Source organism: Schistocerca serialis, chromosome 4, assembly GCF_023864345.2.
Source record: "Schistocerca serialis cubense isolate TAMUIC-IGC-003099 chromosome 4, iqSchSeri2.2, whole genome shotgun sequence".
Classification (NCBI taxonomy): Eukaryota; Metazoa; Arthropoda; class Insecta; order Orthoptera; family Acrididae; genus Schistocerca; species Schistocerca serialis.
Window position 1 is genome coordinate 479132753 of NC_064641.1, and position 72089 is coordinate 479204841.

At 42.0% G+C, this 72089-nt stretch overlaps 2 protein-coding genes across 2 annotated transcripts; both read left to right on the top strand.

Moving 5' to 3' along the window:
* Window positions 1-29569: 29569 nt before the first annotated feature.
* On the top strand, window positions 29570-32531 carry LOC126474551 (cuticle protein 16.5-like). Its single transcript, XM_050102025.1, has 2 exons — window positions 29570-29587; window positions 32256-32531. The coding sequence occupies exons 1-2, from the start codon at window positions 29579-29581 to the stop codon at window positions 32529-32531; spliced, it is 285 nt and encodes a 94-aa protein (XP_049957982.1). The 5' UTR covers window positions 29570-29578.
* Window positions 32532-48882: 16351 nt separating this feature from the next.
* Window positions 48883-52630, top strand: LOC126475278 (cuticle protein 16.5-like). Its single transcript, XM_050103034.1, has 2 exons — window positions 48883-48900; window positions 52336-52630. The coding sequence occupies exons 1-2, from the start codon at window positions 48892-48894 to the stop codon at window positions 52609-52611; spliced, it is 285 nt and encodes a 94-aa protein (XP_049958991.1). The 5' UTR covers window positions 48883-48891; the 3' UTR covers window positions 52612-52630.
* Window positions 52631-72089: the final 19459 nt, after the last annotated feature.

Here is a 72089-nt window from a genome sequence, read left to right on the forward strand (position 1 = left end):
TGCAAAAACATGAAAACAATCACTACAGGTCACATACGTCACAATTCCGTGACGACAGAAACAATAACTGGACACGACAAGGCTATTCTTACAACTTAAATCGTGACCAAAACAGACACCACCCATGTGACAACCACCCGCAGAGTAATAATAGTTACAGAGAAAGAGCGCATTTCTGTAGTAATGAATATGACAGAGATTACCTTAGAAACAGACAATATGGGAACCAAAATAATTATTATCAAGGGAGACAGAATAACTTTAGACGCAATGGTCCAGCGCGCAGTTACGATTCAGGGAGAAATTCTCCACCACTTAACCGACAAGAAAGAAACTATGGAATCTACCGACATGACGACAGACGATATGATCGTAACGACAGACCTGAATTGCATCAGAACTGGCGGGATTTAAACAGGGCAGGGCCCTCTCGTCATGGTGAATTTGTAGAAGCTAGGTCTCCAAATCCCAATAACGGCGCGCGCCAACAAAGAGACAGACAATGACTCGCACCGCAGGCAGCCGAGTGCGCCAGCTGGCTCAGCGAAAAATAACATAGACGCTAACCTTGAGAAAAAATTCCAGTATTCTTTACCGACGTATACCACATGATAATTGCGTTGAAGTTGAAACTCTGCGTACTAGAAAGAGTAAAGGTTTACACCACATTTCACATGTAAAACCGTTTATTGAAAGATAATCTGCTTTTCAACTTTGTCTTTGCCATATAACTTTTCACTTTACATTACTAGTATGCTTTGTCAGACTTAGAATCTGTTAATATGCAACAATGTTTGAACTTAAATATCCAATCAAGAACCAAGAGAACTTATTTAAACAGAAATTACGAATGCATTGTTCTTGTGAACAGACGACACAGTGTTATTTTGTGTGTGCATTCTTGCTTGTTAGTTGCACGATTATGGAACGACTATAAGGCTTACATACTTAGAACATTTACCAGTACTGCTAATGAGATTTTAATGCAACATTTTGGTTTACTTGAAAATACATTCTGGGTTTAAAGTACTTTCTGTGAGAGATACCAGGTGACACAGTGGTTAGTTTATTTGACAGCTACACGATTTTCTCACGACGCTACTAATGAGTGACAATTTACAATGTTGCTTTTGCGGTGTATCTGTTTTATATCTGCACAGTTTTTCTGTTTTATTCTGGAAAGTAAAACATGTATTAGTAGTAACTTTTGTGGTATAGCTACAATGAGACTGCCTTTTCCGTAGCACAACAATACGTTACAGTACAGTACTTTCTTCATCACAACAATAAGCGTAATAACTACGATATCTATACACAAAGCATTTCACTTTTGTTTATCATGAGGTAAGTACATTGACTTCTGCAGAACTTAGCTTTCGGAGGACGATAACTACGACACTTCCACAGAGATTATGTTCCAACAAGACGCACATTTAGCGCTACAGGACACGTATTTGAGTGATTGATTTTGTACTTAAAATATTTATTTTTAAAGATATTTGGAGTACAATGATACAAAGGTTTTCCGTGATACATTTCATTCCATTGCTGTAATCTGTAACACCTGAGGGTATAATTACATTAATCCTCAGGGGGGTACACACTTACTTTGTGTACTATGTGTTTGGCAAGCACAAGGAGCCCTAGCTAATATGTATTTGCTTATACGACTTTACACTTCGGTACCATATTTCTCTAACACAGAATTACACAGCTATCCGACCATTTAACTGAGAGACAATGGAATCATGAATTTTAAAGTACGTGTGAGGTAGATGACATTATCGAAATGAGCAGAGAATTTTTTTTAGGTTTTGAAATTATTGAAGGAAGCTACGACGATTTTGAGATTTGGCTGAGGTTTTATGATGTTATGATAACGATGTGTATTACGCTGTTGCGGTATGTTTATGATCAATAAGCTGATGCTGTATGAGTTATTTTATTATGATACATATCTGTGATGATGAAATATTGAAGAAGTGTCCACGAATAAGGTAAGAAATAATGAGTAGTGGTTAGGGACGCCGATTTGTGAAAAAGGTTGTTGGAAACCAAGAATCGTACTTTAAGAGTTATGAAATGTGTATAAATGCATGAATGTATCACAATGCCGATGAAAACGTTTTGAACACTGTTATATTCGTAGGATTTTGTATCTACACATTTGCAACGAAAATTCTCGACCTCTGAAATTTTTTATATGAGACTGTCACTGTAGCGGAAACTGGTGTCGTAAATATTTCGGTAAGAAAGCTAAGTGACCACCTGCACGTAATGCGTCGTGAGCAGCCAGGTGTGCCAGCCGCCTTGAGAAAAAGCCATTAGGTGGTAGAAAAAAAAAAAGGGAGGCCATTAGCCTCGGTATTGACATTCCTTTAGAGAAAGCATCGCATATATGACACGCTCATTACTTGGAAAGATACATCTGCACACCTGATTATGACAAGCGTCTTTCTACAAGAGTTGAGAGAATTTCTACTAGCTTATGAAATGTCACATGACTATTGAATGATATTTTTATGCTTTGCTTTTCATAGTTGCTTATTTCATGTGATATCTAGTTTCCAGCTGTGTTGCAGCATTGGTTTTTTTAAAAATAAAATGCATTTGCTAATGTGAACACTTTCTGTCAACAGATCTATTAAATAATAATTTTGTAATCCACATCCTTAAAAAAAAGGAGCACTTGGAAAGGAAAGAACAATAAGAAGGGACTAGTAACAGTAACTGGACACATAATTTTCTTTTCAAGTACAAGGTAATATTTCTTTTACAATAAGTTGTTGTGGTGCACCACTTTAATTACTTAGACATTAAGATGTGATTATACATTTCCCTTATCTACATTGTTATCTTTAGTGTACTATTTTTTTTGCTTGAGCTTTGTCATGCTTAGGTATACATTATAGCATTTACTGCTGCTGTTTGCCAGGCATAGTGCTACTGAATTTTAATTTGTGTTACTCTGCTAAGCCAGATTTAATTTTTTGTTTGCTGTGCATTGCCTCATATTAGTTGTAATGTTGCATTGCTTGGTAATTTAGATTTACTGTAGCTTGCTTTGCAATTTTCCATTTTTTTGGTCATTGCTGTTTGTGTTACTTATTTTGTGCTGCTGCATTGCCTCGTCCCTTAGTTTAGCATCTGAGCTCAGTAGATTTATGTTAGCTTAAGAGGGGGTAGCCTCTAAGAGAATGAATTGCGATGAATTGGAAGAAATGCATTGAGAAGTTATACGAAAAAAAGTACAGAAAACAGGTTTAGGTAGGATTTTCTTGGAAATAAATGTTGAGGTAAGAAATGTGTGAACATATAAATACAGAAAGCATGCTTAGATAGAATTTTTTTGGTTGAAACAAAGGATGAAATAAGAGGAAAGATATATGAAGTTTTGGGTTGGACTGCAGTACCAAATGTTACACTGAAAACGAACCCTGTCCTTTCCTATTGGTGTTATCCCACTATGTGTTTGTGTACCCTTGTGTATTTGTTTTCTTCCTGTCTCTGTGTAGTTTCATAGAATTTTTTCTTCTTTTAATATTAAGCTACATTCACTATGATGAGGAATACTGTTATCCTCGAATATAATTGGCATTAATAATATGTTATTTACTTTGTAAAGATGTTAGACGTTATTAGTTCTGTTCTGTTTAATGCTCATGTATGAAGTTGATGTTTCAAAAGTTATTGTGATCTTTTATGTATGTACTCATGTCATAATTCCACTGATGTATAGGTTAGTTCGATTCTTTTGTAAAGCCTGTACTACAAATGTTATCTGTATTGTTATGTTTTTAATGATGTATTTTGTACCTTTGTTATTGTATTCTTATGTTATAAAATTGTAATTGTCACCAGTTCATGATATTATTAACTTGTTAGTTACATTTCACTGCACACGTTTCTGTTGGTCATAGTATATGGACAATATGTGAGAAGTAGGGACTGATAGTGTTTGCACGTGTGTTAATGATTCAGCAAGGGACTGGACAACAGCATTGCTGGTTCTAAGGACAATTCCAAAAACTTTGTGAGTGCACAAGTGGTGGTTTATGGACTTGCTACATTATCCGCAAGACTCTTCAGTGGTGATTGTGCACCTGCACAGTCACAACAGATGGCTGCTGGCCATCTCTACCAGGACTACAGTGGGTCTGCTCTGTGATGACCTACCTACCAATATTCTTCAAAACTTCGAATGACTCTGCTGTGGGTTTGCTCCATTGTGGCCCATTACCTGTCAGCACGTCAAGAGTCAGCACTGTCTTTCCGTTGGAAGGACAACACTACTTCTTCAAGACTGCATGGAAATCCACTACTTCTGTGTGCAATTTCTTTTACTAATGAGACTTTGTGAAAAAAAACCTGTAATTACTATTATGATGAATGATCAGGACTATCTTTATGGACTGTGAGAAAATTTTAGCTTTTGACCAACATTGTATCAGTAAGTGTGTGCATTTGATTTCTTTGTTATTGTAATTATGAAAAATTTTTCAAATCTGTATTGGGCACTGCCCAAACCAATTTGTAAGATTTTTTGTGGGGAGCATGGGGGCTATGTAAGTAGGCTGTTTAGGTCTTTTTATTGGTAACGCCACCTCTGTATGAAAATCACTGGCTGTGCTGTGTGCAGTCTGTGTATAGTTTGCATTGTTGTCTGCCATTGTAGTGTTGGGCAGCGGCAGCTGGATGTGAACAGCGCGTAGCGTAGCGCAGTTGGAGGTGAGCCGCCAGCAGTGGTGGATGTGGGGAGAGAGATGGCGGAGTTTTGTAATTTTTCATGAACTGCTATATTTATATATGATGATATCAAGGTAAATACATTGTTTGTTCTCTATTAATATCTTTCATTTGCTAACTATCCCTATCAGTAGTTAGTGCCTTCAGTAGTTTGAATCTTTTATTTAGCTGGCAGTAGTGGCGCTCGCTGGATTGCAGTAGCTTGAGTAGCGAAGATTTTTGTGAGGTAAGTGATTTGTGAAAGGTATAGTTTACTGTTAGTCAGGGCCCATTCTTTTGTAGGGATTATTGAAAGTCAGATTGCGTTGCGCTAACAAAATATTGTGTGTCAGTTTAAGGACAGTCGTGTATAATTGTTCTAAGTGGACGTTTCATAACCCTGTATTCACCTGACCAAAAGGTTTGTTCCTCCTGCCACCGAACTTCACTAATTCCCACTATATCTAACTTCAACCTATCCATTTCCCTTTTTAAATTTTCTAACCTACCTGCCCTATTAAAGGCTCTGACATTCCACGCTCCGATCCGTAGAACGCCAGCTTTCTTTCTCATGATAACGACGTCCTCTTGAGTAGTCCCTGCCCGGAGATCCGAATGGGGGACTATTTTACCACCGGAATATTTTACCCAAGAGGACGCCATCATCATTTAATCATACGCACTGCAAAGGCCACCTTGGTGACTAATGTTTTGTTAAAAACCCAGGATGCAGTCATTTGGCATTGGGGCTTGTGCCTATATGTTGTTATTTGGAGCTTGGTTCTTAAGTAATCTGGGTTTTAATTTGTTGTGTTGTAGGCTAGAAATTGTTTTTCTTGGAACTTCCGCATGCCCTCGGTAAAAATTACGACTGTAGTATCCCCTTTCTTTCAGCCATTCGCATTACCAGAACAGCAAGGCCATTTTGGTTAGTGTTACAAGGCCAGATCAGTCAATCATCCAGACTGTTGCCCCTGCAACTACTGATAAGGCTGCTGCCCCTTTTCAGGAACCACACGTTTGTCTGGCGTCTCAACAGATACCCCTCCGTTGTGGTTGCACCTACCTTACAGCTATCTGTATCGTTGAGGCACGCAAGCCTCCCTACCAACGGCAAGGTCCATGATTCATGGGGGGGTTCTTCTTTGTTAACGCACTGCAAAGGCCACCTTGGTGACTGGTGTTTTGTTAAAAACCCAGGATGCAGTCATTTGGCATTGGGGCTTGTGCCTATGTGTTATTATTTGGAGCTGGGTTCTTAAGTAATCTGGGTTTTAATTTGTTGTGTTGTAGGCTATTAATTGAGTAATTGTTTTTCTTGGAACTACCACTGTTTCTAATGAGGTGCATCAGCTCCTGTAAGTCAATACTGTTTGAAAAGGATGTGTGCCTGAGATTTACGTTGTTTGGTATTTGTTTATTTAACCTTTAAACTTTAAAGTGTTCACTAGCTGAAGTCATGTAATTATTGTTGTTCATTTTAAAGTCTGTTAAATGAAATGAACTATAATCCCTTTTACAAGTTTTAAAAATTTAAATGGTAATTGCATGTTCATTTTTCTGGAATTAATTTAAGCCAAAATTCACAAAAACCCAGCAAAGTTTTCTAACTCAGCTTTAACTTGGATAGTTGTTATCTAAGCTCTTTTAAAATTTATGTCAGTTTTGAAACCTTCTTTTCTCGAGCTATAGTGGCTTCAGCTTAGTTTTATGTGCATCACCATCATATTGTCAGACTGTTATTTCTTATGGTACGATGTGATCACAAATTGTAAATGGAGTACGTAGCATGTGTTATTCACCTCGCGAAACTTAAAAGGTTATTGGGTTTTAATGTTGAAGTTCTAATTTCTGTGTAACAAATTATTTTAAGCAAAATTTGTAATATAATCTCGGCCCATCATCTTACCACTTCCTTCTCGCTCCAACCACTACGGTTATTTCCACAGAGACGATGATAATTGGAACAATAAACAGAAAAGGCAAAGGCATTGGGGACCACGCCCACATCGTGCCTGTCTGGAAATGAACTCCAGCCCAGACTACAAGCAAGCAGCTGCTGTCGCCACCCGCAAGCCTCCCCTTCCATCCATCCTTCACGCAATGTGCTCTCATCCTGAGCACACAGCTTCACAACTGTTCATAACCATCCAGTCATACGTACAGCCTGGTTATGACTTGCACTGATGTACTTCCGTAGTAGCCTTCCTGCTAACGTTCCGTTCGTGACAAAGCAGCTAGTTCTAAAAGCCCTCATAACGACCCAGAGATATTTCATTAGTATAAGGGGCATATTACTATTTCATTATTTCAGCGGTAGTAATGAAAAGATGTTATTTGCTTTGTAATTGTGATTTCAAAAGGTGACTCAGATTCAACAGTTGCATTTCAAATCCAATTGCCGCACCTGAAAATTACTGACGAATACAATCGACTGGACTCGATACTTGAGTGCCTCCCATTCGAAGATTTTGCTTATCTGTTGACTGCACAGCAGCAAGGAGAGCTCCACCTACCAACCCAAGGGAGCCAATGGGTCTGATGATGGTTTTATAGAAAAAGCCGAAACCGGTTACTCATTAAAACAGACATAACGTGATCAAGACTGAACTTTAATCTAAATATAACAATTGATCACTGTATTCCAAAAATGTTTACCAAAATTGTCACAATTATGTGTATGATAGAGGATTCATCGAACCACATTTTTTGCATAATTTATTGGCTTTCTGAATGTGCCCATACAGCCATTTCAGGACAGGAAATGTTATATTCAGATTGGTTTTGGCAATTCATGGTGGGCATTATTTTAATCCAACTATTGTACGATGTGACACAGTATTAACAGAGGACTGATTCGACGTAGAAAAAGATTTACATCAAAGTACACAGAAAAGAGTAAACAAGGCGAAAACGGAACACAGGATACGCTTTAGAATCCACTGGTAACTGCATATGAAGTGATAAATCGTTGTTGGTACACATTTGGGATTGTCACATGAAATTTAGCGCGTGCAACCGCAAAAATTTCACGTCTTCTTCTAATATTTCGGCTGTGTACTGTCCAGTCATCTTTAGAGTGAGCCGAGGTGACTGACGCTGCAGCACTTGCTCCGTCTTTTTAAAACCTTGGACGGCACCACTGTGCATGCGGCCACAGTACACTAGGCGCCAGGGAAGTTGATCGGTGGTAGAGAGATATAACACACGCACGCAATTGGATCTATGGTTGCGCAGTCGAGCGTTCTGGTGATATCGATGTATCACTGAGAGCTGCACCGTCGCGACGTCTTTGTGAGTTTATTACTGAAAGTGCCAGAGGCCATGATTTGTCCAAGCTGAAGTCACTATCTCTTTCAATTAAATTCGTCGCCAATCGAATTTCAGTTGCTTCTGAAAGCAATCATGGGCAAATCATGGAATCCGCCACTTCCTGTAATAAACTCACAAAGACGTAGCGACGGTGCAACTCGCAGTGATACATCGATATCACCGTGTGGATCGACCGGGCAGCTATAGATCTAATTCCATGCACATGTTACGCCTTTTTGCCACTGATCAACGTCTCTGGCGGCTGGTTATCTGTGGCCGAATGCGCAGTGGTGTGGTCTGCGGGTTTAAAAGTACGGAGCAAATGCTGGAGCGTCTGTCACCTCGGCTCACTCTGAAGATGGCCAGACGGCATACAGCCGAAATATTAGAAGAAGAAGTGAAATTTACGCATGCCTGAAATTTTATGGAAGAATCATTACACTGCGAACATATGTAGGTGCACACATTTGGGATATTCCCAGTCAGTCCAAACTAACGACTGTATATCTAAATTAAGCATAAAATGTTCGTTGTATTTCCTATGAGAATTGTTTCAAAAGCTGTGGATAGAGAGTTGAATATTCGTGCGGCCCTATACTACCATGTAGACAGAAGAACAGTTAACAAAATCTATAGTTGTACGTTACAGCCACAGAAGTAAATACACCGGTATTCAGGCGCGTATACATAGAAAGTACATAGTGACATATATTGAGAGGCTGCGCATTCCATATTCTGGAGAGTAGTACTTGGGAATATAGTCAGGCAATAGAGCTTTCGTCTTCCTCTGCCATTGTAACTAATACAGTGATGGCACTGTTGATGAAGTCGTAGAGTAGTTTATACGGTGCAAAAACGGCGGATGCTAACAAGGTTTAGTGACTGCTTGGGAACTGACGACCAAGAGCCCGACGATTACTTACCGGGACGATTAGGTGTTCCGAGGATATTGAAGAAATATACAGTTTGGATCTTCTTCCTCGCCGTAAACAGGCAGAGCCGTTGCGCATAGATTGAACTGATAGAGATGTTTGTTGAACGTACAATGATTAAATTTCAGCTATGCTATAATTGTCGTGAAGTTCGTTGATTTTTGTGGCTTACTATACCAAGATACTCAAGGAATCGTCGAATCAACTAGAGCTTAGTGATTGCCTTTGATTTTAGATGTCCGCAACCATTACTGTTTCCTGCCCGAAGACAACCGCTTCCTGAGCATGGGTGTCAGATCTGTAGAGGGATTTTACCGTATTTAATACTTCCACTCAGAGTTGCCTGCTTTTCTAGAGCATCTACTTGTTCATTTCCAGGTATCTCAGAGTGGTCTTTCAAACATACCATTACGTTCCTCTGCACCCGAAACACGACGTCTGTACGAGCTCTCATTTCCATTATTTTACTATGACGATCATTCTGCCTAAGTAGGTCAACACCAGCAAAATATTTTCACCTTTGGAGCAAAAAGTTGGTGTTTGAAATTTAATGAAAAGATCTTGGCGCAACGTAAGACACCTAAGTTTTAATGACCGTCTCTTCAACTCCGGCGTCATATCCATGGCGCTCTCTCCGCTATTCCGTAATAATTCAGAATGATCTTCCCTTCTCTCAACTTTTCCGATATCCTCCGTCAACCCAGTGTGATGTGGATCCCATTCCGTGCAGTAATATTCCGGAAGACGACGGACAAGCGTAGTATAGCATCTCTTTAGTACACACATCAAAAAAAGTTTTGTATCACCTCGATTCCTAGAGTTCCGAAACCTGTACAGATAATTCGAATATAGATCAACATAACCATCATTTCTACCCGTTATATTGCTCATGAAAACCACACATTGCATGTTGTACCACCATACAGCGAGGCCTTCAGGGGAGGTGGTCCAGATTGCTGTACACACCGATACCTCTACTACCCAGTAGCACGTCCTCTTGCATTGATGCATGCCTGTATTAATCGTGGCATACAATCCACAAGTTCATCACGGCATTGTTGGACCAGATTGTCCCACTCCTCAACGGCGATTCGGCATAGATCCTTCAGAGTGGTTGGTGGGTCACGTCGTCCATAAACAGCCCTTTTCAATCTATCCCAGGCATGTTCAATAGGGTACATGTTTGGAGAACATGCTGGCCACTCTGGTCGAGTGATGTCGTTATCCTGAAGGAAGTCATTCACAAGATGTGCACGATGGGGGCGCCATACTGTCGTCCATGAAGACGAATGCCTCGCCAAGCCGGCCGGTGTGGCCGTGCGGTTCTAGGCGCTTCAGTCTGGAACCGCGTGACCGCTACGGTCGCCGGTTCGAATCCTGCCTCGGGCATGGATGTGTGTGATGTCCTTAGGTTAGTTAGGTTTAAGTAGTTCTAAGTTCTACGGGACTCATGACCTTCGATGTTAAGTCCCATAGTGCTCAGAGCCATTTGAACCAAACAATGTATTTATCTTAATAGTGTTTAAAAGTCATTATATATATATATCAGTTCATGACATCCAGTCTTACAAATTTACTGTCTCTGTCCAGATCATCCGCTCTCAAAACTCCACCATCTCACTCCCCACATCCACCACTGCTGGCGGCTCACCTCCAACTGCGCAACGCTACGCGCTGTTAACAGCCAACTGCCCAACACTACAATAGCGAATATTACAACAATGTCACCCAGCCACAGATTCCACAGAGCACAGCCAGTGATTTTCATATAGAGCGCTACGTGGCGGTGGCGTTACCAATATAAGAACCTAAACAGCGTACTTACAGCTTTTGTCACCATTCCTGACAAGTATCTTCCAATCAGATTATATGGCTAGAGGTATCGTCTCGTTTATACGATTGGATTCGTGATTTCCTGTCAGAAAGGTCACAGTTCGTAGTAATTCACGGAAAGTCATACTGTACAACGTAAGTAGCATCTTACCACCCCCAAGAAGGTGTTATAGGCCCTGCTGTTCTTGGTGTAACTAAATGATTTAGGAGACAATTTGAGAAGCCCTCTGATGTTGTTTGCACGTGATGCTGTCGTTTATCGGCTTGTAAAGTCATTAAATTACCAAAATTAATTGCAAAATGATTTAGACAATATATCTGTGTGGTGCTAAAGTGTCAACTGAGACGAAATAACGAAAGTCGTGAAGTTACCCACATGAGTAACTGAGACGAATCTGCTAAATTTCACAAATCTAAAGCCTGGTACTTAGGGATTGCAATTAAGAATAATGTAAACTGGAAATATCACATAGAAAATGTTGTGGAGAACACGAGCTAAAGCCTGTGATTTGTTGGCATAACACTTATAAAATGCAACAGGTCTACTAAGGAAACTGCCTGCTCTACGCTTGTCCGTCATCTGCTGCTGTACTGGTGTGCAGAGTGGGACACGCATCAGATAAGATTGACTACGGACATCGGAAAAGTCCAAAGAAGGGCAAGCCGTTTTGCATTATCGCGAAATAGTGGAGAGAATGTCACGGACGTTATACAGATATAGGAGTGGCAGACATTAAAACTAGTGGCTTTTATTACGGCATGATCTCTTTACGAAATTTCAATCCTCCGGATGCGAAAATATTTTATTGGCGTCAGCCTAAATAGAGGAAAACGATCATCACAATAAAATAAGAGAAATCAGAGCTCGCGCGGGAAGATTTATGTGCTCGTTTTCCCTGCACGCTGTTCAAGTGTCGAACGGTAGAGAATTGACTTGAAGCTCTGCGAGGCTCTTAACTGTGAATAGCAGCGTAATCATGTAGATGTAACCAAAATTTAGCACGTTCCTTTTAGTCCTCGTGTAAATAATGTCAGCTTTCCAATATTTAGAGTTCCAGTATATTTTATTAGTTTTCTGTGAAATAATACGTAAAGTAAAACTGCTTTTTAACTGTGAGGTACACCTCATGGCCCAAACAAATCATTTTCTGAAAAAAAAACTGTCCAACATAATCCACTTACATTCCTGCACCTTGGACAGCTAATTACTTAATTTATTATCAAATTGCAAATATCACACTCATTTGCAACGATATTATAATTAGTAAATCACTATATACCAATACCAAACATCGGACACAATTCCTTACGAAATGCTAATACCAGATCGACTTATTGTTATGTGCCTATATTTAATGTAAGTTAACGTAATAGCTATTTGATATGGCAAGTAGTTAGCCATAGAGTCACGGGCAGGATGGTTGAATAGATGTTGTATGGGTGTGTATCTGATTTCAAGTACTGTGTCAAGCGAGATTTTCTATCTGCGGTTGTTTTGTGTAATTTTTCTTGTCTTGGCATTACCTAACGGCATTGCGTTGATTCGGCTGTTGTCTAATTTTGGTGTAAACTAGGGTAAGTATGTTGAGTAATTTGTTAGAAAGTGTAAGGCATTTAACAATTTAACGTAGTTGACGATAGTGAAATCAGAGGTAAATTTATGTTTATACAAGGAAAAGGTTGAAGTGAGGTCAGTGCTGGGTCAAGACGACTAATGGTGTGAAAGTAATAAAAGGGAACATATAAAAAATAGAATATCAATGAATCTTTAATAGGTATAGTTATGACAATAAGCTTTAGTCGATGTTCACTGAAATATTAGATCAGATGGTAGATCCCCTATATCCGTAGTTAGATGGTATCATTTATCATGTTAGTCGCACGAATGTGTAAGTAAAACAGACTATTTTCAAGTACTGGATAGCCAAAAAGTACCTGACAACAAATTTTTCGATGGAATACAGGAGCACAAAAAGGGATAGACGAAACGGATTGTAATTTCACACATGAAATGAATGATGTAAAGGAATGAAAGTAACAAGAAAATGAGCGGGTAGTAGTAATACTGGACTCGGACGAGTATGATGTGGTCGTATGTGGGAAGAAATTGTGAACAGTGCAGATCAACTTGATGTGGTTCCTGTAGAAATTAGTGAAGCGTGAAATCATAAGATAGTAATGAAACTAGAGGTAGTAGGCATGCTAAAATTTTGAACGAAATTAGCTGCAGTCCTACTAATGAACGAATGAACGGAGAACTGAACGCCTGCGCGAAGCTTGCAGTTGTCAGATATTTCGTCTGGGATGTTTTGGCGACATATTGTAGCCTGTTTCGACGTAACAGCACGAATTAGTTGTTGCTAAGTCGTAGAAATGCATTTCTCACAAGATTTTCATCCGTAGAGATGCAAGAGATGAGAAGTTAGATTTCGCGCAATTGCGAAGTGTGGAAAACACGTGAAAAGCGAGGACGCATCTACCTCAGAAGTCCCAAGGGGCAGTTTAACATTGCGCGTGTTAGGGGTCGTGAAGTATTTGGACAAGAAAAGACGAATTGATGTCAAGTGTAAATTCACACTAAGACAACCACATCCGGAAATGAACTATGTTCGCAAATTACTATAAGACCTAGGCAAAAATTGATAAATTCTGTCGCCTCGTGACCTGCGCCAAACGTAGGACTCGACTTAATTCACTGCAATGGGATGGCGAGAAACTCGGACTGACTTGATTCTATCAGGAGGCATATCTGATACAGAGACGGATTCTGATTTACGAGGTAAGCATACTGATGCTAAATATTATCTATACTGTGACAAGCAACACATAAACTGTTCGTATCGGCTGCAGTCAGGGAAAAACATAACAGTTATAACAGGAGTTCACATCTGCTGAGATACATAACCTTCATTTTTCATTTTATATTCATAAGATTTCATCTTGTTACAAGGGAAATATAAAACCATCACATCGCTCTGATAATTGAAATCGTAATGCTTATCGTGTAGATGTTTTTCATGAGCTGTACTCAGAAAAAAGCTGCAGTTACAAAATTGCCATTCGTCTCTTCTACCTCTCAATGCTAAATAGTAATTAACTCTTGTAAAATGCGTTCTCTCTCATTAAAAACGCGTCTATGGCATGTTAAACCCTCACATAGTGAATGGCTTGAATAGAAACAAATAGCATTTTGTCTTCCCATTCAATTACCAGGAATTAAAGAGTTAATTTTATGTTACATATTCATATACACTCCTGGAAATGGAAAAAAGAACACATTGACACCGGTGTGTCAGACCCACCATACTTGCTCCGGACACTGCGAGAGGGCTGTACAAGCAATGATCACACGCACGGCACAGCGGACACACCAGGAACCGCGGTGTTGGCCGTCGAATGGCGCTAGCTGCGCAGCATTTGTGCACCGCCGCCGTCAGTGTCAGCCAGTTTGCTGTGGCATACGGAGCTCCATCGCAGTCTTTAACACTGGTAGCATGCCGCGACAGCGTGGACGTGAACCGTATGTGCAGTTGACGGACTTGAGCGAGGGCGTATAGTGGGCATGCGGGAGGCCGGGTGGACGTACCACCGAATTGCTCAACACGTGGGGCGTGAGGTCTCCACAGTACATCGATGTTGTCACCAGTGGTCGGCGGAAGGTGCACGTGCCCGTCGACCTGGGACCGGACCGTAGCGACTCACGGATGCACGCCAAGACCGTAGGATCCTACGCAGTGCCGTAGGGGACCGCACCGCCACTTCCCAGCAAATTAGGGACACTGTTGCTCCTGGGGTATCGCCGAGGACCATTCGCAACCGTCTCCATGAAGCTGGGCTACGGTCCCGCACACCGTTAGGCCGTCTTCCGCTCACGCCCCAACATCGTGCAGCCCGCCTCCAGTGGTGTCGCGACAGGCGTGAATGGAGGGACGAATGGAGACGTGTCGTCTTCAGCGATGAGAGTTGCTTCTGCCTTGGTGCCAATGATGGACGTATGCGTGTTTGGCGCCGTGCAGGTGAGCGCCACAATCAGGACTGCATACGACCGAGGCACACAGGGCCAACACCCGGCATCATGGCGTGGGGAGCGATCTCCTACACTGGCCGTACACCACTGGTGATCGTCGAGGGGACACTGAATAGTGCACGGTACTTCTAAACCGTCATTGAACCCATCGTTCTACCATTCCTAGACCGGCAAGGGAACTTGCTGTTCCAACAGGACAATGCACGTCCGCATGTATCCCGTGCCACCCATCGTGCTCTAGAAGGTGTAAGTCAACTACCCTGGCCATCAAGATCTACGGATCTGTCCCCCATTGAGCATGTTTGGGACTGGATGAAGCGTCGTCTCACGCGGTCTGCACGTCCAGCACGAACGCTGGTCCAACTGAGGCGCCAGGTGGAAATGGCATGGCAAGCCGTTCCACAGGACTACATCCAGCATCTCTACGATCGTCTCCATGGGAGAATAGCAGCCTGCATTGCTGCGAAAGGTGGATATACACTGTACTAGTGCCGACATTGTGCATGCTCTGTTGCCTGTGTCTATGTGCCTGTGGTTCTGTCAGTGTGATCATGTGATGTATCTGACCCCAGGAATGTGTCAATAAAGTTTCCCCTTCCTGGGACAATGAATTCACGGTGTTCTTATTTCAATTTCCAGGAGTGTAGGTTCACGAAATTAAACTTAATTTTTACACTTATTTGTTCAAGTTGTGAAAGTGTCTAGAAAGATCATACGATCTGGGCCTACAGATTTCTGGGGATCAACTATACTGACGTGACAAATTCTGCGAATTATTTGCGACGTGATATCGAATAGAGAGATACAATGGATGCAGACTTCTCGTCGGACAGAAGGAGCGGAGGAGAGTAGTTTGCCAATAGCTCTACTTCAAGACAATGTCAGAAAAACTCGTTACTTTCCACTTACTACTGTGGAATAAGTCTACAACGTTTACGTAATATTTGCAGCTGTACTACCATACAGCTTCTACAACGGGGAAACTAGTTACACGAGAAATTTTATCTAAGGGTTAGCCTGTTGCCGGTATTCAAATCAATCATTTTGCCTTCTACATGTTCTCTACTGTTCTGTCGACGCCAATCAAGTTCGCTGATAATCAACGTTATAAGGTGCGACAGGTAGATAATACATCGCAAGCCAGAGTATGCGAATTCTATAACTGAATTGTAAACAATGTGCAAATGATATAGACTACATAGGCGTTGAAGAAACTATATATACTATTGACAAATAATGAAATTATGTCTTCTTGGCTCAGAAAGAATATACCTGACCTGTGAATTCTTGGAGACTGGGATATTTTATCCAAGTGTGTGTATGTGAATATTCCAGCGAGTTACATGGCACTCTCACCATGTAACTCACTGAAATTCACTAATTTCAAATGATTATTACGCATCATGGATTCGTGAGTGATGTCACTAAATCGAGATAGAGGTTAGCGTTGGACTTCGGCTCGGAGTGTTCCATTCCTCGTAGAAAGCACACTCACGAGCAAATGAATTAGTTTCTGTGTTGGAGGGATCGCTTCAGTCACTATACCAAATGGAATAATTTGGCGATTTACGTGACCAGGATGACGTCAGACCCCTCGTACTCGACGTCAGGATATTGATCGAACAGGGCAGACAGGCAAGATACTGGCCCATTGCACACTTGTCTGTGCAAAACGTTGCGACACTGATTTTAATCCTGGTGTATCAGCAACGGCAGCGCAGCTAAAATGGTTGTATCTTGAACTGACAGCTGGAAACAACAGATGTGCTTTCGACCAGTCAGTTGTCAACCGCCAGTTGTGATTGATGGACGTGCGACAGTGGTGTGCCTACATTGTTTTGTCACTAGTCACACTAGAGTAATATCTCTAAATCAAGTGTTCAAGAAATTGTCCAGAATGTTTTCAAGAATAGAAAAATTTTCCTCGCACACCTTGACTCCAAAATAAAAACAACGACGCGCGGACGCCTACCGTGACTTGATTGGAATGCAACTCTTTTACGGAAAAATCTTCATGTATGATGAGACTCAGTGTTACCAACACGAATACACCACACACCAACAAAATGCAGAAATTCACATGAATTATCAACGCTCTATCGACAAAAAAAAATATTCAAGCTAAAATGACGTGCGATCTGAACAACATCTTAAAGGAGGACTTTTCTGACAGTTTCACGTGGTTGTTACGAGTGTTCTGTGCGTTGTACTGCAATTGGGGGGGGGGGGGGGGGGGGAGATTATCTAGAGCATGTGATGCGTTGAAACCACCACCTTACCTTTTCCCAATTTTTTATTTGTCTAGTGTCGAAATATTTTTGACTTGACGGGGTAGGTGCCTGACGCTTGACACACTCAGGTTGTGGAGACCATGGGATTTCATGTATCATCACAATGAGCGTGTACATTCAGTGCCTGTATTCAAGAGAAATAGGTACCGACATCACTCAGGTACATCAATGAGTTCATGGCAGTGATTGCCGTCGAATGAAGTGGATTGTAACAGCGGATAACCAGGTCACTTGCAATCATTTCGGTGTTGGACAACCACAGGTATCTAGTCATACCACCAACAACCATCTGTTGGCTGTAGGGTACAGAAGTCACTAGCCACATGTTTATTTTATAGCCACACGTCACAAGGTACGATGAGTGGATGCTCGAAGTATTCAGAATTTCGCCTCCGCTAATGAATTCAGTTACACAATGATATACCACAATGGCGAAGTACGAGTGCCAGCGTACGTTACAGGGAACAACAGCATGGCAATGTCTCTTTATTTACGAGGGCGTGCTGGACAGTAACGCCTCCGAATTCTTTGTGTGAAAAACTTAAACTTTTCAAATAAACAGGTTATTAATATTGTACATCTTTGTTCTTCACGTCCACATATTTGCAACACTTTACCAGTAGACAACTCCAAATTGTGGCGTCTAACTTGCTGATGTGCAACTAAACTATTCCGGTGAGTGATAGACGGCGTACTGTCATCGAGCTCCAAATTCGAAGAGTTCGTTCACACATTAATTACTATCTCCTTCAGCATGACAATGTCAGCCCATACACGAGAGCTGCGACGCCTGCAACAGTCTGACGCATTGTGTTCACTGGCATCGATTATACTCCATTTAGTCCCAACCTGGCCCCTCTGATTCCCATCTGTTTCCAAAACTTAATGAACACCCTCGAAGGCTTCACTTCGATAGCGATGAAGTAGTGTAAGCAGAGGTGCGCCAATGGCTCCTTAAACAAACACAAACATTCTACATTGAGGGTATCAACAAACTGGTCTCTCATTGGAAGGAATTTGCTCGTCTCCAGGAGGACTATAATGAGAAACAAATATTAAGAGTAAATATGTAGAATGTTAACAAGGATTGTTTTAATTAAGAAGTTTTGAGTGTTTTCAAATAAAAAGTTCAAAAGCGTCACTTTCCAGCACCCACTCGTATTCGTTTGCGAAATACAGCTGGCGGCCTGCACCCTCATGAAAACAGTGAAGCACGCCTTAGCTCTCAGATTGTGTCACAATGGTTTCAGAAATAGTTCACACATGTGAGCGTGCTTGTGTGACTTTAAAACCATCTGACCTCAATCCTGCTGAGCAGATGCGATATGTAAATGTATCTCACCAAGCTACGAGCAGTCTCTGCGGGCAGCTGTCAGTGGCCGTAGCGGAGGACGTGTCCTCAACAGTTTCAGTGTCTCTACATTATTTTGCTTCCAGGGTAGCGGAGTCCCTTGGTCACCAAGGCTGATGTGCAACTCAACGGTAATCTCTTTTCTGTTGCTCCTCACTACTGTCCTCTTCCTTCTCAATGCACATTCTGTACTCATAAGACTGTTCATTTCATCCAACAGGTCCTGTAATTATTGTTCCTTTCACCCTAGATAGCAATGTAATTAGCAAATCTTATCATTCATATCCCTTATCTTGAACTTGAATCCCCGTCTATAACATTTATTTTATTTCTGTAATTGCTTCTTCGATGTTTAGGTACAACTTTAGGAGCGAAAGACTGCGTATCTCTAACATTCTTTTCAACCCGAACACTTGGATGTTGGTCTTTCACTGTTATTATTTCCTCTCGCTTCTTACCCGTCGCTCCTTACACCTTACACCAATTCTTCTGAAATTTTGAACATCTGCGCCATTTTGCTTTGTCGAAGGATTGTTCTAGGTCGGCGAATTCCCTGAACATATAATTTTCTTAAATCTTGTTTCCATTACCAAGCGCATGGTCAGAAATGCGTTCCTGATGCATTCACCTTTCTGAAAGCCAAACTCAACGTCATCTAATAGACCTTCAGTTCTCTTTCCCACTCTTCTGTACATTATTCTTGTCGGCAACTTGGATGCGTGTGCTGTTAAGCTGACCGTGCGGTAGTTCTCGCACTTATCTGTCCTTTATGTCTTCGCGAGTTCATGTATGGTATTTTTCCGAAAGTCTTACGGTATATTTCCACTCCATTACACTCCAAAATGGAGTAGTCATGTGGTTGGCAGTTCTCTAACGATTTTAGAAATTCTGAAGGAATGTTATTTATTCCTTGTGCCTTATTGGAGTGCTAGTCTTCTATAGTTCTGTTAAACTCTGTCTCTAATATGGATATTCTAAGTTTTTTCATAGCGACCCCTATTTATTCTATCACGCCATCCTCTCCTTCGCGTAGTTCTTGAATGAACTCTTTCCATCCATCCGTTGTCTCCTCTACGTTTAACACTACTTTCTTGGAAGCAAAATAACAAATGACGAATGAAGCAAGGAGGAGATAAAAAATAAAAATGAAATTAGGCTTTACTAGTATCAGACATAATCCTAATTTCTTACAACGTTTGAAGCACAGTATTGTATGGTAATGAATCAAAAAGTCTTGCGGAAACGAAGAGAATCGAGGAATCTGAGACGTGGTGCTGTAGAAAGATGTTGAAAAATAGGTAGACTGATAAGAAATGAGACGCTTCTCCACAGAATCAACGAGGAGTGTAAGTTGCGGAAACCATTGGCGAGGAATAACTTCCATGGCAATGAAGGGAGCTATAGAGAGGAAAACGTTAAAGGAAGGCAGAGATTGGAATATGATCAACAAATAAATGAGGACATCCGTTGAAAGTGCTACTCTGAGATGAACAGGTTGACACCAGGACGTAATTCGTGGTGGAGCGCATCAAACCAGTCAGAAGACTCCCGACTTAGGGAAAAAATGAGTCTGCTGCTTCGGTAGCTCACCATTGTGCACAAAACAATTTTTTTTATCAGGAATTATATAACATGTGAAAATAAGGTGAAGTCGGACATGACCAAATCTACGCTTTGGGTTGTCTACGCATTGTATTGTCTACTAGCAAACAGTATTTTTAATATCTCACTTTTCCCATTATGGAAGCCTTTTATAAGTAGACGCACTGGCATAATGAAAGATGACTTCTTTATTTTGCAAATTAGTTAAGTTCTCATACAATTATTCATTCAGTGCTCCAGGAACATGGTAGAGTATTCTTCAGTCATAACTTATTTATCAGAACGAAGAATCTCCTGCACACAAGAAAACCTTTTCTACAAACTTTCCGGAAAATGCAATGGACTTTATATTCCTTGCATTACCCCATTACAATGACCCCTTTTTTTTTTTTTTTTTTTTTTTTTTTTTTTTTTTTTTTTTTTTTTTTTTTTTTTTTTTGGTGGAGGGCTCACAGGAGATATACGAAATACATTTTAAACCGCTTGTTTTCTCATTTGTATTTCGTCAGTATGCAAAAACTGAAAGAGTCATTTTGTTCAAAGCATTCGCATAATTAATTCTTTATCTTATTTCCTAACTGTTGTGACTGTAGTACATCAGTTAGTATTATTCATTGAGCCCAAACATCCACAGCATCAGAAGATTGTTCCTGAAAAAATGTCGACTGCAAGCTTGACAATTAAACACTTTTTTGACAGTGCACACTTTAAAATAAATGTACCAATAACAAATAATATTTATTATGAGTACGTTACAAAATGGTACTGTTTAATGTACTAGCCTCCTGTAATGATAGTTAAATAAGTTTACTGTCTCTTAGCTTTTTTGATATTTTCCTGCAATTGACAGTAATTAGACAGGCTCTCTGTTACTGGCCCTAGTTCTCCATAAACAGCAAATGCCAAGTCTGACGGTAATCTTCAGAGTACTATACTGAGCGGGCAGCAGGCGATGAAATGAGCGCTCTAGTTTCTGGTTCGTAATTGACCGAGTGTCTGCTGTCCGTCGTGTTTTGGTGCCTGTGAAGGATTTACGTGTCCGACGGTACAACATAGTTCGCAGTTGGCAGCTCTCCCTACGGCGGCTGTCTATGCTATCGATACGACGCACTGAAGGCAGTGGCGCGGATGCAGGGAGAGGTCTGGGCTTGTGAGCGCCATCTGGAGGCTGCTGCACCGATCTGAGAGACGCTAGGCGAGTAGTCGTGCCTGTGTGGTGGTAGGCTCTTGTTGAATTTGTTATGTATCTCTTGCTTCTTTGTTGTTGCTGTGATCTTCAATTCGAAGACTGACTGATACAGTTCTCCATGCTATTCTATCTTGTGCAAGTCTCTCCATCCCTGAATAACTGCTGCAACGTACACTATATGATCAAAAGTATCCGGACACCTGGCTGAAAATGACTTACAGATGCATGGTGCCGTCCATCGGTACTGCTGGAATTTAATATGGTGTTGGCCCACCGATAGCGTTGATGACAGCTTCCACTCTCGCAGATACACGTCCAGTCAGGTGCTGGATGGTTTCCTGGGGAATGGCACCCGTTCTTCACGGAGTGCTGCATTGAGGAGAGATATCGATGTCGGTCTGTGAGACCTGGCAAAAAGTCGGCATTCCAAAACGTCCCGAAGGTTTTCTATGGGGTTCAGGTCAGGACTCTGTGCAGATCAGTCCATTACAGGAATGTTTTTGTCTTGTAAGCACTCCGCCACAGGCCGTACATTAAGAACAGGTGCTCGATCGTGTTGAAAGATGCAATCGCCATCCCCGAATTACTCTTTAACAGTGAGAAGCAAGAAGGTGCTTAAATCATCATTGTAGGCCTGTGCTGTGATAGTTACATGCAAAACAACAAGGGGTGCAAGCTCCCTCTAGGAAAAACACGAACACACCGTATCATCACCATCTCCGAAATTTACTGTTGGCACTACACACGCTGTCAGATGACGTTCGCCGGGCATTCGCCATACCCACACCCTGCCATCAAATCGCCACATTGTGGATCGTGTTTCGTCACTCCACACAACGTTTTTCCACTATTCAGTCACCCAATGTTTCTGTTCCTTACACCAAGCGAGGCGTTGTTTGGCATTTACCGGCGGGATGTGTGGCTTATGAGCAGTCGCTCGACCACGAAATCCAAGTTTCTCACCTCCCACCTAGCTGTCATAGTACTTGTAGTGGATCCTGATGCAGTTTGGAATTCCTGTGTGATGGTCTGGATAGATGTCTGCCTATTATACACTACGACCCACTTCAACTGTCGGCGGTCTCTGTCAGTCAACAGACGAGGTCGACCTGCACGCTTTTGTGCTGTATATGTCCCTTCACGTTTCCACTTCACTATCACATCGGAAACAGTGGACCAAGGGATGTTTAGGATTGTGGAAATCTCGCTTGCAGACGTATGACACAAGTAACACCCAATCACCTGACCACGTTCGAAGTCCGTGAGTTCCGCGGAGCGCCCCATTCTGCTCTCTCGCGATGTCTAATGACTAGTGACGTCGCTGATATGGAGTACCTGGCAGTAGATGGCAGCACAATGAACCTATAATGAAAAAGTATGTTTTGGGAGTGTCAGAATACTTTTTATCGTATAGTGTATATCTTTCTGAGTATGCTTACTGTATCATCTCTTAGTTTCCCTCTACAATTGTTACCCCCCCACACTTCCCTCCAACACTAAGTCTGGCTACCGATGACCTCGCTGTTTGGACCCTCCCCCCAGATCAACAATCCTACTAAATGTGTGATCGCTTGACAGCTCAGAATGGGTCCTGTTAACCGATCCCTTGTTTAGTCAAGTTGTGCAACAAATTTTTCTACCCAGTTCTATTCAGTAATTCCACATTAATTACAAGATCTACCATCTAATCTTCACCACTCTTCTGCAGCGCCATATTTCAAAAGCAGTATTCACTTCTTGTCTAAACTATTTGTCGTCCATGTTTCACTTCCATACATGGCTACATTCCACAAAAATACGTTCAGGAAAGACTTTCTAAAACCTAAATCTATATTCAATGTTACCAAACTTCTATTCGTCAGAAACTATTCTCTTGCCGTTGACAGTCTACATTTCATATCCTCTCTATATTCACCAACACCAGTTATCTTGCTGTCCAAATCACAAAACCCATCTACTATTGTAAGTGCTTCGTTTCTTGATTAATTTCTCGAGCATCACGTGATTTAATTCTACAATTTTACTTCACCCTTGACTTGCTTTTGTTGGTATTCATTTTATATCGTCCTTTCAGGAAGCTCTCCATTCTGTACAACTGCTCTTTCAAGTACTTTTCTGTCTCTAACAGACTTACAATGTCATCTGCAAACTTTAAAATTTTTTGTTTCTTCTGCCTGAACTTCAGCTCCTGCTCAAAATTTTTGTTTAGTTCCCTTTACTGCTTAGTCAGTGTATAGACCTAATAATATTGAGGATAGGCTACACTGTCTCACTTTCTCATCAACCAGTTTCCCTTTCATTTGATTCGACTCTTAAAACTGCTGCTTGGTTTCTATACAAGTTGTAACCTAGATTAATCAAATCAGCATTGTCAAAAGCATTCTCTAGGTCTACAAATGTTATAAATGTAGGTTTTAGTTTCCATAATCTATCTTCTTAGAGAAGTCTTAGTATCAGAACTGCCTCATCTGTTCCTATATTTCTCCGGAATCCAAAGTGATCTGCTCTGATGACAGCCTCTACTAGCTTTTCCATTCTACTGCAAAAAATTCGTGTTAGTATTTTGAAACCATAACTTATTAAACTGATACTTCGGTAATATTCACAAATGATAGCACCTGCTTACTTTTCAATTGGAATTATTATATTTCTTTTTAAGGCTGAGGGTATTTCATCTGCCTCATACACCTTGCATACCAGACGGAATAGTAGAATAGCTCTGTCATGGCTAGTTCTCCCAACGCCATCGGTAGTTCTGACAGAATGTTGTTTATCCAAGGTGCCTTGTTTCGAAACATCGTTTATTCTACAATACCTTTGTCGTCCTGTGCCACTTGGCGAACTTTTATCGATTTTCTAATCAGTTTTGGAATGTCTTTCACAAGGAAGAACTTCAACAGAAATAGGGTCACGTATAAATTCAGATGGTCACTTACTCTTATTGTTGAAAATACGGAAGGAAGCTTCCGATTACCTGTGACGGAATTTTCCGCCGATACTTGATAAAACATAGGAAAAATGTTAGAAAGGAAACACGTACAAATTCCGTAGCCTCACAAATATACTCTGTGGGTAATTGCATATACATCTTTGCGCACACAACGATCAAAGCTATCAAACTCATACGGGTTTATAACAGTTGTAACAAGCACATTTGCTAACTTGTTGTTAAATGCGCCGATTTCTGGATAACAGGTTTTTAAACATTCAGTATCTCTTAATTTTATGCCCCTTCTTTGTACCTGTGCCTGTTATATCTGTATAAATTGCACGTCATTTTAAACCGTGATTGCGACCATCGTTAGCTGACAATGGCCGTGCGTTACATAAGCGAAGTGCTTGTTATTTAATGGAAACAGTTTTTGCTTCCAATTCTGGATGAATTCTCGTTGCGCAGTGAATACAGTGCAAAGAAATGCACGAAACTCCAGTAAGTTAAAAACTATTACAAGTAAAACAATTCACCAAATCAAAGTAACATATTACGGTCATATATGGATAGCATGTGGCACTCATTACCTTAGTACACTGGTTCCCATCCTGGGGTAATTACCTCTTGAGGGGTAAATAAAATTTTCTGGGAGCTAAAAACAGTAAGGGTTCGACTACACTTCAGACAAGAAAGTAAATAGTTTTTTAAAATCATTGTTTCTACCTTGTTGGACTGATAAATTTAGATAGGTAAATAATTCCAAAATTGAGAAGTATGAACACTAACGCGAGACAGACACTGTGAAGATTACAGTGAATGCCTTAACGACATTATTTGATATTTGCACGCTCTCAGCGTAGCCGGCCACTTGCTTGGTGCGGAAAGCCAATTATTGACTCTACTGGGTTACAAACTCGCTCATTGTTCTCCTTTCGTTAGTCAGTCGTTGGCTCGCAACCAAGTTGACGGGCACGTCAACTAAACGTGACGTTTGTGCCTCCGATTTCATGTATGTCGGATTGTTAAACGAGAAATAGAAGAAGGTAAACGAAATTTTTTCTGCTCTAATGGCAACCACTGAATAAGAAATTTCTAACTTCATCACAGTCTTTCGTTTACTATTGGACATAAACACTAGAGTTGATAAAATTTAAGTGTGTTACGTTTCCTCCTTATTTGCAGTTTAGGGACCACTGAGTATACGTGGCCCACACAGTTTCAGTCTAAAAGTTGCTGCGCAATAAGGACAGAACTGAATTCCGTATGTGCTTGAAGCCGGGTTTTCCACTGCAGCATAAAAGTTGTTCACACATTTCAAACTTGATCGCTCTTCGCTGACTCACTTCCACGCTAGCAACGCTCAGGACATTGTGTCTGATTGTGAGAAACACATTCCCAGTCGGATTCAAAATGTCTTCGGAATGCTATCCCAAAAGCACCATATTCAAGATGAAAGGTCACAGACTCAACTCACAGTGTCGCGGACTCATTTGAGCTGCTGTCCGGACGCTGCTCTGCAACAGTACGTCGCAATTTTGCGTCCCAGCCTAAGGCCACGGTAGCGTACGCTTTTCTTATCCCTGTCTCTCTCTTTGTCGGACGTAAATACGCCCTGCTACCCTGAGCAGGCCTTGTTCTTCTTTTGTCGCGTAACACATAGTGCGATGTTGACGTCCGTGTTAAACTTAGAAAGAACAAAATATAGAAATACTATGCCGACAATTCCAATATTTAGGTCATGTGTATAGAAATACATGGCATGACCGGCATGTAATAACGTACATAAAATATTGAGGCGAAATGTGTAATGTAAGATGTAATTTGCATTAATTCAATTGCAAACAGACGTAACTCAAAACTCGTTAATGTAGTAAACATCAGTTACATTATACTCTTTGCTAATAAAGTTGCATTTTAGCGACACTTCCTTTTCAAAAATGCATTGTGGTTTGTATCTTGCTCTTAAATAGTGTAATTTAGACAATTTTTTTCTTCTTTCAGGACCCACGAAGTGTCAAGGAAGGAAAAAGAAACGTAAACGAAGAAGCTTTTCTGCAATGGAGTTCTACCATGATATTTGATAAAGCTAATGAAAAGCCTCCTTGTGTTCTGTGCAGTTAAGTGCTATCCGCAAGAGCATGAAACCCAGCAAATTAAGACTTATTTGAAAGAAGTTCCGCACACTTCACTGAAAGAGATGTTAAATTTTTCAAATGCAAAGAAATTGGACTGGAAAATTGACGTACGGATTCATCAAGCTACTTTTTTCCAGTGAGCACAAGTTGGTCTCGTAGTTTCATACCGAATCGCTCCTCGAATGGCTGAAACCACGGAATCTCATGCAAGAGCAGACGGACTCATTAAACCTTGCTTACAAGGTTCGACGAACCTAGTTCTACGAGATCAACACGTGGATAAGATGAACAAGATACCTCTCCCAAAACCATCAGGAGGTATATCTAGGGCCTGAGTTTTTATACTTTGGGCCCGGTTCTCAACGAACTTACATCAAGTCGTTTTATTGCCCTGCAGTTAGACGTATCGACCGACGTTGTATCATGTTCCCATCTGTTAGTCTGTGTGAGATACTTAAAAGATGACCGAGAGAAGAATACTTGTTGACGACGTTTCTGGACAATGATACGAGGCATACCCGGAAAGTAAGTTCCGATTGGTCAAGAAATGGAAACCGCAGTGAAAATCTAATAAAGCTTTGTACATATGTGTTCGACAGTGTCTCTAGTATGTCTGTCGGTTGCATCACTTCGCTCTTTTCAGTTCTGGGCGCCTGGTGAGCACATGAAGATACGTGGAACTATCCCGCCAAGTATGAGGGCCTGTTGAGAGATTTCGCCAGATGTAATGCAGCTTCACATTACAGAGCTGTCTTACCGTTACTACTTTGTGACAATTCTGGGTCGGAATCCGCAAGGGCAATGAAAATGCCCCTGCAGCCTTTTCGATTGGAGGTGTTTGATCACCTGCACTACAGCCCGTAATTGGCTCCCTCTGTGTTTCGTCTCTGCTCACATTAACTACTGGCTATGAAGACAACATTTTAGCACAGACAACGAGCTATAGATGAGCGTAGAGAACTGGCGGGAAGCACAGGCGGCTGCCTCCTATGAGGAGAGTATTAGAGAGTTGGTACGACGCTACGACAAATGTCTAAGTCGGAGTGGTGACTATGTAGACCAGTGGCTGGAAGCTGTAGCTAACTGTTGCAGATAAAATATTTCTGATTTTCAAAGTAGTTTCCATTTCGCGATCAATAGGAACTTACTTTCCGAATAGCCCTAGTACATGCGACGGAGATATTTCGGATCAGGTATGAGATTTGTTGAGGAAAATGAGATGCACTGATCTAAGGTGGTAAGTTTTTCTATTGGCACTGCATCTTCCACGATGGAAGTTTGCTCTGGATTCCACACAATGGCGCTACAGTCTGGAACCGCGCGACCGCTGCGGTCGCAGGTTCGAATCCTGCCTCGGGCATGGATGTGTGTGATGTCCTTAGGTTAGTTAGGTTTAAGTCGTTCTAAGTTCTAGGGAACTGATGACCTCAGAAGTTGAGTCCCATAGTGCTCAGAGCCATTTTTTAACCACACAGTGGTGAATGAAACTGCTGATGTACCATACATCTCTAAGCTTTGGCAGAGAAATTACTTCCACTTAATTTCTTGAACGTACTCACTCAGGTATTGAAGATAGTAAACCACACCCGACGTAGTGGAACAAACAGAAGAGTCGTGAAAGAGTTGTGTAAAGAGGCTGGAGCCAAATTCGTAGCTCTCTTGTTCCACACACGAATACGGCGGCTCTCACCTGGACGTGTTTCACAGAGCGATCGCGCTTCGACAAGAACCTGCATTTTTCCTGGAAAGGGTGTGGATAGAAAAACAGAAAGCCCTAATGCGCCAAAATAACAGATAATATATTTATTTCCAAAGTGGCACATCTTGGACATTCTTTTGTACAAACAAGTACGCTTAAGCTTTGTTTGTCAGGAAATGTGATGAATATTTTGGCATCACAAGATAAAACTACCAGTGTTCCTCGCAGGTTGTAGTTTTACCTGTGCAAGGCTGAAGTTGAATACAGTTTGATATTCCGAAAACTGATGGCGATGGTAGACGCATACATGGTGCGGTTAGGGCCACTAGGGAAAGGAAAGAAAGGATAACAGGAGAGCAAAAACGGGGGCAGGAGCAGCATGTTGGGATACTAATACAATACAAAATTCATACAAAGAACCAAAATGCCAAAGCACCAAAATCATCCTTGGTATTAGGTGACATAATTACTGAAGTGGGTCGCTAGATAAGGGAAGAAATCATGGATGGGGAAAGGCGTCTCCATCATATTAATTATTTTTGGCTCGCTGAAGTACAATATAATTTTTATCTGGTACAAACTGTCGGCATATGGAGGGACGCAGACAATGTCACAGAGTTTCGCACTCAATCTCCACGTAATCGTGGATTATCTAGTTTTATATTTGAAAAAAGCTCTTTCACAGAAATATGTCTATTGGTGGCGAGCATCCATTTTATCAGAAAAAGTCTTGAAATACTGATCCTTTTCGGCACAACGTATCGGCAGATTTACGACTATGGTGGCAATGCTAACAAAAACAAGCAACCGACTGGCTCTGAGCACTATGGGACTCAACATCTTAGGTCATAAGTCCCCTAGAACTTAGAACTACTTAAATCTAACTAACCTAAGGACATCACACACACCCATGCCCGAGGCAGGATTCGAACCTGCGACCGTAGCAGTCCCGCGGTTCCGGACTGCAGCGCCAGAACCGGCAACCGACTGAACTTCGAACATGATTTACGACGTACATTTGACACGACCAAACCGAATACAAAGAAGATTGTCACAAGTAAGCAGTACCAAGCATCTCACTGACATTCATTATTTTTTGATTTCAGGTAACACGCACAAAAACAAATAAATTTTGTTTGTTGAACTTTAAAGAAATCTTTTTCATTTTCATCTAATTTGACCTAAATTTCAGTCACGTGCTAAACTCTGTTGCGGGTATTGGCTCTGCATGATCTCGTTCAGGCATGACGATTTCAGAAAGGTTTGGAAGCACTGCCTTACAAAGAAAAGCTTGAACTGGCATATTCTTCACGATAGAGAGTATGTTTAATGTAATATAGATCAAACTTTGGACGTACCGTATCTGGACAAGAGACAGTGAGACACCCTACTGTAGAAGCTCCTGGCTCGACGGTTAGGTGTTGCAGCGCTCCACTTGTTGCGTGGCCATCGTCTGTCGCAAGGCCGCGTGGCTGGCCGCCTCCCAGCGCCTATATAAACGGCGGCCCGGCGCTCGAGCTGGTGTGTCTCCGTGCAGCTCATCCAACAACATGATCAAGGTGAGAGCCGTCGTAGAATTACCCGAGATGTGGCCACTGCATGACGATTTTAAGATGTATCGGATCTCGGATTTGCCACCTACCATATCGACGCGACTGCAGTGGTATTACTGATAGCAAGAACGCCAGAAGTTAAATCATTCTTATCTAATCGTGTGCGTCGAAGGACATTTGGTTGTCCACAGTTTCTCGTTACCTGTTTTCACCTTTGCTCGTCATTGGAAAATCTGCGAGGTAATGGAGGCATCTGCAGGCATATACAGTGTAGCGTCTGGTAGTGACGGAACCAGACTAGCAGAAAATGTAAAACGAGTGTAGCTATCAACTTGCATATCACCGCTAGGAATCAGTGATAATGGATAACTCTAGAGGTAATTCCGCTTGCTACTGAAGCGGTATTTTTGAGCTCTGCTGTGGGGACTCTTTCAGATTATTTTCTGAAGCAGAGGTTCGGAAATGAGTCGACACAGTCTCGCGCTATCGTGTGAGAATTAGTCTGAGTTATTAAACAGACCACCAGTGACTAGTCAGATCGAAAGGTCACATTTTGCTGGGAACTGCATCACATTTCATCTGCTGTAGATGCGAGAAAGGTGATTCGTGCTTATGATGATAATGTGCGGTTCCAGATAAAACCGGAGATGAAACAAAAAGAAAATACTTCTGTTTCCCAGGTATGATGTAGAAGAGCTTTCCCAGTACTACAGTGAATCGCTGTAGTAAAATAACTAATTTCTTACTATTCGTAAGCCTTTGTTTTGACGTCCTATAAAGACATACACAGACTTTAGTCCAACCTGACAGACAAGTCAAAACCGATAGTATATAGCATTTATTTCAGAGAGCGTAACGCAGTGATTTTAATTATGGTGGAACTGTGACAAAACATGTACCACAAATGTTTATACCCAGTCCGTATCTAAGACAATAACGAGATTGAATATCTGTATTCCGATACGCACAGTTACAGTGTTACGTTTTATATCGTCAGGAAACAAAAAATTTGTTATCTTTGTGTTGCGCTCATCTTCTCATCCAATCCCTAACCACGTCGGGCCTGAGAGTCTAGCGGGAAAACGCGCTCGTGCAATCGAAATGTCGGCGCATCGAATTCTGATCGGTCCACTGGTTTCTCAGTTTGCCTCTTACACTAGCATTCACCTCTCAGTGATGTGTAGATTTGTCTGAAATGACACGTAGTTTGGATTCAACATTAAAGTGTAGGCGCTCTTTCCCTGGTTGAATAAATAAGTAGATTAGGGACATGCTATTCACGGAAGTTGTATCGCATTGAGAGACTTGCACCACATCATCAAGCAACACGAATTTATTGTTATTATCTTAATCACAACGGTGAGCTAATTGGAAGACAGTCCAGCAACTGAGACTAAAAAGTTACCATTCGTTTCAAATATCATATATACACAAGTTTAACGTAGATTTGTGCAAACCCGCCCGTATAGGTGACTATCAGGTACAGTATCCCAACACTGATACGAGATGATCTGTCAGCAGTTAATTATTATGGTAAACTAACAATTGCTAAACAGTGTTGTGCAGTACCATACTTCTCGTTCACTTCCTTGTGTCATGAACTGGTACAATTAAAGCATGCATTAAGGGTGCCAACAATTTGTTCCAATCTGTTGAAACTTACTACATATGTGAGTGTCAGGAAAGTTGACAGACACTGATCTGCAAGAAATTTTATTTTGTTACGACATTTCCATTCTCAAACAACATACGCATTTCAATTTACGATGTGCTGAAGAGGTGAGACTCCCTGTCTTTTAACAAAGATAAGTGGTATTTATCAAACTACTGGTCATTTATATGATTCAGCGGTATTTTAGTTTAATACGTCATTGCGCAATACTGCGTTATTTGTTTATTTCACCTGATAAGTTTAGGGCTTTCAGGTCCATTCGTACATCTAACAAGACCTTACTGAATTGACAATACAGTTTGTATTGTATATAAGCAGTATACAATAATAATAATAATAATAACGCCAAGAGTATAGTAATGAACTGTGAAATGTACGAAATGTTAGTCTACTGAACATTAAGCAAATTCCTTATTACGTTCATGTCGAATTTGAGTGGTCATATCTAAGAAAAACGTTTGACAACGGTATAGAGGTAATCAATGTGAAGAAGTTGTTTGGTAGAGGAAGAGCAAGAAGTAAAAGATTTAGATTACCAGAACAGACTGAAGGAAGGACGGAAGGAAGGAGAAATACTAAAGAGAAGATGATGATGATGGTCATTGGAAGGTGGTAAAAGTTTATTTTTCCCCTTTTACAATCAGTTTACATACATATGAGCGTTTTTTGTTTTAAATTGTACAAATTTTGAACAATGGATCCCAGTAAATTCCACTTTCATGTCACATTTCATTAGTCTGCAGAGAGTTCTGGTATTGACATGTACAAAACGTTTCCACTGCACCAAAAACTGAAGGAAGGAGTCTGTCTTGCTGCGTAGTTGCACTCTCTGGACAATGATTACCCATAATGCTATTATAACTCATTCAATAGTACCTGTCAGTTAACTGCTGCACTAATGGTATACATCAGTTGAAAAACAGCGACAGAATCAGCAGTTGTTAACATCTCCATGTTAACATGTTTACATGGCTCCTCACATAGACTCTGCTCTCCCTACAGATCGTGCTGGTCCTGACCGCAGCTGCCTGCTGTGTGAGCGCCGCCCCCAAAGCCGGCCTCGCCCCCCTGGCCTACTCTGCTCCGCTGGTGGCCGCCGCCCCCGCAGCCTACGCCGCCCCCGCGCCGGCCGTCGTGACGGCGCACAGCTCGCAGTACATCGCGCAGAACTTCAACGGACTCGCCGTGGGCCCCGCCACCCCAGTCGTCGCCGCCGCCTACCACGCAGCCCCCGTCGTTGCTGCTGCATACCACGCTGCTCCGGCCATACTCGGCTGATGAATTACAGCCAATTCACTGTGTGAAAATGTAAATAATAAAAAATAAATCACTTCACTTTAAAGGTATCTGTTTCTAAGTTTAAAAAATAATCCTTTTTTTTCTTTCCTGTTCATCACTTTTCAGAATGAAACTAAGAACACATTTCGATAAGATGCTGTTATGCCCACAAGCGATCACGAAATGAGGAATGTACAATACTAGAAAAATTCTCTTTCTGCAGCTTCCTTAAAACAACTGGGCTCAAACAAATTTTCTACAGAAAAATCCACGGAACAACATACTACATATAAATTGACTTAAGTGATTATGTTGACATCGATAGACAAATTAAGAGTGCAAGCGTTTCCTTCTCGGTATGCAAAGTGGTACCAATCCTTTAAAGCCGAAAGTGTATGATTACTAATGATACCAGAATCGCAAGATGTGTTGATAAATGTCCTTATCAAAGATACAAAACTAAAAAAAAAAGTATAAGTGTGCAATGTCATGGAATGTCAGTATGTACTGTGAAACACATTTTTCTGCACTAATAGGGTAAGATGAATGTTTGGTACGGCTGCATAAGAGTGGAAGACCAATAACGAAGTGTTCATATTAAAAAGGGTGCAAGACAGGGATGTAGTCTTACTCTCCTACTGTTCAGTCTGCACATCAAAGAAGCAATGATGGAAATAATAGAAAGGTTCGGCAGTGGAATTACAAGGTGAAAGTATATCAATGATATGATTCGCTGATGACATTGCTATCATCAGTGAAAGCAAAGAAGAATTACATTATTCACTGATGCAATGAACAGCCTAAAGAGTACAGAATATGGACGAAGGCAATGAGAAGATGCAGAAATAAGAACAGGGAGAAACTTAACATCAGGACTGATGGTCACAAAGTAGATGAATGTAAGCAATTCTGCTACCTAGGCAGCAAACATGACGGACGGAGCACGGAGGACATAAAAAGCGGGTTAGCACTGGCGGAAAGGGCATTCCCGGTCAAGACAAGTCTACTAGTATGAAACACAGGCCTTAATTTAAGGAATCAATTTTTGACAATGTGTGTTTAGAGTATAGAATTATATGGCAGAGACGCATGGATGTGTGAAAACAGAAACAGAAGAGAATCGAAGCATTTGAGATGTGGCGCTACAGACGAATATCGAAAATTAGGTGGACTGATAAGGTAACAAATGAGGAGGTTCTGCGGAGAATCAGAGAGGAAAGGACGGTGTGGGAAACATCGATAAAGTGAAGGGACATTAAAGATAGGATTTCTGTTAAGACACATCAAGGAATGACTTCTATGGTGCTGGAGGGAGCTGTGGAGTGTAAAAACTGTATAGAAAGACAGACTGTAATACATGTAGCAAGTAAGTGAGAACTTAAGTTGCTAGTGCTACTCTGATATGAAGAGATTGGTACAGGAGACGAATTCGTGGCGATCCGCATCAACCCATTCGGAAGGCTGATGACTCAAAAAAAAAAGAAATCATTGATATAATGGTAAATGCTGGTATATACAAACTCCCTCGCCCTCCCGAGAGGCTCATCACTTATAAGCCGTTAATTAACGCACAGAGTTCGCTAAAGGTGCCTGCCTGCGGATGTCCATATGTTAGCTGGGCAGCTTATTGTTTTATAGGTAACACATTTTTTATTTCATTAAGTAATGGTTTTAACAGTGTTTTTGACATACTAGCAATAATTAGCCACTGTTTGCTTTCTAATTTAAGGGAAATTATTCAGATGTCTTGTTTAAAGCAACCACAGGGATTTCTTCAAAAGAGGCCCTGCGTTAGTGAGATTCATGGTGAAAATTACGTTGTGACCCTTTTGTGAGGAAGACAGTCAGTTGTCCTCCTTTCTGTAGCAAAAGTTGGTTCTAGACTAGGACGTGAGTTTCATAGTCCTATATTCATATTTCTAAAGGTCATCCTCTGAGAAGTACTTGATACCTGACATGTATACTCCTAGACCTATATGGCTGCAGTATTTCTCATATAAAGAGAGCCTACAACGAACACTGAACACATCCACTGAAAACCTGGCAGAGAAATATCCCAGTCCAGTGAGAACTACATGTATGAATCCTCTTAGTGAGAAGGGTTATCACTTATGAGAAGGAAATACCTTTGTCTCATTTATCTAATTACCCTCCACAATTTATATTACCCGTCATAAGAGCTTCCTTGGATTATACACTCCTGGAAATTGAAATAAGAACACCGTGAATTCATTGTCCCAGGAAGGGGAAACTTTATTGACACATTCCTGGGGTCAGATACATCACATGATCACACTGACAGAACCACAGGCACATAGACTCAGGCAACAGAGCATGCACAATGTCGGCACTAGTACAGTGTATATCCACCTTTCGCAGCAATGCAGGCTGCTATTCTCCCATGGAGACGATCGTAGAGATGCTGGATGTAGTCCTGTGGAACGGCTTGCCATGCCATTTCCACCTGGCGCCTCAGTTGGACCAGCGTTCGTGCTGGACATGCAGACCGCGTGAGACGACGCTTCATCCAGTCCCAAACATGCTCAATGGGGGACAGATCCGGAGATCTTGCTGGCCAGGGTAGTTGACGTACACCTTCTAGAGCACGTTGGGTGGCACGGGATACATGCGGACGTGCATTGTCCTGTTGGAACAGCAAGTTCCCTTGCCGGTCTAGGAATGGTAGAACGATGGGTTCGATGACGGTTTGGATGTACCGTGCACTATTCAGTGTCCCCTCGACGATCACCAGTGGTGTACGGCCAGTGTAGGAGATCGCTCCCCACACCATGATGCCGGGTGTTGGCCCTGTGTGCCTCGGTCGTATGCAGTCCTGATTGTGGCGCTCACCTGCAAGGCGCCAAACACGCATACGACCATCATTGGCACCAAGGCAGAAGCAACTCTCATCGCTGAAGACGACACGTCTCCATTCGTCCCTCCATTCACGCCTGTCGCGACACCACTGGAGGCGGGCTGCACGATGTTGGGGCGTGAGCGGAAGACAGCCTAACGGTGTGCGGGACCGTAGCCCAGCTTCATGGAGACGGTTGCGAATGGTTCTCGCCGATACCCCAGGAGCAACAGCGTCCCTAATTTGCTGGGAAGTGGCGGTGCGGTCCCCTACGGCACTGCGTAGGATCCTACGGTCTTGGCGTGCATCCGTGCGTCGCTGCGGTCCGGTCCCAGGTCGACGGGCACGTGCACCTTCCGCCGACCACTGGTGACAACATCGATGTACTGTGGAGACCTCACGCCCCACGTGTTGAGCAATTCGGCGGTACGTCCACCCGGCCTCCCGCATGCCCACTATACGCCCTCGCTCAAAGTCCGTCAACTGCACATACGGTTCACGTCCACGCTGTCGCGGCATGCTACCAGTGTTAAAGACTGCGATGGAGCTCCGTATGCCACGACAAACTGGCTGACACTGACGGCGGCGGTGCACAAATGCTGCGCAGCTAGCGCCCTTCGACGGCCAACACCGCGGTTCCTGGTGTGTCCGCTGTGCCGTGCGTGTGATCATTGCTTGTAGAGCCCTCTCGCAGTGTCCGGAGCAAGTATGGTGGGTCTGACACACCGGTGTCAATGTGTTCTTTTTTCCATTTCCAGGAGTGTATTTTCAGTATCGGCTCTTCCACATCCGTTTCATTCAGCAACTCTTTATTCCATTACTGAAGATCTGTTTCATCAGCTACTAACAGGAACTTCATTAACATCACGACCGGTTTCCGCATTCAGTTAGGCCATTTTCAGATTCACTGCATACCTCTGCAGTGTCGAGGCGACACTATAGAAGATATCGAGCACTCTTCCTTGTTCACAGGAGTCTGATAGCATTTGCAACAGATGTAGCTGGTTCTACCAATAAAAAACATATTATACGAGGACATAATGTATTTAAGAGGATGTCAACTTGAGTTTTCTGTTCTTGTATGTTTTGTTTTTGGAGGTAGTAACTGGACGACTGCAGCTACAGTTACAGATAGTCATGCATATTTTGGTGGCTTTCAAGGAGTTGCAAACAGAGATATTACTTCATGGAAGACCTTTGAGGTACCAGCCACAAACGGGATATTGCAGAAGAATCGATATGGAACAGTCGAAGGACACAAGCCACAAACCATTTATACGAGAAGAAAGGTGAAGATAAATGGTGATGAGTATACTGTATTTTTATTCAGTGTAAAGTTGGTTATGATAAACGTGAAGTTTAATAAGTCTACGACCGGTTTCGGCCTTTAATTATGCCCTTTTCAGAAACAATGATAACGGTCTGATGTAAAAGCTGTATATGGGCATGGACATAATAAAAGTCTTTTTAGCATCTGGAGCCACTATTTTGAATTTATTTTTAGTTTTCAGTGAGTGTAATCGGAAAATTAATATAGTGAAATGCTTTATGGAAAAAACTGTGTGTTAGTAATAAGCAGGGCCGAGCATGGCGTGCCGACTCCACCCGTGCAGCGAGTGTGAACCAAGACCCGGCCTGCCATTCGGTTTTTTCGGTCCTTCTCGGAAGAACATTCATTTAATACTACTGTGCGGCATTTTGCGGTCGACACAACTCTCTGAGTTCGGCAGAATCGTGGTGTCAGCGTTGTTTGCTCGTGATATGAAGGACGTTCACAGGTCCAGTGGCTGTTTGCACAAAAAGAGGCAGTCTAGCGATCATCGTCACAATCCTTTAAAATGAATGGGAATGTCAGAAGAGATGGATGAGAATTCTCACTTCGCATAAGCGATGGGTACTGCTTATTTGCTACAAAACGACATTATAGAATCATGCTAAATGAATCTAAACTTTTAGATGACAATAAAAGAGCAAAAAATTACAACGACGGACAGATCGGATTCATTGCGCTGTACATCAAGAAGCACTTTATGCTAAAGTTGCAGATGTGGAGCACTTGAAGAAATTGTTGGTACAAATAGTAAATTTTCTGAAGTCGCACCCATTATTGAATTTTCAGTTGCAACAGTTTTCAATGAAAATGAATGAAGAGTATGGTGAGTTCATTTCCGGGCGGGAAGGCGTGCCGGTCCCGGGCAAGAAGCCGCCCGGCAGATTAGTGTCGAGGTCCGGTTTGTCGGCCAGCCTGTGGATGGTTTTTAAGGCGGTTTTCCATCTGCCTCGGCGAAGGCGGGCTGGTTCCCCCTCAGTTACACCATGTCGGCGATTGCTGCGGAAACACTTTCTCCACGTACACCGTAATTACTCTACCACGCAAACATTGGATTTACACTCGTCTGGTGTGAGACGTCCCCGGGGGGTCCACTGGGGGCCGAACCGCACAATAACCCTGGGTTCGGTGTGGGGCGGCGGTCGGTGAGTGGACAGAATGGATCGCAGACTTCGCATTTTGAGTGGACTGCCCACACCACACACTGCCCACAGTAAGACATTCCAAGGTAACTTCCTTCGGATTTGATGGACATGCAATTAATAAGAAAATATGACAGACACAATCCAGTTCCCTAAGCTCACTAGCTTTAGGGAAAGGGCGAGGTTTGAAAAATTCATTGTGGTCTAACGAGAACTGCAACGACACTGTCATCTGACATCTCTTTTCGAGCCGTTTTTGAGACCATTTTAGGTTTCAGTTGAAACAGTTCCTGTGCAACTTTTAAATACAAATCATTTTAGCCGGCCGAGGTGGTCTCGCGGTTCTAGGCGCGCAGTCCGGAACCGCGCGACTGCTACGGTCGCAGGTTCGAATCCTGCCTCGGGCATGGATGTGTGTGATGTCCTTAGGTTAGTTAGGTTTAAGTAGTTCTAAGTTCTAGGGGACTGATGACCACAGCTGTTAAGTCCCATAGTGCTCAGCCATTTGAACCAAATCATGTTACACTGAAACCGTCCAGGCCGTCTTTGTTGCTTTTCTCGTGTATATTTCCCAAGTCTCCATAATGATGTTGCAAAAGTGCTATAATGTTTTGATAGATGTATTTTGTGAAAGAACTTCTTTCCAATTATAAAATTAAATAAGTCACAATTACACGGAAATTGAGTTAGAAACTCTGAAATTGTCTGCGTCTGTCCATACACCGACAATTTGTAAAAGATAAAGATTATATTGTGTCTTCAGTGCGCCAAAAAAAATTAATTACTACGAGAAACTTGTTTTGTTCGTGATCTCTGTTGTTGACAAATGTGAAATGTAAAACCAAGTTGTATGCAATACTTTTGTACTACCATTTAAATGCGGTGCGTTCGTTGTTTTCCCCTCTTCCCCCTCCTCTCGCACAGACATCGCCGTGTGGTGGGCGGGAAATGTGAAGCGAGGCTGAGAGCTTTGACATTTGGGCCTGGGCATGGCCCGCGAGTTGAAATCTTGGTGAGCCCTGGTAATACATGTTAAACTACTGAGATAGAGAAGGTGTTAAAAATACGAACTGGTCAGTCTCTTTTATGACATCTGAAGGGATGATAGTGACAGAACATTTTTTACTATTTATAATGCAAATATCTTGAAAAGTAAATGAATTGTAGTAAACATTGAAGTAAACTGTTAACTCTGCTGACTAATTTGCTGCATTTTAATTTACTAACAGTGTTCGAAAAACATTTTTGCGCTGAAAAACGATATCAACTCTTATTATCCGTAAAAGTTTGTTTTACTGACCACCATAGCGACACGCTTCAATTACCTAAAATATAAAAGATTAATATTTGGTAAGTAATAAAGAAACTTTTGCTCAGATGCACCCGTGCTAAACTGATAAATTTTCCGTGCAATTACGAATGTGAGAATTATAATAAAGACACAGAGCTCGATTGTTGAACAGTGCAACACACAGTCTGATGAACTTTGCGGCGCAAGCTGTGGTTTATATCACGGGCGTGCGCATCCGGTGTTCGTTAGGAGACTTATGGTGGGAGATCTATTCGAAGGTCACTAACTCTATACCTCATTCTACACCACAACTGTCTTCTATTTTCTGGAAGTCTCTTTGTATGTGAGAGAAATGTCTGACAGATCAGATTATTCATAGCATAGGACAAGTGTGCGTTTGCAAATAAATTCATTCTTCGACAGAAATTTTACGATATTTTGCACTTTCATTCGTGTGATGGCCCTGCGTGACAGGTTCACAATGCAAGGATTGAAACGTTGCTCCGAGATCCCACCAAACTGAAAGCGACCTATTTATGTATAATGACGTGGGTAATACGTTGACCAGAATAGACACTATGCATGCCGTGCAGACGCAACAGCTGGAGTCTGCAAAAACATGTGAAGTTTGGATTTGCTAACTCAGGGGCGGCCTTTGTCATTTGCCCTGCCCGTATGGCATGTGAGAACAGGTGTTCAAATGGTTCAAATGGCTCTGAGCACTATGGGACTTAACATGTGAGGTCATCAATTCCCTAGAACTTAGAACTACTTAAACCTAACTAACCTAAGGACGTCACATACATCCATGCCCGATGCGATTCGAAACTGCGACCATAGCGGTCGCGCGGTTCCAGACTGTAGCGCCTAGAACCGTTGGGTCACACCGGCCGGTGAGAACAGGTGTCACACTGCTCTTGAACCCGAGCACATATCATCACACAGGAACGAAAACATCCGTTAGCAGATGTAAAGGGCTTTTCAAGGCAGATATGACCAGTGGATATGTGCACAAACGTCAACAGTTAATGAAAGACATTAAACTTGCGAAAGCAGAGAATACCTTCTAGGAACAGATTCTTGGCAGCTGTGTGTATGTCTCTTTCTGTCGTGATAATTTTGGGTGATACGCAACAGTTAAGGAAGAGCTTGCGAAATAATTTAAACATGATCCGAACAATATCTTAGGGACAGATCTCTGCAAAACGCCAGTAGAGAGGTGGTCCTAGTGCAGTGACTTCACTTAGAGACTGCAATGTAGACATTTCCTGGTGAGACTCCGTACCAGAGACATCAATAAACTCTGCACCCACCTTGTTCGAGGAGAGAAGGCTACTTCTGTCTCTGTCTATTAGATGCTCTCTGATTTTTATTTCAATAGACTTCTCAGTGATGCTGTCCCAGAAACTTGACGTTTGCTGCACGATACTAAAGTCATCGTATTTCATTTCATGATTATATACGGGACAGTGTTCGGCGATAGGTGATGCGCTTCGTTGTTTTAGTCGTGGGTGTCGCTGATGTTCCTTGCTTCTTTCCTCGACTGTCCCGACAGTCTGTCCCACGTAAGACATGCCACGTTGGCATGGAATCAGGCGTAGATCGGGATTTCAGAGACTTAGATCATCTTTCACATTATAAGTGCAACAGGTCTACTAAAGAGACTGCTTTCACTACGCTCGTCCGCCCAATTCTGGAGTATTACTCTGCAGTGTGGGATCTGCATCAGATAATATTGACGGAGGATCAAAAACCATATGTTCATATTATTTGTCAACCTAGAAAATTTTCTTAAATATTTATTCAATTATCAAACATAACACCATAAATGCGTTTCTACTGCGTTCACCTTTCCCAGAGCTGAACTGATCGTCTTCTAATAGATCCTCAGTTTTCTTTTCCATTCTTCTGTATATTATTCTTGTCAGCAGTTTGGATGCATGAGCTGTTAAGCTGACTGTGCTATAGTTCTAGCAGTTATCTGTCCTTTCTGTCTTCATGATTTTATGTATAATGTTTTCCTGAAAGTCTGGTGATATATCTCCAATCCATTACGCACCAAGTAGTCATCTGGTTGCTAGTTACCCCAAAGATTTTAGAAATTCTCAAGGAATGTTATCTCTCATTTCTGCCTTATTTGATCGCTAGTCTTCCAAAGCTCTGTAGCGCATAGAACCGCTCGGCTACTCGGCCGGCTGAGATGACGGGGTTGGCGCCAGGACGTAATGCTTGGTGAGATGTATCACACTAGGCAGAACACTGACCTCTTGGAAAAATAATGCATCTACACCTGTGGTACCTCATCACCACGCAAAAACCTTTTTTTATCAGCAGCTTTATTACATGCTAAGATAGGCTGAAATCTGAGTTGACCAAATCTACACATTGGGTGGGTTCTCCAACAAATGGTATTTCTACGAGTGCTATGTCAGTTTTCCCATTCTGAAACTCCTTCGTAAGTAGATGCATTGGTGTGGTGAAAGATTATTTATTTATTTTGCAAGTTAGTCCAGTTTTCATACTGGTTTTCATTCATTGTTTAAGGAACATGGAAAACTATTCTCCAGTCACAGCTTTTATTTAATATGACATAGAAACTTCTTTTGCATCCGAGACTACATGTGCCACAGACTTTCCTGCAGATATTCCGGACTTCATATTCTTCGCATTAATTACTGCCATGACTACTGTTTCGTATCGTAAGTTGATGACCTCAAGTATCGTTCTGAGTTCAAAAGAAGTACATGAAATAAATTTTAAACCGGTTATTTTCGTACTTGTGTTTCGTCAGTATGCAAAAACTGTGGAGTTATTTTGTTGAAAATAGTCAGATAGTTAATTATTAATCTTACATCCTAACTATTTTGAATGTAGTAACTGATCTCTATTATTAATTCAGTCCAAAGCAGAAAAATCTTCCTTAAAGATGATTGACTCCATGCTTGATACATAAACACTTGTTTGACAGGGCGTCCCTATAACAGAAATTTAGTAACTCGACAAGAAATAACAAATAATATTTGTTATCACTGCGTTGCAAAATTATACTTAACTGTAATACTGTTTGATGAGTGGACTTGATGTCCTAAATTTAGTTAACTTTGCTGCCTCTTAAAATTTTATGCTATTGTCGAATAACTGACAGTAATTAAGCACACATTCTATTACTGGTTCTGGTTCTCGGCAACTAGCGACTGCTAAATCGGGAAGTAGTCTTCGAAAAAATATACTGAGCGGGTTGCAGTCACTGATCTGAGCAGCCTACGGTAACAGCTGCTCCGTAACTGCCTGGGCATCTGCACCACATCATGTTTGGTGCCTGAAGAATTTTTGTGACCGCCTGCGCGCTGTCGTCCATAAGTAACAACAATCCATACAGCGGCTGCCAACGCCCTCGGTTGGCGTACGACGCAATGAAGGAAGTGGTAGGGAAGTAGGAAGAGGTCCAAGTTTATGAGCACCATCTGGAGACTGCTGCAAGGGCGTGAGAGGCACCTGGCGACTGGCTCAGCGTATTTGATGGCGGCCTCTCGTCGTATTTATTGTATACCTCTCGTCCTGTGCTACTTTGTGCACTTTCATCGATTTTCTAATCAGCTTTAGATGTCCTTCACGCAGAAGACCTTCAAGAGAAATAGAGTTACGTTTGAATTAAGAGGATCACTAACTCCTACTGTCGAAAATACAAACTTGTTAAACGTTGACTGAATATTGCCAGATACTTGATGGAACATAGTAAAAATATTAAAAAGGAAACACGTACAGATATCCTATCTCCTCTCTACTTTCCAATCCTTAAATGCTGAAACATCTTTACCAACAAATCCCACCAATCGTACACCTACACCTATACACGCTACACATACCCTCCCAAAGAATCTCCAACTATCTCCCCTTCCCAGATCATGAACCCTGCCCTGTCATTCAGCCATCCTACCAACTCTAATTCACCCATGCTGCATCATCAGGTCTTCCTCTCCTTCTCCTCCCCACTTACCGTTACTCCCACTTTTTCCCCAGCTGTCTTTCTATCACCAGCCCCTTTCCTCACCTACTATTAGCATCACCAGTTGCCCCCCTCTACTCCATATCCTCTTCTGTCCCCACAGTGGCTCCTGCCCCAACACCGCTATGCATCAGTCTTCCATCCTTATACCACCACGTTCTTATCTTCCTCACCAGCCAACCTTTTGCCCTTCAACAACAGACTGCCTATGTGAGGGCAGGTCCATGTGGTTATCAGTGACAGAAAAGAGCTTCTTATAACTATCAGCGTATCAGCAAGATGCTTTAAACGTTTTTAACTGTGTGCTTTCTGTATTTAATTTTAGCTTGTAGTATTATTGTTTTTCGCTACCAGACTAAGAAGTCAAATCTCTCATAAATGTAAAAGCTTCTATTTTATTTTTCACCTCTAAAAGGTTTTCAATTCAAGATAAACAACTTCCCTACTAGTCTCTTGTTTGTTTTTTGTTTTCTTGTTTCATCTTATTTATTTTTTGTTTTCAGGTAGCTGAAGAGCGGATTGCCTGTACCACTGACAGCGTCCCCAGCACACCCCCAGCAGAGGGATGAAGTAGCAATAAATAAAATAAATACCACACCCGAGCAAATGTACTTTGTGGATAATAGCATATACGCCTTCATATACATTCCATTCAGAACGAGCCCAAATCGATGTGTGACAGTCATAACAATCACATTAGCCACCTTATTGTTAAATGTAAAGATTTTTGTGTGAGATGAAACAACTTTGTAAACACTTTGTATTTTATGCATCTTCAGTATCTCCGTCACTGCACCTATGGCTGGTACAATCACTAGCTGATGGCTGCGTGACAATCGAAGAACCAGCTGAGGATCAAATTAACAACGTTAAGCAGAACATTTAATTACCACTTTTTTTTTCAAATTGTGTATCAATTCCTGCTGCCCACTGAATCCAGTGCAAGGAAACGCACACGATTCGGCTACGATAAAAAACCATGCAACGAAAACTATTCGCCTTTTCAAACTGCCATTTGATAAACATGTACGGATGAATATACGATATTGCAGTGACTATGTTGTTAAGAAGAACGATGCTATTTTCTTTCGAACATGTGTGCATCTCCACAGAAACACAGCATCGTTGTTTTTAATAACACAGGAACTGCAATACCGTATTTATCCCCCGAAACCAGGCAGCGACTTTGAATTAAATTTCTGCCCCTGTACGGGAATCACATGTGGTTTATACGAGTACAGGTTGTGACCCAGAAACGACGAAATATGTCAGTTTACATCGGGCCTTGAGTCGCGCACGGATAACCAAACCGTTTAAGGCGACTACTCGCGAAAAGCGGCAAATCCGGGTTCGTCTCTCAGTGTAGCACAAATTTTCATTGTCATCACTCTCTTGTACAGCTTATGGTTGCATTCGCAACTGCGAATACATTTCATGGATGGATTTTGTTCACCAACACCTCACTCCGGTACATTGGTTCCCAGCCTGGAGTAATTGCTCTTTAAGGGGTTAAATGAAATTCTCTTGGGGGTGTAGAAACTGTATGGGTTCGATTACAGTTCAATCATGAAGCTAAACAGTTTTAAAAATTATTATTTCTACCTTTTTAGACTCATAAATTTAGATACTCAACTAATTCCAAAATTTTCAAATATGTTCACTAACGCATGACAGATGCGGCGAAGGTTACAGCGAATGTATTAACGCCATTATTTGAAATTTATACGCTCTAAGCGATGATAACTAGCCGCAGCCACCCTTTTGCGTTGTGCGGCTAATTAATTATTTGATCCACCGAGTTACGGTCTCGCACATTGTTTTCCTTTCTTTAGTCAGTCGTTCACTCTCATCCAACTCGATGGACACGTGAAATGAATGTGATTTTGTTGCCTTCGATTTTACGTATTTCGGATCATTAGACGAGAAACAGAAGAAGGTGAGAGAAAATGAAACTGTTCTATTGACACCCAATGAGTAAGAAATTTCTAATTTCAGCAGTATCCTCCGTTTTGTATTTGGCAGAAACACTAGAGATGATAAAATTTAATTAGGTGTGTCAGTTTCTTCCTTGTTTGCAGTTGAGGAACCACTGAGCAATGATTGAGCCACGTTCATGGGCTACACAGTTACAGTCCAAAACTTACTGCGCAGTAAGGATAGAACTGAATTCCTCATGTGCTTGAAGCAGGGGTTTTCACTGCAGAATAAAAGTTACCCATACATTTCAAACTTGATCGTTTGTCACTGAGTCACTTCCGCACTAGCAACGTTACAGGATGTTGTGTCTCATTCTGAGAAACACATTTCCAGTAGGATCCACAATGTCTTCGAAGTACTGTCCCGGAAACACAGTATTCAACATGCAATATCACAAACTCAAGTCACAGTGTGGAGGACTACCCTGAGCTGCTGTTCGCACGCAGCTCCGCAACAGTAGGCCGCAACTTTGCATTCCAGGGTATCCCACCCTGCGGCTCGTAGCGTCAGCTTTTATTGTCTCCGTCTCTCTCTTTCTCGGACGTAAACTCATTTCTGTTACCCTGACAGGGACTACCTTTTTCTTCGCCACGTAATACATAGCACAATGTTGACATCCGTGTTAATGGTTCAAATGGCTCTGAGCACTATGGAACTTCTCAGGTCATGTCCCCTAGAACTTAGAGCTACTTAAACCTAACTAACCTAAGGACATCACACACATCCATGCCAGAGGCAGGATTCGAACCTGCAACCGTAGCGGTCGGGTGGTTCCAGACTGTAGCGCCTAGAACCGCTTGGCCACTCCGGCCGGCTCCGTGTTAATCTTAGGGTGATCGAAGTATAGCAATATTATACTGAGAATTTCGACATGTAGTTCATGTACATATAAATGGCATGAGAAGCACGTAAATATGTATCCACTTTACGCTACTGAAAATGCTTCACAACGAATTGAGGCGAAACGTGTATGCCAAGATGTAATTTGCATTAATTCAGTTGCAAATAGACGCAACTCCAAACAAGTTAATATAGTAACATCAGTTGCGTTATACTTCTTACTAATAATGTTACATTTTAGCGACACTTCCTTTTCAAAAATGCATTATGGTTTGCGTCTTGCTCTTAAATACGTGTAATTTAGACAATTTTTATTTTCTTTCAGGAGCCACTATGCGTCAGGGAAGGAAAAAAACGAAGAAGCTTTTTTGCAATGGAGTTTTACCATGATATTTGATAAAGCTAATGAAAAGCCTCCAGGTGTTCTGTGCATTAACAGCAGAGAATATGAAACTTAGAAAATTAAAAAACCAGTTTGAAAGAAATCATGCGGAGTTCACTGGAAAATACGTTAATTTCTGCTGATAGGAAGAAACTACACTGGAAAGATTAGTTATGGATTTATCACAATACTTTTTTCTAGTCACAAGAAGTTGGTCTTGAACTCGCTCTTCGAATACCTGAAACCTAGAAGCTTCATACAATAGAAGAGCCGTATCTCACCTTGCTTACGAGATACGGCAAAGCTGGTTTCACATGAACAACGTGTGGGAAATATGAACAACATATTTCTAACAATAAAATCAGGAGTTTTATCGAGGACCAGAGTTTGGATGCTTTGGGCACGGTACTCAACGAAATGAGTTCACGTCATTCCTTTCCACTCCAGTTAGATGTATCGGCCGAAGTATCACGTTCCTAGCGACTTATCTGTGTGAGATAGATAATAAATGACTTTCTGAAAGAAGAAGTTCTCGGCAGTACTACATACTACTAGACAGGGCAAAAATGTTTGTTGACCAGTGGACACTTCTGCTGAGGAAAATGAAATGCAGTGATGTAAGTTGGTGTTTTTATTGACGCAGCGTCTTCTGCGTTGCATGTATGCTCTGGAATCCACACAAAGGCCAAACAAATTTTTACTGCATCATATGCCGTTATGCATTTGCAGTGAAACTACTTTCACCTACTTTGTTGAATGTACTCACTCAGATAGTGAAGATAGTAACAAACACAAGAATTCTCAAAAAGTTGTGCAAAGAGACTGGAGCAAGTTCATAGTTCTCTTGTTCCGCAGACGAATACGGCGGGTCTCGCCTGAATGGTTCAAATTGTTCAAATGGCTGTAAGCATTATGAGACTTAACATCGGAGGTCATCAGTCCCCTATACTTAGAACTACTTAAACCTTACTAACCTAAGAACATCACACACATCCACGGCCGCAGCACATCCATGCAGCAGCAGCCCGGTTCCGGACTGAAGCGCCTAGAACCACTCGGCCACAGAGGCCGGCTCTCGCCTGAAGGTTTTGCATAGGACTATCGAGCTTTGACAAAAAGTGCTATGTTTCTGGAAAGGGCGTGGATGGAAAAGAAGAAAGACGTAATATGCCCAAAAAACAGCTAACATATTTATTTCCAAAGTAGCATATCTTGGAGGTTTCCTTTATATAAATAAATACGCTTAACCTCGGTTTGTCAGGAAGTATGATGAATATTTTGACAGTCCGCAGCTCGTGGTCGTGCGGTAGCGTTCTCGCTTCCCGCGCCCGGGTTCCCGGGTTCGATTCCCGGCGGGGTCAGGGATTTTCTCTGCCTCGTGATGACTGGGTGTTGTGTGATGTCCTTAGATTAGTTAGGTTTAAGTAGTTCTAAGTTCTAGGGGACTGATGACCATAGATGTTAAGTCCCATAGTGCTCAGAGCCATTTGAACCATTTTTTTTTTTTTTTAATATTTTGACAGCACGAGATAAAGTTGCCAGTGTTCCTCGCAGGTTGGAACTCTACCAACCTAAGGCTCAAGTTCAATGCATTTTGATATTCCCAGAACTGACAGCTATGCTGCACGCCAGCAGTGAAAAATGCTCCTTCACACGTATAATCAGGAATGAATTTCGCCTGTATTTTCTTTAACTGGAGAATCGACAGGCAAATGCTTATTTTTCAAGACCTTTTCTTTGAGTGGGAGAAGCAGAAATGTTTTCAGAGTTCTTAAGCTACACACTGAACATAGATTCCTCTAAAACAAAACCAGCGACACTATGGAGAAAGAATTGTGACGAGTATAGATTATTATCAGAGGAAAGGCTTAGTATCTTGATTCCGTTCCTCACAACGTATAGGTGTGAAAGCAGATTTAGGACTATGGTGGCAATGAAAACAATCGACTGAACTTGGGACAAGATTTATGATGTCCATTGGCCACGGTAAAACCGAATATAAGAAATATTGCTAGAAATAAGCAGTACCAATCATCTTCATGCCATTCATTGTTTCTTGGTTTAATGTAACACACACAAAACATATAAATTTCATTTGTTGATCTTCAGATGATCTTTTCTATTTTACTGTAGTTTCAAAATTGGGAATGTCCAGACAAGTTTTTTTCCGAGCTAAACCTGAAGTAGACGCTAAGCTCTATTGGGGATATTAGACTCTGTATGATCTCACTCAGAGGCAATGCTATCAGAAAAGTTGGGAAGCACTGCCCTACAAAGAGAAGCTTGAACTGCCATATTCTTCACGATAGAGAGAATGTTTATTGTAATATGGATCAAACTTTTGACGTTCCGCATCTGGACAGGGGACAGACACCCTAGTCCACAAGCTCCTGGCTCGACGGTTAGGTATTGCAGCGCTCCACCTGTTGCGTGGCCATCGTCTGTCGCAAGGCCGCGTGGCTGGCCGCCTCCCAGCGCCTATATAAACGGCGGCTCGGCGCAGGAGCTGGTGTGTCTCCGTACAGCTCATCCAACAACATGATCAAGGTGAGAGCCGTCGTAGAGTTACCCGATTTGCGGCCACTGTATGGCGATTTTCAAATGTATCGGATATCGGATTTACCTTCTAGCAAAGCTTCCACAATTCTGAGGTCGGTGTAGTAGCACTACAAACCGTAATAGCACCAGAAGTGAAATGAGGCACATTTAATCATTTGCCGCAAAGGATATTTGGATGTCCACAGTTAATCTTTATTTGTTTTGACTTTGGCACGTTATAGGGAAATTCGCAAACTAAGGGGGCTTCCGAGGACATATACAGTGAAATGTCTGCTAGTGACGGAACCAGACTAGAAGCTGTTGTACGCCAACAGTAGTTACCAACTTACTCATCACCGCTAGGAATAAGTGATAATGAGTAACTCTCGGGGTAGTTACGCTTGTTGCTAACGCGATGGTTCCGAGCTCCGCTGTGAAGATTGTTTCAGATTGTTTCAGATTGTTTTCGGAAGGAGATGTCTCAAACGGGGTTGGACTCAGTCTTGTGCGTCATATAGAAATTAGGCTGAGTTCTTAAATAGAAAGAGTAACACTCAAGCCACCATAGTGGCGTCAAATCGAAAGGTTTCACCATGCTGAGAAATGGCTTGGCTGCAAGGCAAATGATTAGTGTTTACGAAGATAATGTGCAGTTCCAGATAAAACAGGAGACGAAATGAAGGAAGGGAACTTTGATTTCCAGGACTGGATGTGAAAGAGCTGTCACAATACCGTAGTGAATCGTTTCTGTAAAATAACTATTTTCTCAATGTTCATAAGACCGTGTTTTGATTTTCGGTAAAGACATACACAGACTTTAGTTCAAATCGCTCTGAGCACTATGGGACTTAACTTCTGGGGTTATCAGTCCCCTAGAACTTAGAACTACTTAAACCTAACTAAACTAAGGACGTCACACACATCCATGCCCGAGGCAGGATTCGAACCTGCGACCGTAGCGGTCGCGCGGTTCCAGACTGAAGCGCCTAGAACCGCTCGGCCATCCCGGCCGGCCAGACTTTAGTCCAGTTTCCGCCCGAATAGGCATCGGAAGGTCCAACGGCACCGAGCGACTGCCTTTGTGATCCTCAGCTCGTTGGCGTCATTAGAAGCGGATGTGGAGGATCATGCTGTCAGCACGCTGCTCTCCCGGCCGTTGTCAGTTTTCGTAACCGAGCCGTTACTACTCAACCAAGTAGCTCCTCAATTGGCCTCACAATAGCTGAGTGCTTACCACTTGCCAAGTACACTCGGTAGCCACGAATGGTTATCCATACAAGACATTGCCAAGCCCGAATGCGCTTAACTTCCGTGATCTTACGAGAAGACTGACAAATACGTAAAACTAATACTGTGATGCGTGAATATATTTCAATACATACAGTTACATTATTACACTTAATCTCATCAGAGAGCAGCAAAATTGTTATTTTTAGATTGTGGTTACTTTACTTTCCAATCCGTAACCACGTTGGGCCCAGCAGTGAAGCGGTAAAACGCGCGCCTGGAATCGAAAGGTCGCAGCATCATATTCCGATTGGACCACAGGTTTTTCAGTTTGGCTTTTACACTAGCATACATCTCTCAATCACGTGGAGATTTGTTAGAAATGAGACGCGGTTTGGATTCTACACTAAACCGAAGTCCCCTTTCCCTGGTTGCTTGTATGGGTAGATTAGGAACACGCTGGTTACCGAAGTGGTGTCCAAGTAAAAGACTTTCACCAGGCCATCAAGTCAGAAGAAATTACTGTTATTATCCTAATCACATCTATCAGGTAAAAGGAAGCCAGTTAAAAGTGCAAAGTATTAAATAATAGGTTGTCACTAATTTCACATATCTTGCATATACAAGTTTAACAGAGACTTATGCAAACTCACCAAAATAGGAATCTATCAGGCAGAGTAAATCGGCGGCCATAGGAGCTGATCTGTCAGCAATTGATTGGCTAATTGTATTGACATTTCAAGCCCTCTATGCTGAGACGAATTTCTTCATGATACTTTGTTCTTTTATTGTAGAAACTCCCATAATGAATTATTCTTAATTACGTCTTTTCCTAGAGTGTCCATATTTACATCCAGAGGAGCAACGTTCACTGTTAACTCTTGATGACGTGCACCAGGTTCTTTTGTTTCTGTTGTCAGTGTGCACGATACATTGGCGACTTTTGCTGTTTGGACCATATCACTCCTGCCTACAAACAATTAGTTACCTGCCAATAAGGGTAGAGACTATCATACCCTAAGCTTGCTCCATTGTCTTCTTAGTCACTGCATCCCTTTCATTTATCGTCAAATTTTACATTACTATCCCAATAGCATAGCAGAAACACCCGCTCTTAACACAGAAAAATCCCCTCTGTTCCAGCACGTAACACTGCCGTATTCTCCAAATCATTCTCCGTGTCATGAACGTGACTCTGGAACCATCTTCTGCAAAATATCAGAGATACCAAATCCTTTCGAAGCTTCAAAAGACAGCTAATGGCCCACCTTCTATCACAATAGCCATCTACCCCATACTCAGATCCGCAGCTCAGTCTCGCAGATTCCCTCTACCCCTTAACCCCCCCCCCCCCCACCCCCCCGCCTCGTCAAGGTCCTCCGCACTGCTCCTGCTTTCGGAGGTCGGAGGTTCGAATCCACCCTCGGGCATGGGTGTGTGTGTCTTTCTTAGTGTAAGTTAGTTTATGTTACATTAAGTAGTGTGTAAGCTTAGGGACCGAGGACCTCAGCAGTTTGGTCCCTTAAGACCTTACCACATATTTCCAAATTTCTTACAACTCCCCCTGGCCCATTTGTCAACAGAGTTCTATATTTGTGTTTTATTTTTTCCTGTCTTCTAATGTCACTGTAGTTTCAATCTTCTCCTACATCTATACTCCTTTGACTCCTGATAACACTAATCTCTGACTCAAATGTACTAAAATAATTCATATAATTCCTTATACTATTCACCACTATTATTAATATTATTAGTGTCAACGATTACTATTATTACTTTTATCACTGCTAATGTTATTATGCCTATTATTACTGTGAAGTTCTATGTGAAATCTTTGTTTTTTGTTCTTTCTGGTCAGATGTAAAAGAGGGCCTTAAGGGCCTAATCTCATCAAGCTAAATGAGCAATAAATAAATAAAAGACTGTTCTATGTTCTACATATTTTGAACACTAGATTTCATTGTACTTCACCGTCATTACGTCACATTTCATTAATCAGGAGAGAGTTTTCGTACTAACATGCACAAAAGGTTTACACCACACGAACAATAAATGGAGAAATCTGTCTTTAAATGTAATTGGACTCTCTGGACACTGTTCAGTCGTACCTGTCAGTTAATTGGCACAGAGAAGGTATATTTCAATTACAGCATTGCAACAGAATCATGTTATCGTGTTTACATGGCTCCTCTCACAGACTGTGTGCTCTCCCGACAGCTCGTACTGGTCCTGGCCGCCACCGCCTGCTGCGTGAGCGCCGCCCCCAAGGCTGGCCTCGCCCCCCTGGCCTACTCCGCACCCCTGGTGGCCGCCGCCCCCGCGGCCTACGCCGCCCCCGCGCCGGCCGTCGTGACGGCGCACAGCTCGCAGTACATCGCGCAGAACTTCAACGGACTCGCCGTGGCCCCCGCCGCCCCAGTCGTCGCCGCCGCCTACCACGCAGCCCCCTTCGTTGCTGCTGCATACCACGCTGCTCCGGCCATACTCGGTTGATAGATTACAGCCAACTAACTGTGTGAAAATGTAAATAATAAAAAAGTAAATACTGCATCTTAATTTTATCTGTTCCTAAATTTAAAGATCACATTTTTTTCCTTTCTTGATCATCGCATATCGGAATGAATCCAAGAACACGTAAGATAAGATGCCGTTGTGGGCACAGATGATCACCAACTGAGATGTGTGTGACACGAAAAAATTTCTTTCTGAAATGAAACTTCCTGGCAGATAAAAACTGTGTGCCGGACCGAGACTCGAACTCGGGACCTTTGCCTTTCGCGGGGAAAGATGTGAATACGGGGCTTGAATCGTACTTGGGTAGCTCAGATAGTAGAGTACTTGCCTGCGAAAGGCAAAGGTTTCGCGTGTGGGTCTCGGTCCGGCCCACAGTTTTAATCTGCCAGGAAGTTTCATACCAGCGCACACTCCGCTGCAGAGTGTAAATCTGATTCTTTCTTTCTGAAGATGATACAAGATATCTGGGCTCAAACAACTTTTCTATAGAAAAATCCGACAACTTACTAGAGGCAAAATTACCTACAGTGATTTGTTGAGGTCGATGGTTAAAATAAGAGTGCAAGCGTTTCATTTTCATAACATTCAGTGGTATCAATATTTTACAGTCGAAAGTGTATGGATACTAATGACAAAAGAAATGCTATATTTCTTGTTAAATGGCTTTTTTTAAATTTAAGTGTGAAAATAAATTTTTATGAGCTTACAATGTCCTCAAAGACCAGGCTGTATTGTGGAACAAATTTTTCTGTAACGACACGAAAATATTTATGTTCAGTAGTACACCTTCTTCAATATGATGGGAAATGGCAGTATGTACAAACGCTTCCCACTAACCGAGAATACAACCAGTTGTCAGCCGTCTATGAACTCACAGTTGTTCTTCAGTCTTTTCTGTACGCGCCTGCCTGCGGAAGTCAATAATACTTGCTCAGCTATTAATTGTTTTATAGGGAACAAAATTACGCAGTGGTCTTACATAGTGTCCTTCACTTTTTCTGGTAGCAATCAGCCACTGTTTGCTGTTAGCAGAAATTATCGAGATGTGCGGTATGAAGCAACGACAGGGATTGCGTCAGAAGAGCTTCTGCATAACTGAGACTAAGTGGGTACGTTTGTGTGGAAAACAGTTTTTTGTCCTCCAATCTGCGGCAGCGAAGTCTGGTTCAATACTTAAAAGTCACCCGTGTGAACTTCACAGTCCTATATTCTGATTTCTAAACCTCGTTCTCCACTTGATACCTCAAATTTACCACAAACTCTGAACATGTCGACTGACATCACACCAAACAAAGTCTGTACTTCTCATCTCAGTGTCGAAAAGTATAGTGCTATCAAACAGTATATGCCACTGCAGTGATAACGATGTATTAGTGAAGCTGTAGTGCTAGTACACTTCAGAAACACTATCCATATTCAGACCATATTACACTCCTGGAAATGGAAAAAAGAACACATTGACACCGGTGTGTCAGACCCACCATACTTGCTCCGGACACTGCGAGAGGGCTGTACAAGCAATGATCACACGCACGGCACACCGGACACACCAGGAACCGCGGTGTTGGCCGTCGAATGGCGATAGCTGCGCAGCATTTGTGCACCGCCGCCGTCAGTGTCAGCCAGTTTGCCGTGACATACGGAGCTCCATCGCAGTCTTTAACACTGGTAGCATGCCGCGACAGCGTGGACGTGAACCGTATGTGCAGTTGACGGACTTTGAGCGAGGGCGTATAGTGGGCATACGGGAGGCCGGGTGGACGTACCGCCGAATTGCTCAACACGTGGGGCGTGAGGTCTCCACAGTACATCGATGTTGTCGCCAGTGGTCGGCGGAAGGTGCACGTGCCCGTCGACCTGGGACCGGACCGCAGCGACGCACGGATGCACGCCAAGACCGTAGGATCCTACGCAGTGCCGTAGGGGACCGCACCGCCACTTCCCAGCAAATTAGGGACACTGTTGCTCCCTGGGTATCGGCGAGGACCATTCGCAACCGTCTCCATGAAGCTGGGCTACGGTCCCGCACACCGTTAGGCCGTCTTCCGCTCACGCCCCAACATCGTGCAGCCCGCCTCCAGTGGTGTCGCGACAGGCGTGAATGGAGGGACGAATGGAGACGTGTCGTCTTCAGCGATGAGAGTCGCTTCTGCCTTGGTGCCAATGATGGTCGTATGCGTGTTTGGCGCCGTGCAGGTGAGCGCCACAATCAGGACTGCATACGACCGAGGCACACAGGGCCAACACCCGGCATCATGGTGTGGGGAGCGATCTCCTACACTGGCCGTACACCACTGGTGATCGTCGCGGGGACACTGAACAGTGCACGGTACATCCAAACCGTCATCGAACCCATCGTTCTACCATTCCTAGACCGGCAAGGGAACTTGCTGTTCCAACAGGACAATGCACGTCCGCATGTATCCCGTGCCACCCAACGTGCTCTAGAAGGTGTAAGTCAACTACCCTGGCCAGCAAGATCTCCGGATCTGTCCCCCATTGAGCATGTTTGGGACTGGATGAAGCGTCGCCTCACGCGGTCTGCACGTCCAGCACGAACGCTGGTCCAACTGAGGCGCCAGGTGGAAATGGCATGGCAAGCCGTTCCACAGGACTACATCCAGCATCTCTACGATCGTCTCCATGGGAGAATAGCAGCCTGCATTGCTGCAAAAGGTAGATATACACTGTACTAGTGCCGACATTGTGCATGCTCTGTTGCCTGTGTCTATGTGCCTGTGGTTCTGTCAGTGTGATCATGTGATGTATCTGACCCCAGGAATGTGTCAATAAAGTTTCCCCTTCCTGGGACAATGAATTCACGGTGTTCTTATTTCAATTTCCAGGAGTGTAGAAGGCAAATAATGTGAGCTTTACGATAATGTATGACATGAAAACAATTTTTTTTTCCTCTGGTTATCTCAAATCTCGGCCAATGGACATGTAAATGTGCACCACTATGTGTTCATTCGTTAAGTACTACTGTGTCACACATCCTCGTCCTATCTATATTTCTACTATCGTGCATGAGGGTACGATATGAAATTATAAAGGGATGTAGGTAGGTGAAGGACTAACCCAAATATAGAAAGCAGTAGGCTTACAAAAGCACAGCATGAGAAGGATAAGCACAGAATTTGTCTCGAGTCGGACGAGAGTAGAGCTCGCAGACTGGCCTTCAACCAAAGAGAGACCAGCGGTATGAATGAGAGGTCGTTGTCTCCGGAAAGCAGCCGCGTTCCGGCACTTCCAGGAGCAGGGTCGAGTTGAAGAGACGTGCTGTAACTGGGCTTCGGTTGGTATGTGATAGGAAGTTGAAAAATGAATTACATCATTGTGAATAGGACTCTTGATGTGTTATTTAGGGTTGATTTGCTGAGTGACGTGTCAAGTTTCGATGTAATTAGTTTAATTTTGCCGGAATAAAAAGATGAGAGAGCAGTAGTTGCAAACCGCCTTTGTTCTAGTGCTGACCATAAGTCTTGCACCTTACAGGACGAGCATAAGTGTTAATTGGTGGTATTTGCGAAAGTGTGTGAATGTATTTCTTTGCAAACATAATTTTATGCTATGGAGGTAAAATTTGCAGTAGTTTTCTTGGTGATGGGATCTTGGCCCCTGGTTCACGCCATTCCTGCGGTGGCACAGTAACTGCGGAAAACACGTAGATTTGAAATCGGTAAATGGTAGCGAAGAATCAGGAAGGATAACAGAAAGCGCACTAGGGGGCTTTTAGTTAGTTTTTGGACGATTTTGTGGCGCTTTCTTTGTGGCTAGTCGTGGGTACGACTTCCGAAAGAAAGGAGAATACCACGATTGGTGAGTGTTTAATGGTGATCAGGGATTATCAGAGGTAGCATGATTTGCGAGGTAGATATTTTACTCAGTTACTTTGAGTGTTGGGTTGTCTCTATTTGTGGTTCTTGGTAGATGCGTTGTGCTGACCAAGTGAAAGCAAGTGGTAGGCAGTGCCTTGAACAAGGGAGTCAGCTGATAAGACTATCCTTACGTGTTTTCAAAGTAATTTGCAACATTGTGATGTTGGTTTTCTGTCGATTTGTTTATTTTTTTTTAATTTGTTTCTTTGTGAGGGAGAGATAGCCACTTTCTTAGCAAATATTTACGTTGTGGCAGTGCCCAATTTTTTTTATTTACTGCCGTCCCCGACCCCTCTTTTTTCGACGTCAGTATCAGAACCATAACGCCGTCAGCCAAGTCCGGCTTTTGAGTGACTGATACCATTTCTGAGTATTCCCGCCAAAAGCGCATAATGCCGCCCCCTCCCTTCCTGTTCACGTAATTAGGTCAAGTGATAAAACATTTTCTATATTATTAATCGTAATCAAAGCCGTCTCTTTGAGCATATGTTTGCTCATTAATTCAACCTTTCCCAATTGCTCCACGAGCTTACGTAAATAATGCAGCCTGAGGCATCTATCACGCAGAGCTTTAGCATGAAGCACGCTAACGCAATTAGATTTATCAATAGCACGCGGCTGCTTTCGATGTGCGTACCTGTGACTGTAATTACGTGAAAACGTTGTTCAGAGATCGATTCCCACTCTTGCCATCCCGATAGTATTGTAACAACGTAAACGGCTTCTGACATCAAATGTAACAGTTGTGTTACTAAATGTGATACTTCTGTCACTCAATGTAACTGGGTTTTCTCTTTTGATGCTGTCAATTGTCAGGATGAGCACTCTAAAGCATTCTGTCAGGGTGAAAATATTAAATAAATTAACTTTTCTCTCTTAACAACATGTGGGCAGGGTGGGTTCTTCCTTGGCTCGGGTATGAGGTCGAATGAAACATCATTTTTACATAAGGTAACTTTTATTGAAGATTTGTACAACTGTATCTTACGGGATGTTCTGGTTCGGAGAGCGGCAGCTGTGTCGTTGTGAAGTCTTCTGCTGCGGCAGCGGCGGCGGTGGCGGCGGTGTCTGATTACGCGTAGCGGTGTGTATCTCGTGTCGCCGTCTCGCCCAGCTGACGGGAGTCGCGCAGCGCGAGGTGGCCGGTTTAACTATTGCGAGCGAAGTCGTGCATCGGATGATACCTTGGGTGTGGCGTCCCAGTGTTTCTCTTCTCTAAGCGGCCGCGTGTGTTGTGCGTCGACCAGCGGAGCGGCGCGGCGGGGCAAGGCCAGTGTCCCGAACTCGAACCATGGACTCCCGCTTGCCAGTCTTCGGCTGTCAGGTCTTTATCCCAGCTCACAGGTGACTGCTGAGGTGAGGCCGTCTCCTTCCCGTCCTCACGAGTCACCCGGGTATGTAAAAACCAGACTTCAAATACCTTTTAACTTCTGTCTTCTGGCGCCGCGGCTGCTGCTTGCTATTCCATTACAGCGGCGGACTTGGTGCGTCTGTGCATGATGCAGTCTCTTCTTGCATGACGGTCTTCAGCACCGAAACTGACTGAAAACTACTGCTACTCTTCTTTTCTTCCTTCGTCTCTCGTCTTCGTCTCCGTCCCCATCTCAGTCTTCGTCTTTGTCCCCGTCTTCATCCGTCTTCATCTCTCTTCATCTGTCGGGCCCACCACGTCTCGCGTATTTATACACTTCAGTTTGCTGGAGGTGAACGACTTCACGGCCATTGCCTCTTCTGTCACGTTGAAAAGCTTCTCGAAGAATCTTCTTGACCTCGGTCATTGGCTCTTGGAATGTAGGCGGGGGCCTCTGATCGCATGTGACGACTGAGAAACACGTGAGCCGGTCATTGCCTCTTCCGTCACGTTGAAAAGCTTCTCGAAGAATCTTCTTAACGTCGGTCATTGGCTCTTGGAATGTCGGCGAGGGCCTTTGCTCACATGCGACAACTGAGAAACACGTGAGCCGGTCAGGCGATGCCCTGACGGCTGAATCGACAGCGCCCGCTTATGTGGAACTGCTGACTTCACGGTCATTGTCTCTTCTGTTCTGCTGTTCTGCACGCTGAATGCCAGTATGTAACTCTCTAAACTAAACCAAGTTTTCCATTTATATTCTAATTTCTAGTTCACTTTGATTTCACTAATTTATTTACTTAAGTACCACTCAACATTCCTCCACCCTTCGGAGAAATTCGCCCTCGAATTTACCACTCAACATTCCTCCACTCTTCACACGGAAAAAGCACAAGCACTGAAAACTCTCGACTTAGAAGATTACACACGCTTCACATTAAGTGCGTGGAAAATACTTTATCACTTTACAAATGCACTGTACGGTAATGAATCACATAGTTCTTACATAAATGGTTGTAATAAGTGTAACAAATCTTGATGACAATGAATAAACAAAAAATAGATTTTGCACTTAGAAAATTACATAGCAACAGCTGTTCAATCTACCCTATACTAATGCAAGAAAATCTATTCTACAGTATTGTTTATGTTAACAAGAGACTGTTTAATAATGAATGAAGTACAATAAACAAAATTATACACTAATGCTCTAAAGTAACTGCTGAAGTACACCAGTTAAAGAGTGTGGTATCCAGTTAACAGCCGGCCGTTGTGGCCGTGCGGTTAAAGGCGCTTCAGCCTGGAACCGCGTGACCGCTACGGTCGCAGGTTCGAATCCTGCCTCGGGCATGGATGTGTGTGATGTCCTTAGGTTAGTTAGGTTTAATTAGTTCTAAGTTCTAGGCGACTGATGACCTCAGAAGTTAAGTCGCATAGTGCTCAGAGCCAGTTCGGCTATGAGAAAGACAAGACAAGACAAGACAAGTTAACAGGGATTTGATGAAGTGGTATATTATTATTTGGCTTATTTTTTCGTCTTAAATAAAAGAAAACGGTACAAAGCAGAAACACCAACACAAAGGTTCCAGATATACTCGTTCCTAGCATTATAATTTTAGTTTTGTGTTCACCTATTAATTTTAAGACATGTTGCATCATAACTTTGGCATCAATTTTGCCTTGCTGCGAGTTTATGAACATATCTATTGACTTCAGAAGGGAACTGTCAAGGGAGTAATTGAGGTAGGATAGGTTTTATGTAGGAAATGCTTGCATGGCCTTTTCTGAAAAAAGCAAACAACATGGTTATGAACCTACCAACCCAGTAAAAACAAAAATAATGAAAAGAGGAAATACATTGTTAACTACAAGATCTACATGTTTCTACGTTCAACTTTTCTTTTCTTAAAAAAATAAACCATTATCATTTATTAATTATTTACATTTGTATACTGTCCACACTCTACTAAGATTCAACTAGGACATTCGCACCCTTGATCGAAGATTGTATGGTGCCATGTCTGTATGTTGTGCTGGCGTGGCCACTCTTTTTCCTTTACGGGAACTTCCTCCACCCTTCGGAAAAGCAGACATTATTGTTGAAGGAATTACATCTGGAGCGCCCTTAAAAGGTTTTAAACGACTTGCATGGACAATAGTAGTTCGGGTGGGCAGTTGCAATTTAACGTTGACTGGTGACGTGATCTCAATAATTTGATAAGGACCTCTGTAGTTTGTTACAAATTTCTTCGTTTTTCCTTTCGCTATGTAAGGAGTTGAAAGCATAACCCACTGACCGATTTTGTAATTTGGATATTTAGCTTGGGTGTTACCGAATCTTTCCTGTCGTTCCAAAGCCTTTGTATTAGATTTTTGAACCTTTTTCCATACATCCTTCATCATTCGACTGAAATCTCTTACTGTTTCTCCGACTTTTCCGTTTTTCTGCCTGATTACATCAAAAGGGGACGGCATTTTTTTCCCATAGACCACTTCATAAGGTGACATGCCAGTTGCTTCATGCGTTTTGGCGTTGTATACCGACACGATTATTGGTAAATACGTATCCCAATTAGAATGTTGTTCGTTAATATAATAACTAAGCATCTTGCCAATTGTCCGATGAACTCTTTCTGTGCGCCCGTTGCACTGAGGGTGTAACGGAGTTGTGCGTAATTTGCGTATTTTTAGTAAGTGGCATAGCTGTTTCATTAATTCAGACATAAAATTAGATCCCTGATCTGTGATAATAGCTTCAGGTACTCCAAATTTAAGTATCCAGTTGTTAACTAAAGCTTGGGCAACTGTATTTGCTTGCTGATCTGGGAGACTCACCATAGCTAGATAGCGTGAAAAGTGATCGATAATTGTAAGAACATACTTATTACCAGCAGGTGTTTTATGAAATGGTCCGTAGAGATCCACTCCGCAGATTTGAAATGGACATGAAGCCTCGGGGAGCCTCTGTAAGGGTATTTTTGAACGAGAAAGTTCAGCTCTTTGTGCGCACGCAATGCAATTACGAACGTACTGCGCAACATCCTGCTTTCTGGTTTGGCACCAAAATCGCTCTGCTACTCGTCTTTCGGTTGTCCGCTGTCCACCGTGTCCTGCAAGGATATGATCGTGGGCCTCTGCCATTATTTCTTGTCTAAGGTGTTGGGGAACAACAAATCGCGGTCCAAGTTTAGTTTTACGGCATAATACACCATCTTCAAAGCAAAATTGTTTTTGAGTTGCGTAATTTTTACATTCTGTATCCTCATCTTGCGCCTTTCTCCAGTCCTCAGTATCTCGGCCTGTTGCTTCCAAAAGTGCTATTTTCCGACTTAGGCAATCTGCATTCGTGTGTTTTTTGCCTGGTTTATGGATAACTTCGAAATCCATTTCGGAAAGACATAGGGCCCAACGGGTAAGACGACTAGATAGATCCTTTAATCCAAGCAACCATTTTAAAGCTGCGTGGTCTGTAATGACCTTGAATTTCCTACCATACAAGTAGCATTTAAAGTATTTGATACCATAAATAACACTTAACAATTCTTTCTCCGTTGTGGAATAATTTCTTTCTGCCGTTGTTAGTTGTCTCGAAGCATAGGCTATGGGGTGTTCCGCGCCATTAATATTCTGACTCAAAACAACTCCTACTGAATGACCACTTGCGTCACAGGATAAAATAAATTCTTTGTTATAATCTGGGTAGGCTAATACAGGACTGTGTGTTAACTTATCTTTAAGGGTTTGAAATGCTGATTCACAATCTTCAGACCAATGAAATTTCGCACCCTTTTTCAATAATTGGGTTAAGGGTCGGGCAATTTCAGCAAAATTTTGAACATATTTTCGGTAATACGAAGCGAGACCAATGAATATTTGTACCTCCTTAACGCGTTGCGGTGTTGGGAAGTCCTTAACTGCCGAAATTAATCGAGGATCTGTTTTAATTCCTTTTTCACTAATGACATGCCCTAGGTATGTAACCTCTGTCAATGCAAAAGTACATTTTTCCATATTTAATGTTAATTTAGCTTTTCTAAGTCTCTGAAAAACATTACGCAGACGCACAGCATGTTCATTAATGTCTCTGGAGAATACAATAATATCGTCTAGGTATACACAACATTGCTGAGTTTTGAGTCCTCTCAATACTCCATCGAGTAGTCTTTGAAAAGTTGCTGGTGCATTTTTCAAACCGAAAGGCATTCTTTTAAATTGCCAGTGGCCTCCAGGGGTAGAAAATGCTGTTTTATGCCTATCTTCAGGAGCAACTTCCAATTGATGATATCCACTACGTAGATCGATTGTTGAAAAGTATTTACTGTTACCCAAACTGTCAATGATATCTGTAATGTTTGGAAGAGGATAAACATCTGAGATAGTTTGTTTGTTAAGGTGTCTATAGTCACAACAAAATCTATATCGTTTCGTACCGTCGGGAGACTTCTTTGGAATAATTACAATATTTGAATTATAAGGAGAATCAGAATATTCTATAATTCCATCTTTTAGATGCTGTTCTATAAATTCATCCAGTACGGGTTGTAAGTGATGCGCAACTCTATAAGGCTTCCTATAAACTGGGGGCTATTTCCTGTTGGGATCCTATGCTGTGTGATGTCTGTTGCTGGCAATGGACCTTCTGCATTAAATAAATCTTGGAACTCAACTAAAACTGCTTCTATCGTGTCTCTATCCTTTCCTTTCAAATGCTCAATCTTCTGGCGCAATGCGGTTTTATAGGCGTCTGGTTTCTGACCATCATTAATATCTGACCAAAGTACTGACTGTAGCCACTAATATTCCCTTATGCAACTCTTTGTCCTCCACTCCGAAATTGTCAATATGTACCGGTTCTTTTCTTTCTCCCTCAACGTCTTGAACCCGTACAACACTCCTACGTACAAAACAATGTGATAAATCTAATTCCTCATTTTCCTCTAAAGACTCTATTAGACACACTGTATCTGTAGGTACTTCTTGGTCAACGGTCATCCAGAGAAGTTTTCCTGAGCCAGATGGTATCTGATCCCGCGAATCAACCTTCAAGGACGTTGCACGCAGTATAGTTGATTTCGCCTTCCGGTTAGGGAAATCTTGCGGCAGAGGGCCCTTTGCAGCGGTGTCACCTAGCTGAAACACTATTCCGCTAAGTTCTACAGTTTGCTGTCTGAGGTCGATTTTAGCGTGATGTTTATTCAGGAAATCCAACCCTAGGATCGCGTCGTACCCGTCAGTTACCTTTGTTACCACTTCTACATCTTCCTGAAATTGTACACCGTGAATATAGAAAATCAATGTACATCCTAATGACTTAACTGTACCTCCTCCTACTCCACTCAATCTATACCTTGGAGGGTCATATTTCTTTTCTCCAATACATTCATTACTTACTATTGATACGTTTGCGCCTGTATCCACCAGTATCCTTGCCTCTTTATCCTGTATGGTAGCAGATAACCAGCATTCCGCCTTCACATTCGCCTTAATGGCTCCGACATTCCCGTTTGAGTTTAACTGATTTCTATTTCCAAAAACTTTCTTAGACCTGCATTCCTTGAATGTGTGACCTATTTTTTGACAATTAGTGCATTGAGGTTGTCTGCAGTTTTTTGCTATATGTCCGTGTCGATCGCACCTAAAACATCGTACTCCTGCTGAAAATATATTTCGCTTCTCCTTGTATCTGGTGGCAATGTCAATTTCTTCAAAAGCTGTCGCCACAGATACAGCTTCTGCTAAATTTTTAGGAAACTCTGCCTTGACACGACGGGACGTTTCAGGAGGTAACCCACGTAAAAATGTATCCAGAGCTCTATTTTCTGCCTCTTGTAAAATAACTTTATTTGCTTCATCACTAGTCGTCAACTGATAGGTGTTAATATTAACTTTTCTAATCCTATCTACAAAGCTTTCTAACGACTCGTTTTGCCTCTGAGTGATAGTGTTTAACTGTTCCCTATAATATCTACAGCTGTTCTGTTCTTGAAAACGTTTAAGCAATCCTTTCTTTAATTCCTCAAATGTTGGAGCATTCCGTAATTCTCCATGGTATAAGACGTGTGCTTTAGCCTCTCCTGTCAATGTTAACTTTGTCATTTGTAAGAGCTGTTCATCTGACCATGATCCTAACTTTGCAGCTGCTACTAAATCATCAAAAAGGGCTGTTATGTCCTCGCCAGGTTTACCTGAAAAAGGAGTTACTAAGGCTGCTGCTGAGGAATCTATGGTGGGAGGGATGGAACTGGTTTGCCTAACCTCACACAACTGCTTAAATTATGCATTATTATCATTTTTAAGCTGTGCTATTTGATTAACTAAGCTCTGAATAGCTTCATCAGTAGAAACCGCTTGTGGTGCTGACTCTGACTTTGTACGATTTCGAGTCATCATTTTACAAACTGTTAGTTACACAATCTTCCTATACTGAATTTAAAAGATGTTTAAATATTTCCGACAAACTCTTAAAATCATGAGAGAAAATACACTTCTAAATAAAGAAAATATTACGACTGCTATGCAAACCTCTATCCCTTCACACATTAAAAAATACTAACTGTGGACCTTTAGTGACTGTCATTCACACCTCATATTGAGCCAAGGGTTTTTTCTCTGACATCAAATGTATCAGTTGTGTTACTAAATGTGATATTTCTGTCACTCAATGTAACTGGGTTTTCTCTTTTGATGCTGTCAATTGTCAGGATGAGCATTCTAAAGCATTCTGTCAGGGTGAAAATATTAAATAAATTAACTTTTCTCTCTTAACAACATGTGGGCAGTGTGGGTTCTTCCTTGGCTCGGGTATGAGGTCGAATGAAACATCATTTTTACATAAGATAACTTTTATTGAAGATTTGTACAACTGTATCTTACGGGATGTTCTGGTTCGGAGAGCGGCAGCTGTGTCGTTGTGAAGTCTTCTGCTGCGGCAGCGGCGGCGGCGGCGGCGGCGGCGGCGGCGTCTGATTACGCGTAGCGGTGTGTATCTCGTGTCGCCGTCTCGCCCAGCTGATGGGAGACGCGCAGCGCGAGGTGGCCGGTTTAACTATTGCGAGCGAAGTCGTGCATCGGATGATACCTTGGGTGTGGCGTCCCAGTGTTTCTCTTCTCTAAGCGGCCGCGTGTGTTGTGCATCGACCAGCGGAGCGGCGCGGCGGGGCAAGGCCAGTGTCCCGAACTCGAACCACGGACTCCCGCTTGCCAGTCTTCGGCTGTCAGGTCTTTATCCCAGCTCACAGGTGACTGCTGAGGTGAGGCCGTCTCCTTCCCGTCCTCACGAGTCACCCGGGTATGTAAAAACCAGACTTCAAATACCTTTTAACTTCTTCTGGCGCCGCGGCTGCTGCTTGCTATTCCATTACAGCGGCGGACTTGGTGCGTCTGTGCATGATGCAGTCTCTTCTTGCATGACGGTCTTCAGCACCGAAACTGACTGAAAACTACTGCTACTCTTCTTTTCTTCCTTCGTCTCTCGTCTTCGTCTCCGTCCCCGTCTCCGTCTTCGTCTTCATCCCCATCTTCATCCATCTTCATCTCTCTTCATCTGTCGGGCCCACCGCATCTCGCGTATTTATACACTTCAGTTTACTGGAAGTGAACGACTTCATGGCCATTGCCTCTTCTGTCACGTTGAAAAGCTTCTCGAAGAATCTTCTTGACCTCGGTCATTGGCTCTTGGAATGTAGGCGGGGGCCTCTGATCGCATGTGACGACTGAGAAACACGTGAGCCGGTCATTGCCTCTTCCGTCACGTTGAAAAGCTTCTCGAAGAATCTTCTTAACGTCGGTCATTGGCTCTTGGAATGTCGGCGAGGGCCTTTGCTCACATGCGACAACTGAGAAACACGTGAGCCGGTCAGGCGATGCCCTGACGGCTGAATCGACAGCGCCCGCTTATGTGGAACTGCTGACTTCACGGTCATTGTCTCTTCTGTTCTGCTGTTCTGCACGATGAATGCCAGTATGTAACTCTCTAAACTAAACCAAGTTTTCCATTTATATTCTAATTTCTAGTTCACTTTGATTTCACTAATTTATTTACTTAAGTACCACTCAACAGTATGATCGTGGGGTAGTTCATGGGTAAGAGACACATTAAAAGCAGTTAATTTATTGGTAATTCCATATAACTGAAGATAAGATGTTGCAATTCAGAAATAATATTGGTTAAAGGCCATGTGGTTTAAATTCAGAGAGGATGTTGTTTGACACAATAAAAATTCATTAATGCTAAATTACATGTTGCTCATGACAATTCTTAACTCCCTCTTTATTAGCTGGATGATGCAAATCAAATACTATGCAACCTCCATAAAAGAAAAGAATATGAACAAATTTAAATGAAATGGAATCATATACTTAATAAAATTCCGATAGTTCAATTAACCGTCAGTTTTGCAAGGGACATTTTTAAGGCAAGCGGTTACCTACATCTATGCTAGATACGTTACCTGAAGGTGCGACTAGCGTTATCCGTTGCATTTCTTATTAATTCCAGAAATCATGAAAAGTAATTTAAAGTCAGGCCACTGAGAGTAATTACAGTCTTAACACCGCAAGTCCCATAAAACGATACAGGTATATTACTGACGGTACAAACGCAATGCTGCTTGTACCTATAGCCAAACCGAAAGGAAAAGATAACACTTCATAATACCGAGTGTAACCGTGCATTATGAGTCTCCTTATTGAGAAATTTTATAACTTATTATGAGTCTGTGTACCTCATTTACATACGTAACCACCGCAATCTACAAAAGCAAGTGCTTTCTTGAGCTTTATTAGTATTATCAGTCCTCCTTAACCGAAGAGCACTGATTCCACAACTCAACGTTCGATTAATTAAAAACCGCTCCGGTTACTAACAAGAGCTTAAGTCCACGACTGGTTTCTGTCACTAATTAGGCCATTTTCAGATCCACTGCAGACCTCTGCAGCGCCGAGGAGACGCTACAGAAGAAGCCGAGCATTATTTTCTGTATGCAGTAGCTTGAAGGTACTTACGATTGATGTAGCAGGTTCTCCGTATAAATGAAAGTATAAAGGAGGTTCTAATGTATTTATATGATCCCAACTCGATTTTTCTATTCTTGTAAGTTCTGTAATTGTAGGTAGTACTTGGATGACTGCAACTACAGTTGCAGATAGACATGAAGATTTTGCTGGCCATGAAGCATTAGCAAAGAGAGACCTTACTGTACGGAAGATCTCTGCGACATCAGGCACAAAGCGTTTATTTCAGAAGAATCTTTATAGAACAGTTGTAGCAGACAAACCACTAACTATTCACGCGAGGAGGAAGATGAATGGTGAGGAGTATATTTTCTTGGTGTAAAGCTGGTAATAACAATTTTAAAACGTATACGTCTACTACCGGTTTCGGCCTTTAATTAGACCATTTTCATTCCTACTGGAAACAGGCTAATGTAAAGGTGTAAAGCGGTCGAGGACTTAATAAGTTATTTTCAGTAATTGTAGCGTCTGTTCATGAATTCATTTTTGTTTCAGTGGGTGAAATTTGATCACTGATATACGGAAAATTCCTAAGGAAGAAATTGTGTGATAGTAATATGTGTTTATCTCCTGAGATATTGAAGTTATTGTACTTGAAAAACATGAACAGTTTTTTTCTTTCATGACACATAAAGGAACGGTAGGATAGAGGTGAGTGAACATTTGTTACGATTTATAATGGAAATCTTTTAAAAAATGAATGAAATATAATAAATAATGAAGCAAATTATTGAATCAGGTGAATACCTTTCGGCATTTTAGTTTACTAAAAGGATCAGGAACATATTTATATGATTTAAAAACGATAGAAACTTTTTATTCCCATAAAAGCTTATTTTACTGGCCACCAAACTTACACGCTTCAGTAAATTGAAATGTAAAAGATTAATAATAATGCAAATAGTAAAGAAACTTGTTATCAGACTCAGCTGTGGTAAACTGATACAGTCTCAGTGCAGTTACGAATGTGGAGAGTGTAACAGTGATACAGAGGTCAATTATTGCAGGGTGAGATTTACAGTTCATTACACTAGTTAGCCTGGCTGAACTTTTCGGCGCAAATTGTGGTCTACATATTAGGTTTGCACAGACAGTGTTGGTCAGGTGACATAGGACGAGAAATCTCTTCGAAGATCAACAGCTCGATACATCATTCCCGCCCCGATTGTCTCCGTTTCTCTGAACCGTTGTTTCCATGTGTCAGAAATATCTCATCGTTCAAATTCTTGAAAAAATGGGATGAGTAACCGTATACGCTTTAAAATAAATTCATTCTTCGTGTAATGGCATTTTCCAGTTATTACTGTGCTTGGTGAGATCAGGCTCACAAGCACGCATTGAAAGGTTGCTCCAAGATGTTCACTAAACTGAGAGACAACTATTTGCGTCTATTAAGTGTGTAAGACATCTACCAGAACAGACGCTCAGCCGGCCATCCAGAAACAGCAGCAGCCTGACACCGGGACCGACAAACACGTGTGAAGTCGAGGAGTCACTGGCTGAGAAACGGTCTTTGTCATTCCGCCAATATAACATATTTTATTTGAGCCATTATTACTCGTTATACATATCTATTACTGTTTGTTGAGTTAGATTCCAGAGAGCTTGCGTGCGTAATTCAAACATCGCAGTAGTCATTTTAGTTCTATTCCGGACTCTTAGCAAATACAGTAGGCATATTCGCGGTTTTACGAATCCCAATTCTGCGACAGATTTCTTCCAGACATACTTTATCATTAGAGTTTACTGAATCGATCATGTAATATATATATCTTGAAAATTATTTCATGTAAAAAAAATAATTTCTCTTTGCGATGTAGTTACGTGGAATGTGTTGTAAGATGAAATATGATTACTATAAATAAAGTCATAGATAATTGCTATTAACTATGCGTGTGAATTACTTACTTATCCTCACCACTGAATTATTTAAGAGACGAAAAGGATTAAAATCTTAATAGCGTGCCTTAATTAAATCTCAATTTCTTGATTTTATCTGAATGGATAGCACTATTCACTATTCAGACTAATTTTTATTTTACTGATATATGAACCTGCTATACATGTCAAATACAATTTTTCGGATAATTCAATGTCAGTGGCCGCCAGATAAGTGCCATTGTTGTACTGAATACTAGCACTCGGAAACAAAGCACGGCTTTCGCTACTGTCATGGCAGTCAAAATTTTGTAATAGTGCCTAGCAAGGGCTATTATATCAGTCTGTATTGTCAGAACATGTGTCGCACCGGTAGTTGACCGAAGTCCGAATTTTCAATCCGGAAAAGCAATCGTTTCTAAATGTAAAGTGTATTTTCAAGGCAGAGATGAGAAATGGACATAGCCACTGGGCACCGGACGTTATCAATTAGCAGACAACACACGCCTTGCAGATAGAGGGAATGCCTTCTAGGAATAACTTCCTTGGCAGCTGTGAGAACCGTGAGCGGTACACTAGCAGTTATGAAGAGGCTTCAAAGTTATTTGATTCGCCAGAAGAACAAAGCTACTAGAGAGGTGGTTGAAATACAGGAACTTGACTTAGAGACTGCAGAAGACATTCTTCCTCAAACTTCCTGGCAGATTAAAACTGTGCGCCGAACCAAGATTCGAACTCGGGACCTTTGCCTTTCGCGGGAAAGTGCTCTACTGGCAGAAGTAAAGCTGTGAAGACGGGGCGTGAGTCGTGCTTGGGTAGCTCAGATGGTAGAGCACTTGCCCGTGAAAGGCAAAGGTCCGGAGTTCGAGCCTCGGTCCGGCACACAGTTTTAATCTGCCAGGAAGTTTCACATCAGCGCACACTCTGCTGAAAAATGAAAATCTCATTCTGGAGACATTCTTCCCGAAGAGACTCCATATATGAGTCTTCGAGAACTGTTGGTGGTAAGCAACCCGCGTTGTTCGAGGGGAGAAGGATACTTACCCCTCATTATGTCAGATTTTCCGATATCTTTACTTGAATACACTTCTTAATACGGCTGTTCCAGAAACTTCGAATTTGCACAAATATGTCGGTATCATCGTGCTTCATTTCATGATTGTATTTGTAGCAGTGTTCGATGATAGTTGATTTGCTTTGCTGTTCTAGTCGTGCGTGCCTCTGGCGTTTCTTGGGTCTTTTTCTCGACCTAATAGTCTGCACCACGTAAGACAAGCCACATTCGCATGACATGCGACGTACAGCCGGATTCAAGAAACGTAAGTCGGCTTTAAGATTGGGAAGAAGACATTTTAGCTTAGGTGAAGGGAGCGAAATACACTAGATGCCATGTTTCCTTAGCCAGCATTAAGTACATAAACGAATTTTAGGTTTTCTTCCTCGGTCTCAGCCTCAACCCATATCTCAGGCGTTCTTGATTTTGACTTCAGCATACTTTTCATTTGACGATCTGAGTCCCCATGCTTCCGGAAAATTGTTCGTAGGCTTTTTTTTTATTTCTTCGTTTTCTGGACATTTCCGATCTCTATGGACCAGGATCTTTGGCATCGGATATCTTTATGACGGATGGTGATGGCTCGGGGCAAGGATATGGGGTCGCTTGTCGAAATATTGTTCACAAAATGAAAAAATAACTCACAAAAAGACCTAGACTTCCTCCATTAATATACGATATTACATGACCACTTAGCTGTGAAAAGAATTTGTTTCCAGTAGATTTTGCGTAACGTGACCGAAAATTGAAAAGAGTTTAGTGTGAATTGGAGAAAGAATATGCTTACAAAAAATCGAATGAGGAAACGTAAAATTTGTTTCCAGTATCGTAACAGGAGAAGAAAGAATTATTCCTGTCGGCTGGAATCGAAGCAGCAATCAACTGTTTTGAAGTTTCCAAGACAATCGTAACAGAACAAAGTGCTTCGTTGGCGAAGCACTCCCAGAAAAATGGTCGTTCATTTCTCTGGATACACTGGACGTGCGATGAATATTGCTTTAGGGGATCGAAGAAAAGCTAATGCCCAATGTTAAGCAAGAATTTGTTTGCGTAAATCGTGGATGTAATCATGGAAAACATCTGGAAATGTCGGCTTCTTCTTCATCACGAAAATGCCAGCTCACACACTACATATGAGGCAATTGACTGTATTTTAAATTAATATCTCGTTGTCAGTATTCACCTGATTTATTGACAAATATTTCTCTTATTTTTTAATGCAATGCATTTCGTAATATGAAAAAAAATCTGTTGGATTCATGAGAACTTTCGTTTTTGAGACGTCAACATGCGGCTGGAAAATAAAAGAAATACAGAATTTATCACATGTGTGTAAATTTTAAAGACGATTTTTTAGGATGTTAAAAAGAATTATTCGCACCAAAAACTGTTCTTCCTTTATTGTTTTGTAAACGCTTAAACGGAGTCATCTATAGAAGCGAAATCCATTAAAAGCCCACCTTATTCCTACAATACAGGCACAGCACAGAAGTTCTCTAGAATAGTTCCCTCTATTGAAATGAGTTCCTCAGAATCACTGTTCGAAAATTAGTGCCCTCTACCGAAATGACTTCCTTAGAATCTTCGCTCTTGGAACTCATTTTACGATGAAGTACGTGCTATCGACTAGAATAGTATGCTTAACTGAGACCGTTGCGACGACTACTGCAAACGTAAGTAGCTGCAGAAGAGAAACAGTAATCTCATTACCTCTTTGTAAGCGACTGGGACACTTAAATGCCATTCCAAAGTAAATGGGTTTTTCCGATGCGAGAAGCAGATTTGTTGCATATGCTGTGCATCTAGTAGCTGCGTTCATTTCTGCGATTATTCAGAGAATAGAGGATATGGACACAAAATGGGTTTGCGCACTTTCGAAAGGAATTTCTACTGGCAACATTTTTCCTTTTAGTCATGTCTACGAGGGATGATCATAAGTTTTAATTACACTGGTGGGCATATCTTACTAGCGAAAGTTATTTTCGCATGATTTGCCACTGCAAAGCAATGTAGCTCGATGGAATTGGCACCATATATTTAGAACGAAATGCTACAGTATAGTACAGAAGGTAACGAAGAAATACCCAATCAGACGAACAAAGCTGAGATTTTCATTCAAAGACAATAATTAACTGAACTCAACGCGCTTAGTGATGGTGCGGTCTCACAATAACGTTGACCGGTCAGTGTACCTTTTTCAAAGATTTGGAGGTCAGTGCGTATATGCAACTTTGTGCCTCCCCACATCATAACAGATGGGCCACCAAAACGATTATGTTCCACA